Raw genomic sequence first — 72089 nt, forward strand, 5'->3', positions numbered from 1 at the left:
ATGGATGTCTATGCACCGGTATGGGACGGTGGCATATTAGGGACGACTCAGTTCAAAACACTGAGACCTACCTATATTGGGGATGGATTAGTTCAAACAGTAAGTCCTACCTATATTGAAATAAGATGGATTAACTACAAAAGTTAAGCCCTACTTATAACTAGGTGTCAAGTCAATAAACCTTTTGAATGACACATTTGGAACGAACTTTATATATTTATGTCATGGTACTATGGTATGAGCTTGAGTCTCATGACCATGGTTAGGGTGCTTTTATCGCCTAGGATGGATAGCTGGACAGTAATGTTGTTCCCTGGTAGGTCTAGGTACACATGACCACGTAATGTGCGATTTGCATGGTATCTCTACTCAGGTTGAGATAGACCTATTGGACTAGTGAGCGTCTTATAGTGTGTACTTATACATATATGGACTACTCTAGATATTGTTGAGTCTATCTAAAATGTATCTGCGCATCGGATTCCTGTTTGGATCGTACGTAGTAGATCAGGACTTGCTTGTGGGCCTGACCCACTCTTTTATTTTTCAGGTGCTCGTCAGTTCCAGGGTTAGAGTTTGATCGTGCAGAGCAGATACATACTTCCATTCTACCGACTACGTAGGACTGCTTACTTATTAGCTGTGGATCGTACTTTAGTTATTTCATTTTATAATTGGGATTTTATTAGGGGTCCACTAGATGGATTCCCAAGTTGTTCATTAATTGGAGGTTTTGGAGTTTGGATTTTTATAACTTTATTTTGAGGATTTTCGATTAAAGTTCTTTTCAGCCATTTTTATTTACTTCTTATTATTTCATCTTGTACTCTGTGTTTGTTTTAATTATTATTTGTTTGATATTCCCTCGGGTTTGGGCCTGGGCCTGATCAACCCGTGTCTCGAATCCGAGGGGTATCATAACTTTCCCCATATAACAATCTTGCTATTTCTGTCTATCTCTTTATCTCATTCTCCTTCTCTGTATCTCATTCTATATCTATTTCTTATCCCCTTTCTATTCTCACAATTGTTACTATTTCATTCAAATTGTTAAAGTCCTTTTAATTAAGGCAGTTTGAACTTATGAAGGAGTTTTACATTCTCTTTTTCCTATAATCGCCTGAAAGTCAATTTCTCAAAAGAGACTAACGTTGACTACACACACTCAAACTACATTGTTGGTTCTGGCACACTTGTATATACCAATTTCTGAATCGGTTTTAGCCAGCCGATTTTAGAGTTAACATTTTTGGCACTCCCATTAGTCCCCCATCGGTGAGTGATTTATAATAATTATGCCTCCCAAGCAAAAAAAATTCAAAGATGGTTGTCATAGTAGATGATGACGTCGAAGATGAAAATAACAGGTCAGCTCAGGAGGATCTAATATGGTAGAATCTACTATGCCATCCGATGCTCCTTTAGCTCAGATGTTGGAGGCCCTCATCCTGAAAATGGATGGCAATTAAGCCCAAATGGGAGAAATAAATCAGATATTGTTTTCTTAAATAGGAGAGATGAAAGTGATTATGGCTCGAAAATCAACTACCCAAAGTCGTCATGATCAAGTTGAAAATTTGGCAGCTCATGAATCAATTTTTCAACGTGTTTCTTCACCGTTGATAAATATTTCTTAAGGGCCATAAACAACGATGACAGGACTTGCCCCACCGAATGCAACTCTTGGTATGCCCATCAGCAATCCGCCGATAATAATAGAAATACCATTGATGCCGACTATTCTAATATATCAACCACCGGTATTATGTCAGCAAAATCAGAATCAACAACGCTCGCAAGCATTGCCCATTTTGCCCTTTAATGAAATCCCTATCTCTTTGTTTCTTCTCAAATCCCTTAATCCAAAACATTCCTTTCTTTGAAAGTCAGGTTGCGGAGGCCCATTTTTTCCCAATAAGCACCTTTATTTAAAGTTATACTACCCTTTTCCATTCTCTTGGAACACATTAATTGGAAGATCCTACTCTACAATTAAGTCTAGTCCCATGTATCACACTAGGGTGTAAAATTTATGCCATGCACTAATTAAAATGGCATCTTGTAGAGTATGTGAAGATACTCTAACCATATGCTATCTTATCATTCATTGCATCAAGACTTGACAACTTGACCTTGTTAACATTTTAATTTAACGTATGAAGACATCCTAGAAATGAAATAAATTTGATCATTCAAATTTAAACTAGATATGATCATTTTAATCGTCGATCTTAATTGCTGTTTAGAGGGAGAATCTCAAATAGATAAATTAGAGAAGCCTAAAATCTAATTTCTTCTTTATGATCGACTCATTTCCAGTATCAGTATAAACAATTAAGATTAGGTTGCAAAATGAATCCCATATAATGTAAATATTGAAAATAGATTTTACGTCTTTGCTCTATTATACATCAATTGCAATATTGATATGTGACATTTAAAAAGGTGGTAAGTGAACCACCTAGTTCATCTTCTATATTTTATATTGAGATTAGTTTTACTTTTGAGTTAATTTAATTTAAAACACTTTAGTGAGCCATTATCAGGAATGTAAAAATTCAAAAATAACCTTATCAAAAAAATACTTTAGGAAAAAATAATTACCAATACATGCTGTTCACGTATACATAGGGTCCAAAATACCCCTAAACACTTTTGAAGACTTACAGTCCTACCCCTTACTAATGTAAAACAATTTGCAAAGATTAAACAGTAAAACTGAGAACAAGTCGAGTTCCTGAAGGTCGGTGGGGCTTCGACAAATATAGCGATCACTGTCACAAGGCTTGGCGGCTAGGCAACGTTTTTTAGGAAGCTTGAAGATGACGAGTTCGAACATATGCTGGTCGGGATCTTGAAGGAGAATGGTGTTAATTAATGGCATTGCTATACTTTTCACAAGGAGTTCAAACTTGAACAATATTTGCCTACTCACCAGTGAGTAGGAAGTTCATACTTACCACTGATGTGGCATAAAAATAGAATGACAAGTGTCCCTAAATATAAAATAAAAGATTTGAGAGGTTAACAGGCTAGACTCAATAAGATCTAAATTAAATCTTAATTTAACTCTATCTCTAGCTCACACTATTATTGGTAATCGAAGCCCTAATATGTAATAATCTTGTTTATCGTTTGATTTTCAAATGACTCCATTCTAGCGATAGCTAGTTTTTTTTTTTTTTTTTTTTTTTTGGTCATTGGCAAGAAATTTACACACACAATTCACACATTCACTTTGCTCCTTTAGAGACTTGGACTCTCATCATCCACTTTGGGAGGCAGAAGAGATACCACTAGGTCACAAAACCCTTGATGTCAACCATAATTTAACAAGTACTTTAATGAACAATTTTATTCTTTTCCACATGAAAAAAAAATATATAACAAATAACTTGGGTTCTTGCGCCTCAATTGATAATATATTTAACTTGATTCTCTATATGAATCATTCGACTATAAAACTCAATAGATTCCAAAGTGAAATAAGATCATGAAATAATAATTTGGGTGAAATAAGATTAGAAAACATATGTTTACCATCATTATTTATTCTAAATCTATGATCGGGAGAGAGAATTAGAGAAGGCCTGAGATAGAGTTAGATTAAGATTTGATTTGGTTAAAGAAGACAAAAAATGACATCACCAACAACTATTTTTCAATGGATCAATAGGGGGCAATTTGCTCAAAAGATGAATAATACAAGGAGTTATATGACTTTTTTTTTCTAATAAGAGTGTTTCTTACATATTTTTTTGTATAACAAGAGAGTTTTTTGCACTCAATCCTTATTATTATTATTATTAGTTTTTGTTAGAACAAACAAATTGTATATATGAGAGTAAAATGTAGAAGAAAGCCAGGCCCAAGTTAGTCATGGCCCAAAAGGCACAAAGGCTTCAACTGTGAGTAATGGTTTTTCAGGCTTGATGATGATATGATTGCTATAGTGCGTCATATGCATGCATGTTGAGTTTAATTGTCTACCTTTTATGCTTGTGTTGAAGCCTGAAGGGCATTGAGTCATGACTAGGTGAAATCTTGATGCCCCCAAATTTATTTTAATTGTTAAAATTCTCAAGCCATGGAAAAATGAATAGAACGCTACTTAAAAACCAAACACAACAAAAAACTGAAATTAAAGTTATCCACATGCAAGAAAATGGGATTATTTTAAGCACATTAAAGAAAGTATAACACAATGGTCAATGGTCATTATTTGTTCAATTTCCGTGAACACCCAAACATGCAAAGTAATGAAATTTCCAAATCCAACCTAGTGCTCTTCAATGCTAGCTGTTGCCTCAAAGATCTTGGAAGGATATTTAATGTTTACAAAGATGAAAGTTAAATGCAAGTAAGAAAGAAGCACCATTATTTGAAGAATAAAAAGCAGATAACATGTAGCTAGGGAAAGTTATATGATTATAGTTCCCAAAAGTTGTTTAGGTGTTCATTGATGGTGGTTAGAAAAGGTTTCCAAAGTGAAAGAAAGATACATACATTGGATTGTAAAAAGATTAAAAGGGAAAGGAAGAAAGGCGCAATAAACTCATTGGCTCCCACAAAGTTAAGAAAGTTTTTGCCCTAATCAGTATGTCTCTTATCCCATAAGGCTTATGACACAAGTTTTCTTTTCTTTTTTTTTTTTTTTTCTTTTGCTGCCACTAGTTTCTTTGTGACGTCTTCCTTTATTATCTCTTCCATGGAAAATTGCTTGTCTTCATGCGACAAGGGCTCCACCATTGACTCCCCAATCAGCTCAAGGGCCATCGTTAAGTTAATTTGGTTAGTTGAGGAGGAGTGTTAGATTATAAAAGTGCTATAATATTTCTTACCTGCAAAGTAGGGAGTTATTTATGCCTAATTTTTTTTCTTTTCACTTATACTTTCCAAATTTTGATTGATTTCCCAAAAAGAAAATCCCCTTCTTCAATTCAACTCTATATTTCTCCTCACTTTTCTCTCATTTTTCTTGTTCATATATATATATATATATATATATATATATATATTCCATTTCTTAAAATTCTTCTTGTTCTTTTTATTTCTCTTCTTATTTAAATCAATATATGTAATTTCATGTATAGCTTCAAAATAATAATACAAGTGGATGAGTAATTGTATTCAATGAAAATATTATCCTTCAATGTTTTTGTTTTTATATTCGTCAAATACTTATTTTTCTTACATTACTTTTTTTAGCATATCATTTTGCAATTATTATTATTATTTTTTTTTCTTCTCGTTTGCCTTTTGATTTGAATAATTTATAGTTATCATGTCAGTTTTTTTTTTTTTTTTTTTTTTTTTTTGAAGTGTACTGCACCCCCTGAAATGAATTCCTGACTCCGCCCCTGTTAATGAGATGCCTCATTAGAGAAGCCCCGCCTAGGGATGCCCCGTATAAGAAAGTCACGTTGTTTAAGTCTTTCTCAGGAAACCCAACGAGATGTCTCGTTCAAAGATGCTTAGCGTGTCAGATTCAGTTTCGTCATCGCGCCACCATGCGCTTTAAATGGTAATTCCACTCTTCCATGGGCTTCCACGCGCAACAACGATAATCCTGCACCTCAACGTGTCGGATCAGCTACGTTACCTCACCACCACGCTCCATCAGGGGTTATCATTTGCTCACATGCGCCTCAATGTGTCATATCTTTGCAACTCCACCACCGCATCGCCAGTTGCTATCAGTGGTCATCATGTACTTTCCAAAGCACCATCAATGTGGCGAATCTTCACAACCACTTAAGTCTCAGATTTTGAATGTATCACCATTGCCATTCTTGTTGGAAGTCTTTGCTACTGCTGATGGTGAAGAACGCAGGCACCGTTTAATTCAACCCTTACTTGTTCCTCTACCAGTGTCTGAGCCTGTTGGGGATAATATGGCTTTTGCAGCCAACTTTGGATTACGTACTTCTGGAGGTTAAATTATTTGTCACCGTTATGGAGGGGTTAGACATGTTAAGGCTCGTTGTGAACTGTATTTATACATAATTTTCTTTCTTTTCACTTATACTTCCCAAATTTCGTTTGATTTCTCAAAAACAAAATCCTCTTCTCAATCAAACTCTATTTTTCCCTCACTTTCCTCTCATTTTTTTTGTTCATTTTTTTAAAAAAAATTATACTCTCCAAACAAGCCATTTCATTTGGGTTCCAAAACAACCACGGAGACTAGTTACAAATTACTATATTAGATGGTCGAGGACCATAAACTACTTAATGATTTAATTGGATTAAAACAGAGTGAATTGAGTAGCCTAGTTGATTAAGGCATTCTTCTGGATTGTGTGGGGGGTCCAAATTTGACTAGTCCTATTCTCCGGCCTTCCCCCTTCTTCTGGGTGAAGGAAAAAAAATTCAATGATCAAATTTCTTTTTATTTATAACTTTTCAAAATAAAAATAAAAAATCTTTTTAAATGTTTCATTTGACTTTGATGTATATACTTTTATTAGTTGAAAACTATTGATTGGACAGCTCAGATGGACTAAGACCATCTATTGATTTTTCCGGTGAAACACAAGTAGCATCCATGTCTAAGAAGCTGCTTTTCTCATGTAACACGTAGTGGAGACCATTTCGTCTTTCAACCATACTCACTCTTTAGATATTTCATTATTTATATTTTGTCTTTCTACCATACTCACTCTTTAGATATTTCATTATTTATATTTTGTCTTTCTACCATACTCGCTCTTTAGATATTTCATTATTTACACTTGCGGGGATTCGATTAGAGACTTTACTTCGTTGCTGCAGTAGGTAACTCATAACTGAAGTGGTGATATATATATATATATATATATATATATATAGGGTGGAGTCAGGACTGAATTTTAGGGGGCACAGGGTATTTGACTAAAAACAAAAAAATCCAACTAAGATCATCAGAAAAATCCAACTAATATCAGAATTATTTTTTATTTTTTATTTTTCAAATCAAAAGATAAATTAAAAAAAAAATTATTCAATGCCAATATTAATTTGTTGAATTGAAAAGGACAATTAAAATATTTGGCAAATATAAGAACCAAATATTGATTTTGATAAAATTTTCATTGAATACCAAAATAAAAATTTGTAAATTATAATATAAAATCGTTACTACAGCCATGTAGATCAAATGACTGAATATTTTGATAGGTAAAATAACTGAATCACCCTCAATATATCATTAAATGTTTTTTGGAGGGGGACATGCTTGAACTTTCAAAAAAAAATTACACATAATAGTACTAATTACTGTCCCTCCGCCCCTATATATATATATATATAGAGAGAGAGAGAGAGAGAGAGAGAGAGATAGGTAAAAATCTTGTCAACATTATACCTTTATTTACTGAAAAGAAAAAACACTGCGAAATTGTAACACTAGCTTGCTTACAATAGAAGGTCTGACATTTGTTATCTTTTTTTATTTAAAAATATTTATTTATTTATTTATTTTTAATTTTTTTAGATTACACAATACAGTAGAAATTTGTAATAATCCTAGCTAGCTTGCTTACAATAGAAGGTCCGACATCTGCTATCATTTTTTTATTTTAAATTATTTGTTTTAGATTACACAAGTAGAAATTTGCAATAATCCATGTTAATTTTATAACCATTGTTACAGGATATTTCATGTCCTCATAACTGTAGAAATCTAAGAAATGCCATAATTTGCCATATAATATAATAATATATGACAGTCCGCTAATGCTCGAATTAAATGTTGGTCATAAATTCGAGATGGGCAATGTTACAACGAAGAATTTGTTAATTTAATAGTTTTTATTTATTTATTTATGAAAAAAAAAAGGCTCCAAATGCGCTCCATGTGTCTTTCAAATGCAAAGCACCTAAGAATATAGGTCTGGGCATCAACTATATGTTACCTTTTCCGCCATCACTATTGTTCTTTGATCAAATTAAAGCTAAAGTTTTTTATTTTCCCAAATTTATATTATTATAAGATCAACAATGAAAAAGGTGAGCCATCAAAAGGTACAAAAATGGTGAACAGATCAAAATTAAATCAGGAAAGAAGGCTTAGATATCACCAGCAACGAGTGAAAAAGTGAAGTGCTTTGTTTTAAAAGGGCTGTCCACTTTCTGCATTTTATTATATATTAAAGTTTAAACATTCAATATATATATATATATATATATATATATATCTAGTGTATCTTCCTTCCTGCTTTTGAGGGGACTTAAATTAGATTCCACAAGGCGTTTGCATGCCATTAAAATAAAGCCAGTGGTTGTTGGTCTTTCTTGGGGATATATATATATATATATATATATATATATATATATATATATCTATATATATCATGCAGTACTTAATCACTAATCCACATAATTAATTATAATTCATCTCGCGCATTGGACAAGGCATTATACGAGTATATAATATATTTGTGATAATACAAAGGATTAATTTTGAACAATTTTCTTGTAATCAACTGTACTAATCAAATCCTATCATATCACCAGTCTATGATAGTTTAATCATTCTTTTATGTTCTAAAGTGCCCGTAATTTTTTCTTTCAAAAAGTATTATCATTAATCTCATTATATATTTATTAATGTGTAAACTTTATCGGTCAGAAGAACTCCATGCCTTTTGCCATGCAAACTCCAAATATATATGCAGTGGATCAAATGGAGGAACTAATAACTATGTGTGTGAGTGTATGTGACTTTACGTTGTCCCCAAACGTACCCTCCAGCTCATATTATCAACTCAATTAATTAATCTGATGTCTTCGTTTATTCAAAAGCTAGCCTAGCCGGCATTTAATTTGTTAGCGAGGAAGAAAAACTCCATTAATCATACCTACGCTCATTGTCATTCACATTGGACTTCCACTGCCATTGCTTTCACATAATTGGGCAAATTTGATAATATTCTACTTTTCGACTGTATGATTAATGACAGACTGATATATATATATATATATACACACTTCTCTTCATATGTGAAAAGTCATTAAATACTTGATAATTTTTTTAAAAAAAAAAAATTCCTGAAATATTACCACTAAGTCCTACTTTTATCATTAATACAAGAAGTCTTACGAAATTCAATTTAAAAATATTTTGTAGAATTCATGATGACTTTAATACACAAAAAAACTAAAATATTTTATAAAATAGTCAAATAAGAAAAAAAGAAATTCAAAAGTAGGATTCGTTGGTCCTAAAGAATTTATGGGACATTTTTTCTTTTGGTGAAAAAAGTAGGACTTGGCGGTAATTTTCTTCTTCTTTTTTTGGGTAAATATTTTTCTTCTTCTTCTTCAAAAGTGAAAGCAATTGTAAAGAAATGGAAATGAATGAATTTCATGTTACCACCTCTTCAAATGAAGGAATTTTATGCGCTGGGTTCATCATTAGAGAACAAATACTAAAAGGAAAAGGAAGAAAGTTTAAAGATTTAAAAGAAAAGAAAAGAAAAAATGACAACTAAAAAGAAAAGAAAAGGAGAAAAAAAAAAAAAAAAGCAGTCTAAGATAGAAGGCTTCTTCCTTTAAGAGAAGCAACAAAGTGATAAAAGAAATAATGAATAGCATAAGAGAATATAATTATACTTATAAGCTGGTTTAGTTCCCAGATAAACGAAAAAAATAAAAAATAAAAAATAAAAAGAAAAAAGAAAAAAAGAAAAAAAAGAAAAAGGAGAGAGAGAGAGAGAATTCATGAAATCCCGCCTTTGCCTTTACAATTTGCATTAATTTGCGGAACTCCTAATTATCTTTTTAAAAGCCAATAGCGACAAATTCCCTACTTATGCTTGATAAATTTAAAGTTGTGAAGATAATCATCTTTTTTAGATTCTAAAGTAAAAACATCTTTAATGTTTAAAAGAGAGATGCTTATCTATGTGTTTTTTTTTTTCATAATATTTTTAATTTTTACTTTTGCTTTTGTTTTTTTGATTAAGCTGTAGATTTTAAATCCTTATACGGCAACTTTTTAATGGTTTCCAAAGATGAGAATGTTACGAAAATCAAAGGTAGAAAAAGTTATTCTTTTGCAAAATGCATGAAAAGTAGTGCTCTTTTGATTTTTCTTAAGGAAGATTTTGTTTTTCCCTTCTAAAGTAGACAAAAGTTGGCTCTCCTTTGCACACCCATTACGTAATGGATCATACCTTAATCTTACTTTGCGCATTTCCAACATTCCTCCTACACATACTTTTTACTTGGGTAATGCATGCATCTGTTTATTCCTTACTAATTTCATTGGTTTCCATCCCCATCCCATTTAACTCAAAGGTAATTTTCACACACACACACATATATATACTTATATTATTTTTGTCTCGGTGAAGATATGAGTGTATGAGTTCGCTTTAATTTTGGAGGAGGATGATGAGGTGAATTTTAGTTTTGAATTTAAATAATACAATGACGAATGATGCATGGTTCTTTTTTTTCATCGAGTGAGAAGGAAATAGAGTTGTGTCGGGAGGAATTAGAAATTTTGATTTAAATCAATTGTAATATAACTTTATTTATAATATTATTGCTATTAGTATATATATTGAGGAAACTATAATGCAAAAATGAGAAAAATGTCACCTAATTAAATTAATAAGTAAAGATGAAATCTATATATATATATAAACCTATAGAAGAGAAAATGATAAGTACGTTATGCCTAAAAAGAGAAGTTGTAAAGCAACTAGTGTGGATATAGAATTTGTACGTCACTTGATAAGTAAACCAAAAATATTAGTCGTCATTTGATAAATTATAAATAATTTTGTTGAAAAGATATTCTTTCGGACTTGTACTTCTTTTTTTTTTTTTCTCAAAAAATGAAAACAACTGATCTTGTTTTAAGAATAATCGGTTAGTAAGAGATTATTTCTCATATACAAAATTTTCAACTTATTCCACATATCCGCCCGAACATTCTCCTATCACATCATACACAACACCATCTCTTAATGTCAATCAAATCGCACTCATTGCCTTCGAGTTAATCTTCCACCATTTTATATATTTCATCTTTTTCGGTTCGTGCCCAAAGTCTCTCCTAAACCATGTTGAATCAGTAAATCCAACATCCAAACTTGCCAAAAACTGAAGTTCTTTCTTCCATTGAATTTCTCAACCACCTACTTTCCATCTATAGTAGTTGTCACCTTAACTCTAATACCGAATGTTATGATCGCATACACACTATTGGCAAATTGTCTACATCGACGGACGAAGAATGACGATCTTTATTTCAATTGTTACACACTCTTTCACTTCTCACAACTCATTCACACCCATCTCTATTTATCGGGTGTTCAAATTCAATTCCTTATTAGACAAGAATTTTACCACTTGCGGAGTAATAAATTATAATATCAACCTTGCTACACAACTTCCCAAATGAATTAAAAAAAAAACCAATTCTTGTATATGTATCAGGCACTTTGGACTGGTCTATAAAAAGTTGGAGTGGAGGAGTTAGACATCCAAATTCTCCAAAAACATTATCCTAAATAAAGCAACAACTCTGCATAGGTTAGACATATAGATGCATTCTAGTCAATTTTAACCAAGGGTGCACTATTTGCTTACATCTATTAGTTCATAAGGGATTCAATACCGACTTTGACAAGGATTAGAGAGAATATTACTTTAATATTTAAATCCTTTGACAAAAAGGAAGCAAAAGTGACCAAAGTGGTGATGAAATAATTACTATAGTAAAAGGACTGGAAAAATTAAAACAGAAGACTAATTATATGAAAATTGCTGTTGTAAAAATTACATGATTAAAAAATAAAAATAAAAAATGTCCCACATGATCTCTTTTGCATATTGCACAAATGATACTCTAATTATGCGTTTGTTTGAATTTGTCATCTTCCCATCCTACAAACTTTTGATGGAAAGAAATAGTTCCAGGACAAAATCTCATTATTTGTGTTTTTCTAAAAGAAGATCATACAATGAGAACTATGCGGAGAAATTTGTACAAGTAGACCTTTTCTTAGTTCTGGCTGACCTCGTGAATCGTGTACCTGTGTGTGTGAGAGGGCCCATCAAGAAAAGAAAAAATAATAATAATAACCAAGAAGATTTTGAAGAAATTTTTTTTTTTCTTTTTTTTCCCCGAAGTTATAGTCTTGTTTTTCTACCATTTAAATGAAAGTTTTGTCATGAAAATTTCGGGAATTATCTGGGGTCAATGCATAATCATTGAGTAATCTAACCTAAGAATTTTTTTAAAAGCTTAAGCAATTATTAGATAAATACTTAAATCCTCCTACATGCTTTATTTATCATGAGATTATTTGACGAGGTTTACCGGCTGTGTGATTCTATATAACAATCATCTATTTCAAAGTTTTAGACTATTAAAAACCATTATGAATTTCAATCTTAACAAAATGATTTCTTTCGTGCAAGTTAGGCATGACATTTGCTCAGCTAGTTTAATATGTGCACAAGAGAGACACTTGAATCCGTATATACATGAATTTTGAAGAATGACTGACTGAATCTCAACTATATATGTCACTTCAACTGAAAAATTAAATGAAAGAAACTGTTTCACAAACTGAGGCTCTTCTTGTAGGAAAAATAGGAAGCTTACCCAAAATAAATAAATAAATAAAAATTAAATCCTTACCCAGGGAAAACAATAATAATAATAATAATAATAAGATAGAAGGTACATGCAGGAACAAAAGAATCAAAACATGCTTTTGGATCTCTCTAATCAGAACCAAATAACACTAATATATATATATATATTACAGGAAAATAATGGATAATAATGTACATGTACATGTTGCTTTGCATAAAGAAGCAATTCTTTCAACTCGATCCATCACTCCATGCAAAGAAATGTTTGAGATTAAAAGACAAGTTAAAAAAAAAAAAAAAAAAAAAAAAAAAAAAAAAAAAAACACCTAATGCCATGATCATTTGAAGTTCTTTCTTTTTTACAATTCCTGAATTCTGAAAATAATCTGCCTATCAACTGATTCAAGAAGCCCTATATCATCAATCGACTGATCCTCAGCATTATCATCATCATCATCAAAGGAAATGTTCAAATCCAAAGAGACACAAGGGCTTGTTTCCTCCAACCCACCACCACCTTTGTCTTCTTCACAACCGTCTGATCTTTGCTTGATAGGTGGAGAGCAGGCTCTTGATCTCGAGCTGAAGCTTTCACAGCTCAAAATGATGATACCATCACTGAGAATAACTTCTTCACCATTTGATTTGGTTATTCTTCCTCTTTCAATAGCCCTTTTAATCCTCATTTGAGAGCAATAGTCTGCTTGCTCTACATCTTCAACCAAGAACACCCTATGAGGATTAGTAGATACTGCTTCAGCAAACCTCTCCAAATAGCTGCAACTTTGCTCATCTCTTGATCTTTTATTTCTCAAGTCCTCAGTTGAATCCGCCCTCGTGGATGAGAAGCTGCTCAGAGCAATTGATACAAAGCTCGAATGTGAGCCAAAAACAAGTCTAGCCAATTCCCTAGCAATCTTCTCTTTGGCATCTGCATCAACTCCTTGGAAGAACAGCCAAGTCTCTTCTTTTACTTCACTAGTACTTCTCACCTTCCCTTTTCTTCTCACCATACCGGACCTGCACTGCAATATCGTGCTAGCGATTTCAGGAACAATGTCTTTTTGCCATGGGACCTTTCTCTCCAATGCAGTGCATAGAGTTTTCAGGTTCTCAGAGCTGAGCTCCTTGAACCTTTGAACATACTCCGTCTCCATGACGTCGCTTGAAGAAGCTGAATTAGGGGTGGAATTAGGATTGGACCAAAATGCTTGTTTGGAATATTCTTTGTGCTCAGGAATGTACATTCTCAAACTTGGTTCAAGGCTCTTGTTAGCAGCCTCAGAAGTAGTACTACTCCAAAAATGATGGTCCCTCCAAGAATGTTTGGGTTCGAAAACTGAACCACCTTGGTGCAAATTAGGGTATTGATATTGGTCATGTGAAAAACCAGAAGTAGAGGAAGAAGGTGATAAAGAAGAAAAGGTTATAGTTCTCTCAGATGAGTGGGGTTGTTTGTGGACTGAAGTGCAGAATGAGTTCCATTTTTTGAAGAGTTCTCTGACTGGAACAGAGTCCTGATAGAGAGAAGACATGATATATATATATAAAGAAAAAGTTAAATTAGTAATTTTCAACTTGTCCAAACTTTGAAAAATCTATTAATTGCTTAATATGGTAGAAAGTCGAGAGGAGATTATATATTATAATTACCTGATCATTGCTGCTAAGTCTTGTGTTCTCATCCCTGTATTGTTGTAGCCATGAAGGGAGACTTGAGGTGGTGGCCTCACTGTTGCAAGTGCTGCTCTGTAAGCTGCGAGCGTCAATCTCAAACTTGGCGGAGCATTCAGCGCAGCAAGTTAGCTGCTGATCTTCCTCTTTACCTTCAAGCATAAACCAACTAAAACTACTTCCTGCAGCTGCTTTCTTGCTTCTTGATTCACTTTGTATATCACTGATTGGGAAAATGTAAAGTGAGGATGATGGTAAGAGACCGCATGCAGCAACTTAATTAGGGAAATATCAATTCTTCTTACTACTTTGTGTGTCATCCCTTAAATTTATTTCAACAATATAATTACAACCAAAAAAAAGAAGAGGTATAAATAATACTACTGGTAAATGGTGTAATTTTGCTTTTTATACAAGAAAATCACCACTAGAGAGACAGAAATATATATATATATATATATATATATATATATATATATAAAAGATATATAATTCTAGTTCTTTCATATGTTTTATTAATCTTAATTTCCATACTCCACAAGTCGATCAAGTGAAGAAACCAAATTAATAAGTAGCTAGAGATCAAAATAAAATTGTACTACCAAAAGAGAGAGATCGAATTTAGTTTACTGCAGATTTCTTTTTCCTTTGATTTCTTCAACATGAAATCAGTGATGCATGCTACTTATTTTCAATTATAAATGACAACCCCAAAGAACTGTATTTTAATTTACCCAGGAGCTAGCAATATGTGAAATTAATTAGTTCCTAACTTCAACAACTGTGTGTCTGTTTGTGTATATATATATGTGTGTGTGTTTAATTTACCTGTCAGGGATGAGACTCAACCCCAAACCGCCTGCCGGAATTGTAAGAGGATGAAGACCCCAAATAGTTTCTAGAGAAGGGTGGCCGGTCCTACACCTCATGTAAGTTTGGAAAGTTGCAAGCCCCATGAGCCACAACCTGCAGCTTCCACCCTCTCCAACTACTCCACAAACCAGTCTTCCAAGCTCCATGATCATGTGCTCCACTGGACAGTAGTAGCTCCTCCCTTGATCATAATTAGTAGTAGCCCTATAGTAGTAGTCTGTGGCCCATTTCAGGTCTCCCAAATACAAAACAACCCCTTTGCTCATAGGACTCTTAATGAGGCACTTGAGCTCTCCAAGCTTCTGTTCAACCTTTTCTCTAGAGAGATGCATATATGATGGAGGGAGGCTTACAAACTTCACTTGTCTCAAAGCCTCAGGAACATCTCCTTTCTCAACCTTGTCCATCACTCCTTTAACTACACCTTCTATACTAACATGACTTTCTCCTACAATCACAATACTTGTTCTTCTCTTATTCACCATGTTCTCTATCACCCTCATCACATCTTCATTATTATTCCTAATATTATTGTTTACTACTACTTGATGATCTGATCCCGCCCTTGCTCTGTTGTTGCCTACTTCTTTTTCTGATCCAATTTGATGAGATAAGGCGGGATCAGGAGGAGGAGAGTCATGGGACGTGGTCAGGACTAGAAGGCTATTGACATCTTTGGACTTATTATTATTGCCTGTTTGAGAGCATAATTCCAAAGAGACAGCTTGCTCTACATTGCTCTTCACTTGGGTACTGGAGAAACCAGCTTCCCTCATGACTCTGCTTACACTAGGATCATCTAAGATAGATATTATGAGTTGCTCCAGTTCAATCTTCACAGCTAGGAGGGGCTGCTGCTGGTTTTCTATAGAGCCACGTCGCTGGTGGGCTTGAGCACGCTTGAAGGCGGCTACTAAGGCATTAGAAATGGAAGGATGTTGTTGGGAATGAGGTGGACCACCCAACATGGGGCTGGATGAGGAGGTAGGGAGGCGGTTGAGGGCCACGTTGAAGCAAAGTTCAAGGGCTTTGCATTGGAGGGGGTGGGAGTGGGATTGAAGGCAAGCTGTGCGGAGGAGGCCGGTGGAAGAGACGAGCATGGTGTTGGCTACATGGAGGGGAGTCACCTGGGCATGGCCACGCCGTTTAGCAAGGGTTACGGCTTGCTTAACCACACTGGCTGCTTCTGTGGTTAGAGATTGTTGCAGTGTGCAACCTCCACTTCTCATCCTGTCTACCTTTCTCTCAACTACCACTATCTACCTACAAAAATACTAATAGATATATTTATGTATATGGAGGAGAGAGTACTGCTTGATAATCAAATTAATAATAAGATGAAGGAATATATATTTCATGAATAGATGCTTTCGAATTCTAAGAGAGAAGAGAACATCAGATGGGCTTCCAACACTACTTTTGTTTGGGAATTAAGACAAATAATACTAATATAATTAGAGAGAGGGTTAGAGAGAGAGAGAGAGATAGAAATTAAGGAAGATGTGCTAGCTAGCTAGGGGTCTATATATATTGATACTTAATTTGAAGGGTCTTCTTCTTCTTCTATATGTACTGATTATTCTACTATATATATATATATATATATATATATATATATATATATATATGTGCAGTGTAGTAGTGACAGAGAGTGAAATGGAAGTTGTGATCTATATAGCTACTCCTATGTAGATTATGGTTTGGTCATTGGTGGTGTGGAAGAGAGAGATCGAAATATATGGTTTGGTGGGGTGTGCTTTTCTTGTTGGTGAGGTTAAATTTGGGGTCCAAAGTCGATTTTGTTGTGGAAAGTGGAATGCATGTGCCGACAAGCAGGACGAATGCACCAGTATCAAAGGCAACTCGGCTTTGTGCTCTCTCTCCATATATATATATATATATATATATATATATATATGAATGTATGTATAAGTATAATAATAAAGACTGGTTATGTGCTAGTGCTTCAATCTCTTCTATGCAGTATTGAAATCAACATATTAATCTTGGTCTAATCTGCTTTCTATACCCAACTTGTCCTCAAATTCTTCTTTTTTCTTTTTCTTTTTTTTTAAAGTTTCATTTGATTTGAAGGAACTGAATTATCTTCAGTTGTATAAAGTAGTATAACTTAAATTTAGAGATACTAACTTAAATTCAGTTACATTAAAAGGATTGTTGTAAAATTATAGGATATATATATATGTAATCTGATATCCCTTCCGGAATCAAAATTGATAGAAATTTGAACAATCTTTTAAACTCTTCCATCCAAATGGATCTTTTTTAAAAGATAAGTAAATTAAACTCAAAAAGCTATGTAAATACTTACTAAAATAACTTGAAAAGGACAATTCTAACCTCTTTATTTAACATGTAATGTTACATCAATAAGATAGAAGGGACATGCATGATACTTATGAATTTTCACAAATTTAAGGAGGAAGAGAAAGAGAGAGGCTCCTCCCTGTTGCAGCAAATACGAGGACCTGAAAAGAGAAGAGGGAGAGACTGTCTGTCTTGAAGGAATCGGGCCATGTGTACGATTTTCCAAGGAATAAAATGGTTCAATTTCGTTATGGCTTTCATATATATCTTATTTTTAACCTTTAACATACTCATTCTCGTAACAAGAGTTATGTCTCTTTCTGATGTGATAATTCTCTTGATCGATCGGCTTATTTTTTTTTAAAGCATTCATCAATTAAGCGGTATAAAATGATCATCTGAATATTTTTATTGATTATTTAAACTGACTATTTAAGCAACTGTGAGTAGTATTTTTCATATATGTGTGTGTGTATATATATACACAGACATATATATGAGTCGCATGTGTGAGTGTGGAGTTCAAAAGACTACTACTATACTCCCCACTTGTACAATAGTGAATACTGTGAAAGCAATCTTTTGCATGTGAACATAGTCCTTGAATATATATATATATAAGATGAAGCTTTAGAAGACAGGTAGATTAAGAATCCTCCCAAACCCTCTCTCTCTGAATTATTTCATAAAGTTCTAAGCTTTTGGACCGACGTCTTTGATTCATTCAGAAATAAACAAACAAACCACAAAGTGAGAAACAACGTACTGATAACGAACTCTCAGGAAGATTGTAATATTATTTTCAATATTTTCGCCCAGTTTAGAAAAAATGGTTATACAATCATACTTTGGCATGAAGTGTAGTAACATCATTTTACCAAAAAAAAAGCAGTGGTAACTCGATAAGGTTGGGATTATTTAAGAAAAAAACTTTGGAAATAGCATTGTGACATTGTTTTATCGAATTCATTTATGACTGCCCACTCAATTTTCATTTTTCCGTACTTAATTTCCAGCACTTACTTTACTTGAGTGTATTTTCGTTATAGTTCAAACTTTGTGATTAAGTAGCATGTTCGTTTCAAGTGTTTCATTTTAATCTAATCGTTTTCTTCTTCCATTTCATAGCCATTAATCACAGCTGAAGTGAGAATATATTATTTGGCTTTATTTCATTGAATTAACAGTGAACTCCGTATATCCTTGTGCTTTCGACGGGAAGAATATAAGTTTTTTTTTGAGAAATTTTTAGATTGTCCATGGGTTATTGGTTTTGACCAATCACCGCTAGACACATTAGCAAAAAAAATTACACATTTTTTACACAATTACTTACGTGTCCATTAATGACTATCTAAAAATTTCAAGTTATTTTTCGAAAGCTAGGTTATTACATGATGGGTATTGTGGAGACTGATAAATACTGTACACCGACCAAGACCCATGCGAGGGTATTTATTCACTATCAAATCTTTGCAACCTTTAACGTAGTCTTAATTTTTTGTGAACGAAGTAAAAATCCGCATGTTCTTGTTGTCTGTAGTTAATCTCATTTTTTTGTATTTTTGTTTAATTTCGCAACAGGTACCAACCAATCAAAAGTTGATGGATAGTCATTCTATAATTTGTCAATATGTGTGGGCCAAACAATACCCTAATTAAAGTAATAATATGTAGATTTGAAGGATTGTAATACTCTTGCAAGAAGCTAGACTTGTTCTTCAACTGTGTGTGTGTGTGGGGGGGGGGGGGGGGGGGGGGGGGGTGGAGGTTGGCTCAACGACAACCTAGGTTAGTGGGTTTCATTCCCCCACAGTGCAACTTCATAGAAAGTTGAGCTACAGACCACTTACAATCCACCTTATCTGTATGGTGTATATAAAAATCAACACTATCTAATTATATATATATATATCTATATTAACTAATCAAAACACATTCATTCCTTCCTTCCTTAGTCCTTGCACAGAAAACAAGAGATCTCGCTTTCATTCCCCAATCATCTTCGGCTTTTACTTGTTTTATTGCAGGTCCCGATGACAAATTAATTTTTGAATCATTTCGTATTGATGAAATAGAGGTAGTACGTTTAAAGAAGAAATTAAATATTTAAAAAAAAAAAAATCAAAAGAAAGAAGAGAGAACCCAATCACATCCGATATTATAGCTACGTACCCAAAAAAACCATAGGAATGTTTTGCTATAGGGACCAAGAAAGAAAGCATGTCATATGACGTGACATGACATGAATTGACAACAATGGACTAGGGCTTGTTAATGTTTGTGAATGTCCGCGAATTCCAACCCCATAAGGATCGATATTGGAATGAATATTGTTTCACAATACATATGTGTATTACTCGTAGCATGCAGTTGTAGATTATTCACCTGGGCAGGCCGGCCTCACAAACATTTCAATTGTCATATATAATTTTTTTCATTCTCATTCTACGTAGTGCAATACATATACATAGTTTCTTTCTGCAATTTGTATAAAAATCTTGCTTTATATATAAAAAGAACAATATTGTGTACTAGTAATTATTGAGAGTAATATAAATCTAAAAATCATTCAAGTATTTTTTTTTTTTTTAATTTTTAATTTTTAATTTCACTGAATGAGCTAGTGAGTACTCGCTCAGTCCAGTCAAAAAGCATGTATCTTTTGTTGGCCTAAAAAGACATACAAAGAGCACCAAATAATTTAGTTTTAAGTGAATAACAACAAATAATTTGAATGCAAAGTGTTCTGCAATGTTAGAAAAGGAGGGTTTGAATGCAAGAAAGGAATATATGTAGTTTAGATACAGTACGTTCCTTAGAACAAAGTGCACTCTCCATCCATTCCCTTTCTCTGATCATCTCATCTGAAAACGGTTTAACTTGTTCAAAAAAGGATATACATGTATATATATATATATATATAACTGTAAAAGGCACCATGTAATGTGATGGGTGGGTGTTGAAGTGAAAGTTAAGGCACCCATGACCCATCTGTGTTTGAATCAGCCTAGAACTTAGCTTGCACATAAATATACATATATATAAATATATTTACTTTTGCTTAAAGTAAAGCACTCTACAATAAAGCAATATTAAAAGCAAAATGTGGCATTATCTACTCAAAAGGGCCGCTCATTTTATGCTTTTGAGTCTTCAAATAAGCATCTTTGGTTTATACGTGGCCACGTGGGTGAAAGCAATATCTAAGGGGGAACAAAACTCACAGACTTACATATATATATATATATATATATATATGTGTGTTCGTGTTTGTGTGTGTCTATATATATATATATAGAGAGAGAGAGAGAGAGAGAGATCAATAGTATTTGGCTGGCCGGCCAAACTTTAAAAGTTGCATTGTGAAAAAGTTGCTCTAATTTTGACATGACAGCCTTGTTAATGTAAAGGTGATGGAATTACCAAACACTCCTTTTTCCAAAAGTTGTCCATTATTTAATGTTTTGCATTCATTTGCGGTAAGCAATCTTATGATCAGCAACCTAAAAAGCCAGCATCATCGTAATATAAAATAATAAATAATTTAATATTGGTTCATATCCTATGCCATGAATTGCGTGAATATGGCGATTTATGCTTTTCCTTATTGTACAACTAGTACAGTTCCAACGAGAGGAACTTTCCCTGCATATCTTACACTTAGCTGTAGCTAGAGTTGTTCTTGGGGCAGGTTGGAGGTTTAGTTTGAGCCCAATTCCACAAATAAAATATTTAATTAAAGTTTAATACTAATCTTATTTTTAATCTTAACTACTCAACACAAGTTCAACTCATCCTTTTAATTTCAAATTTGGACTTAGATTTCGACTTCAAAAGTTGGGTTAATTCAAGTTACCCATATGGTCAATTTGATTAAATTACTATTTAAAAAAAAAAAGTTTTAAAAACTTATTACAATTTTTTAATAAATTACTAATAAATGCTTATAAAATTAATTCTATTATGCCAATATACAATAAATTAAGATTTAACAAAAGAGGTTGAAAAGAAAAAAAGTTGATCATAATTTGAAGAGTATATATAATGTATTTAAAGTTAAAATATGTATATATAAATAATATTAGAATTTGGATCCGGGTTTGCTCGGATTGCTAGCACCTCAACCCAAACCCAACTCTAACTAAGTTCGGGTTGAAATTTTTCAACCCAAATCCGACCCTAATTATAAAAATGATTGTCCAAGCCCGCAAAAATTGCAGCCCAATATTGGAGCCACTATTTTATCATACTTGGGGCCACCATCAATAACAATAATAATTAGGTAAATTTATTTTATATCAAAACAATAAATAATAAATTTTAATATTTCAATTCAATATATTTATAACTGTAATAAAATTTATATTTTATCTCTATGATAAATCTTTTGATTAATGCCATTTTGAATTTTTTTTCAAACAACATATTGATGTTAATGAAAACTTACTCATTTTTTCCTCTCTTTTTTTCAAAATTAAAAATCTTACTTTGCAAAAATTTGCCTAAAAAAAAGAGGATTAGGGTTTCTTAGATATTGACTTGATTAATTTTTTTAGTTCTTCGACCTGCTGTTGCTGTTACTTTCAAAAGATATCAATATATGTATACTTAACATACTAAGATGTCTTCCATTATTGATATCAAATCAATAACAATTTATAGAAGCTAAATCTTCTAATTGATAATTGGACAAAACAAAGAATTTTAATTTAATTAAATCATTTTTATTTCCATCAAGATGTGATGAAAATAGAGGAGATGAAATTGGTATGGGTCGCGAGGATGAGGAACATAAGAGTAAAATTGACATTAGGATAAGATTGGGAAGCCCAATGCTAGCTATCTATACATTTTTAAACAATTTTGGATAATAATGATATACATGTACTAATAAGAATAAGAAAAATATGTGTGGCTCTGCCAGAGACACTATACTTAATTAATTAAAGAGAAAGATACACATCACCCATTTATTCCTTAATTTGTATCCCGAATCCAAAAATGAAACTCCTTTTTTTTTTCTTTTCTTTTTCTTTTTCCTTTTTTTTTTTGGGGGGATCCTTATTTTTTGGGGGTATCCTTAAGAATTCGTCCATCTTCATTTTCCTTAACAGAGTTAGTTATTCCTCATGAGATATAAAACTATTCTTCAGTACTGGATAAAAAATTAAATAGTTAGGTTTAATATTAAAAATAATAATAATAAGTTAATTACCAGTTATGTTACCACTATAAATTCATTTTTCTTCTAGTAAAATGATAAAGGCAGTGTAAAATTTCTAAGAAAACTAGTAAGTGAATATATATATATATATATATATATATATATATATATATATATACTCACTTTTAATTGTAGCCTTAGGATCTAATCCTAGGTCAATTAGTTAATTGATTTTTATTTTCTTTATTTTAAAAAAATTTCGTTTTCTTTCCATATCATTAAATATCGTTAAAGAAAAATAACAGAATTAGACAATTTATTAAAGAAAACAAGAATAAAATAATTTGGCTATTTTTTGGCAAATTCACAAGCAGCCACTGAGACGAAGTATAATTAATTTAAAATTAAAAATCCATCATTTTTAGTTTTTTTCCACACTTCATCAATTCTATTGATAAATTATGAAAATACTTGGAATTTGCAATCATATTATACATATTTTGGTATGCTTTTACCGATCAACACTTTGAACATTTAATTTACCAAAAAAATAAAAAAAACACCAAGAACATTTAGATAAGTATATAATAATATATTAAGAGTTGTTTTGCTTGATCCTCCTAAAAAAATTATGAAGCCAATAGTAGTCTCCTAATTCTAAATTAATTACTGAACAAATTCAAAATATTTTATTAAGCTGAATATAAAATATGAATCAATCTTGAAATTTGAATTTTGATTATAATCTATACTGCTCAAGCAATCTTTATTTGGTGGCCATTTTATTTATCTCTTTTGATTAATTTTATTTTATTTTTGTTACTTCAACCCGTAATGATGGGAAAGTGTTTTTTTTACTAGACACAAAAAAGTAGCCAAATTATTTTATTTTTGTCTCCTTTAATAAATTGTCTAATTATGTAATTTTTCTTTAATGGTTTGGAAAGAAAATATAAATTTCTTAAAATGAAGAAAATAAAAGTCAATTAACTAATTGCCGTAGGATTAAATTCTAAGGTTACAATTAAAAGTGAGTATAAAATTTCTTAGTCCTAGGGAGCAATTGAACACTACTATATATATAAATTGGCCGTGTTTCTAACAAAATTGACTGTGTTTCTTTACATCGTCAGTCTCTTGCCTGGATAAAGGAGGAGTGGGAGTGAGTAAATAATGTGTTTTAGCTAACTATTTCCACTAGTACACTTCCAAACAGGACTCATTCCAAATATTCAATACTAAACATGACCACTTCCATACAGAATATAAAATGCCTAAAGAAAATAATATTTGAAGAATAAACTATGATGCTCTTGGACTAATTATTGCACTGGATGATCTGTGCTGGCAAACACCCATTATTGATCTTCAGATCCGCCGCTTTACGCATTACTCAAAAATTACGTAGAACACACCCACAAATACATATATACTCCTGCGTGTGTACACATATACATATATATATATATATAGAGAGAGAGAGAGAGAGAGAGATTCAAACTGCTGTTAGCCTACCTTAAAACTTCTTGAATAAATGCTTCACTTCCTTGATTATCGGGCATATTTCGAGAACTGCCTTGAAGTAGTGCAGAAAGCAAGCTTTCCACAGATGATCTCTGCTTACTAATTTCCTCTAGTATCAGCAATCGAGCAACCTCACAAGCCTCCGTACTTGGAAAACCAAGTGTCCATCTACCATCTGCCAGGTGATCTGAAGTACTTGAATGATGGCCTCCAGTTTTGTTTGTATCAAACCTTGGGTCGAATTCTCTTATCTGAAGATGCAACCAAGTGGGATGACTCTCATCTACCTTTGGCTGTGTCAGAATAACATAACAGTTCATGTCAAGGTCAGGCCAATTATAAGGTCCCAACACCAAAAGTATATCAGCGAGATCAAAATGTGCCATTTTTTGCTGCATTTCTAAACTAATAATCTTTTAAGAAGAGCTTCTAAATTTTCATACTGCTTCAGCATTCCTCCAACTTTAATCATCATGATTTATGAAAATGCTAAGCTCAATTTAGCCAACTCTATCTTAAACTCTAATTATGCCACCTTTAGCCATTCACAAATGTGTCTATTCCTCACTCTTTATCATTTCATGCCTTCCCACTCGTACATCCCTAATGCATTCATACTAGCTATACTCAACATATAATTATAAGCTTGTTTCTCGACTACTTAACATTATATCATGTATAATTTCCCTCCCAAGAAGCATATGCACTTCTAAGGAAGGACCATATGAATGTCTGATATGTTAGAAACCAAAAAATATACTGTAAGAAACTAAACATGTTAGAAAAGAAAACCTTTAATTTTGCATATATGACCCACACTCACCAAAGAGTCTTGGTAGTGGGACATAAGTACCTTTGAGCATGGAAAAAAATGATTATAAGAAAAATCAAACAAAATATTTAAATATAATGTGCAGAATCTCTCCTCATATTTTTCAAAGAGAACATATGAAGGTTTTATCAAATGAGTGGACAAGGGAGTAAGATAGGAGTCGCTATATATCTATGTTTTTATGTTTTTACTACTTATCAAAAAATATATATATAATGTGTGTGTTTTTACACACACATATAAATACATATAGAGATACACATATAGGTCATACCTTGCTTTGTCTTTGTGCATGTGAGTAGGGTGACTACTAATTATTATAATCCATAAGCAAAATATTTCATGTTAGAACCATAAAATATCAAAATTATTGAGTCACAAAGTAATGTTAGAAAAGGTTATATAGTTTTGTATGTCAAGATATATTTCTTTGTATTGTATTCTGATCTGATGCGTTCAAGTCCTACTAATTAAGGACCAGCTGCACTGGCATGTCTATCTCGTCCCAATTCATGCTTCATATTTACAACTTCATTCTAAAGTTCCCCTTTAATTAGAATAGTGAAAATAGTGAACAAAACTTATGCAACACAAAGAATTCAAAATGATAAATTAAATACATAAGGCAAAATAAATTTATTACAGAAATGACATGTGCGGAGGCCACATTATTTCATTAAATACAAAAGATGGTACTTGACAGAACGCTAGAACTTCTACACTTCTTGCTATATGCAATGTGTTTACATGTTCATATATGTGTGTGCTGATATACGTATGTAAGCATTCAGTTTATTTTTATAAAAAGCTCAAATAGTTAACCACAACACTTTCAAAAAGAATGCATTTTAAAGGAACAGTTCTGTTTGGATGGGAATTTAAAACAAATTTTAATTATCACATAAATTGATAATACTTTGAATATTTTGATGACAAATCTTGTTTGGTTATTAATAGGAGGAGCATCTTATAATGAATATTCAGATTTTTGACTCTTTAAGTATGACTGTTTAAATATTAATCAGCCTACTTATAACATTCGATCACTTGAGCAATAAATTAATTGCTCAAGTGATTATGAGATCAAAGCATTATCCAGTACTAGTCTCACCTCTGGAGGGTGTTTGGGAGAGAATATTGGAGACAGAATATAATGTTACCAATTTTTCCCATTTTCCATTTTTTGGAATTTTCTGATTTTGCGAGGGCATTTTCGTCTTTTCTCATTTTGCGTGCCGGACACCGTGGAGTGTGCCGGGTGTGTCCGAGAGTTGGTTGGGGCATTCCATTAAGTTCAGGACTACTGGAAATGCATCGGTTGCCATTTCGACATTTTTTTCATTTTTAGGGTCGGGCGGTCCTGGGGGGGACCGTTATCGGAATTGTCGAGTACGGGGGTTTTGGTTGGGTCCATTTCATTTATTTTTATTTATTGTGTTTTATGTGGTGGTGGTATGGTTAATATGTATATATGATTTTTGTGGTTGAAATTAAAAGTCAAAAAGGTAAAAAGATTTTTTTAAAGTACTCCTTTAGTGGGTATAAGGCCATTTTGGCCTCATTTTTTTTCTTCTCCCGGCTGTATCTCTCTCTCACTCTCTTCTTCACATTTTTTTCTTTTCTTTTTCCTTCAAACTTAAAAGTTTGATTAATCTCCAACCAATTGGAGATTTATGGTGCCGTTTACGACAAAACGGAGAGATCGGCGAGATCTACGCATTGATGTAAGCTATTCATCATTTGGTGCACCCTAGGAATTTCGAACCTAGGGCTTGGATTTGGGGCGTTTTGCATCTTTGTGAGGTAGGGATATTTAATTAACGACTTCTTGGATTTTTGTGAGTTACCTTGTGTAAATTGTTGCCTAACATGCTTTAATTGTGTTAATTCCTTTAAAGTGACTAAATTGTTGTATGTGGAGCATATGTTTATGTGAATTAGTTTGTATTGTGTGAGAAAGCATGCTAAAATGTTTATATTTCATGCCAATTATGTTACATGAGTTGTAACTTGGAAGCATGATATACAATGTTGGAGATTTTCTACAAAGCATGTATATTGTGGATATTTGATTTGCATGGAATGAGATTCCTTGTTGGCATGACATTTAAATGTAGAAACCACTCATGCACTCATCGGGAAGGAAAGGGGAAAATTGGCTTTGAAAGAAATAAAAAGAGGATTTTGAGAAATGACTTTGGAAATGGGGAGAGACATACATCGCATTGCATCCCATTTCACGGCATGTTCATTCTTGACTTGGGTTGTTGATATTGATATTATGGTTATTTTCTCCCCGGCATGATATGATCCCAATTTCTGTATTTCTATTCGTTATGTGGATTCACGGGGTCTCACGAGGTATGCCTTAGGCACCTCCTACTAAGCTTTTAGCTCACCCCATTATTTAACATTTTTCAGGTCACGAGACTGAGTTGGTGGGGGTTGATCTTCCACGAGCATGGATGGGGTTGGAAAGGAATTTTCCTTGCATCACATTGTATTTTGATGTATATTTTGTAAAGTTTCAATTTGTAATATAATTATGAGTTTCCGACTCTATTTTGATGTAAATTGGATTATTTGTAAAACTGTGTTGATATTTTATTCGAATGGGACTATAAATCTTGCATTGTATCAAATTGTCGATGTTTCATAACTATGGTATGTGGAAGGTCATTTTACAATGTGTTTGGGACAGATTTAGAGTACCTTTGTAGTCCTTACCAATGTTTCCCTCAGTTTTGAATTTCTCCAGAGTTCGCAGAGCCATTTCGATCGACCGAAATGGGTACTTCGGTCGACCGATCCTTTTGATCGTCTTGGGACCTTGCATTTCGGCCGACCGAAACCTTATTTCGGTTGACCGGTTCAAGGGGGTCTACTTTGGCCAACCGAAGCATCACTTTGGTCGACCGAACTGATGCTGCTTGGCTTTTTCTTGTTCCTTGTTCCGGCATAATTCATCTTGAAGCTGTGGAAAGTTGTTTAGAGCCTTGTGAAGCATAAATATGACCTATGAATGACGTTTTTGACCCTAGACATGACGGGAGTGACTTAGGTGTCCTCGGGTTCAGGTAAGGACCCGGTTAACGGTTCGGACCCACGGGCTCGGGTCGTTACACAGAAAACCTTTGAACTTATTTTGCATGACATGTCCGCTCTCATAGTTCTCATGCTTACCAACTAAAAAAAAAATTCGTAGTTTCAATCCCAGCCCTCTTCTTTTCTCCTTTATTTTCTACCAAAACCAGCTCTACAGTCAATAACTATCTCCTTTTTGCAGATTAGATACATGTAACAATTATGACCTTCTAAAGTTACTAAAGGTACATATAATTTATTTAACATGCATACACTGCTTACTTTTATATTAAAATTTATAAGTAAAAATTATTCAAGTTGTAGTTGCAGATTTTGCCACAAGTCTGTGATGAAGGATAAAACTGAAAGCCAAACATAGATAGTTAAAATTTAAAGTGAGACCAACTTCAAATACGTCTACATTGAAAACTAAAAATTATCATAGCTACCTTGAACAGAAAAAAATGTGGAACAGTTATAGAACTTACACTCAACCCAGCCAACGGAGCAATAGCAATTACAATTCCTCGCTTAGAGTGCAAGGGATGTTTCTCCACTAGAAGCAACTTTCCAGATATTCCCCTCGCCACTGGTATCATATAGATATCCCTTATCCCAACTTTGGAAAAAGCAATTTTGCAAGGGATTCCAGAACCTAAAAGAATTTAATGAAGTGATAAAAAATAAAAATATATAAATAAGGAAAATTGATCATAAAGCATGGATGGTTGATGGAGACTTCACAGGACAGATACTAACCTAAAGGTACCTCTGACCCAAAACTTGCAGATGAAAGATCTGAAGCATATGTTCTTCCCGAAATAGCCAAAGAACTGCTTTTCAAGTTTATCATGGGATTTTCAAAAGGATCACCGTTAAAAAAAAATGCCTTCAGCTGAAGATGGAGAACAAAAACCTAAAAATATGCAACTATTATGAGAACTCCACTATACAAATAAATATTATTATGATATGAAGAATGCTCAGAGATGAATAAAATACAGGGAAAATGGATACATGCAGCAGATAAAATTTTGTACACTCAAGTCAAACTAACCCATCCATGGGAGAAAAAAAAAAAAAAAAAAAAAAAAAAAAGAAAAATCAAACCAGAAGCAAATGTTCCCAAACATTGCAGCAAACTTTTGTATTAGAAAAGAAAATACTTTTGGCAAGTCCAAAAGAGGAACATATTTTGTAAAATATAATAACAAAATCACACAAATGAAGGTAAGAAATGAAAAAGAAGAAAAGAAAGATAGGAAAAAAAAGTTCAGTTTGCAAATGTGGAGGGAAAAAAACCACAATAACATTAGACAAGTATCTCAATTATTAAGTAAGATGCGACAGAGAGAATATATGTAGTATAAGATGTAACAGAATTTAATCTAAGAATTTGATGTATCCGCGTATATTATGTTTTATGGTAACAGTTTGAAGTTTGAACATGACTATACATGACATGCTTTGAAATATTATACAACACACCGCAACACATTTCTTTATCGTTGTGTTTCTTCTTGCTTTTATGATGCACACTACTAGAAGTCTGACCACCACTAATGTGTATCAAAGCAATGACATGGGTATACCTCTGTGGCTATGATATTTATCCATTTCAATGACTTAATGCAAAATCTCCAAACCTAAGCCTTTACGACACTCCAATTTTAACATTTTTTGCCATGTGGACAATATTTGGGACTTTGGGCACCGATACTACTGTAGTTCATACTTGTTTGAAGAGTCCTCTTAGATACTCAAACCCATGTTGAACTGCTGTGCCATTTCAGTTTCTTTGTTTAATAGTTTAGAATCATGCTTAATAAATAACACATTCTCCTAAAGAATAAATAAGATTAAATTTAATAAAAGAATGATATAAACCTTGACTGCATTGACCATGCTTTGACAAGCAAGAGCAGAAGTCGTTACGCCTGAAATGAGCAAATAATATCTCTTAATTGTCAAATATAGTGAGGCGCAACAGTCATTTATACGTGCCATGCAGGAAAAGGAATTAAATGGCAAAGGCAAACTAATCATTTATAACAAAAACAAATTACCAGTATGAGTGTGTTGGTGGCAAGCAAGCTCTAATGCAAAAAAAGGATCCTTAGACTGGGACGGTTCCTCCAAAGCTACAATTTAACATAAAAAAGGAAGTAATGTGTGTCATAGGAATTGCCTCACATGGCACATAAACCCTACTCTATAATTTTAACAATACACAAAGAAGTAAAAACAACTACCACTCATAGAGGCTACGTTACATGGGCTCTTCAGAAGTAAGTGAAGTACCCATGTCGGACACACAATACTCAAACATGGGTATGGGATATGTGTCCGACTCTTTTGGTAGGACATGCAGCTTAAAAACATATCCAATATTTCAATTTTGTTATATTATTGCTTTAAAATGAGTGAAATGCCTATATTGAACACAATGTTGCATAAAGAAATTATTTTTCTCTAGAAAATAAATTAAATAATATGATCATTTAGCAGAGTCCATGTGTCCTGTTTGGAAATGTGACACGACCAACGCTTGAATTCATACCTGCAACCAAAACATGTACCCAAGTCCATGTAACATAGCCTAGAGGTACCCTTTTAGGTTCTAACCCCGTCCAGCCCTACAAAGAGGGATGTTCTATCACCTTACTGACAAGCCATTAGAGGTCCAACCTGAATATTGTGAACAAAATAGTATATACCTGTTTTATAACTTGCCCATTCATTTCTCAGAGTATCTGGTATATGATCAAAGCAGCACCCGTTAAGTTCTTTCCGAAGGATTTCACAGGACTGCTCATACGATGTCTGTCAACGGGAACTAGGAAAAATATAACTTTAGAAAGTTGGAGGGAAAAAAATTATGTAATTTCAATAGATGCTTTATTTCAAAGCAGGAGTTATTATTCCTTGTTTACTTCAGAATGTAAATAAATATCAATATCAATAGCGAGTTGGATCATGCCTCTATCTTGTATTTCCCACCATTAATGGTTTTGTAACATAAATAGGTGGCTATTGTTTTAACATAGCCTCTTTCTCCTACAAATGCAAGAGAATACCATCAAAAAGTGTAAAAGGTGATCGATGGCCTTCTTAAAGAGGTCATTATTGGAGGGCTACGCCACTTTGTATCTGGTGGTGTATTTGGCTTGAAAGAAATAGGAGATATTTTGATGGAAAAAAGAAGCATGTTTCTATGCTTAAGTTCTCTGTTATTTCTACTCTTTTTTGTTGGGTTTCAGGGAGAGATTATAGATCTATGGAGGAAATTATTGTTTCCTTGGCCTCTCTGAAGGTCTAAGGCACCCTTTGGCCCTTTTGTTTCTTTGGGCTTCACTCCCCTTTTGAGCGTTTTTAATAAATTCTTACTTATCAAAAAAAAAAAAAAAGAGGTCATTATTGTTTTAAGCTAGTCTCTGGAACCTCCAAATGCAACAGCAAATGCAGTCATTATTCATTGTTTTTTCATTTTTTACAGGATAAGCCAGCATTGGAACCAACTAAGCAAGCAGTAAGCAAAGGAAGATTGGATATCAGACAAGATCATGTTGAATAAAAAAGGCAATAACCGTTCCTTCTACGAATGTGGCATATTTAAAGGGATGGACTAGAAACAATCCTAATCTTTGACATTAATCACACAAAGTGGTTGCTTTCCAACCTGAACCATTCACGCTTAATCATTGATTTTTTTTGTACAACGATAAGAACAATCAAGTTGTTTTCACATCACAACCAAATTTTAACATTAGGGGAAAAATATTATCAGGTAAAGTGCATTTATCAACATTACGCTATACCCTGTGGTAGGTATTGAATGTTGAATTTAACTAGTAAAATCACAAAAAATAGAAGCAAGCATGAGGTCACAGCCGACTTAAGCATGAAAGTAATTTGAAATGCCAGAAAACATATCTTGACCAGCATTTTAGATCACAAACTATAATAAGATGTTTGCCTATCATGGTTGAAGTGATCAATAATATTTCCTTGATTCTTTTGGAGAAGGCTGCCCAGGATGGATACGCTACTAGATATTTCTAGACTACTGAAGAAGGTTGTTCCATTTGGGTTCACTACTAATGATTTTTCTTCCCATGATCACATAGAAGGTTGCCAAACATTATTTAAACACTGCTTAGTGCTTACTGCACAGCTTCCACTCTGTAGGGACAGAAGAACCTTCCAAGAGCTTAAGTATTTGAGATAGATAATAACAACGCAAAACAATGGCAAGGTCGTTACTCTAAATGTGGCAAAATAAGTATGTTACTAATGCATCTCCATAACAGCAAAAGTAGACCTTGATAAAGAAAGAAGTATTTTGACATCATTACACTGTGCATCTTTCCCACGCTGGCAATTTTAACAGATTTCACTTTTTCACTTGGAGCATTCTTTCTGCCTTGTCCATACTTTTGTTAATTGCTTTTATTTAAGCCTTTTTTTCGCCCTTTCTCACATTTTTCTCTCTATTTTTTGGTAGGTAAATCACACCCCCAGACTCGTACCATCAACCTTCCATTTGGAAGGAGCATACCACTCGGGCTAAGCCCTTGGTGGTATAACATTTTTCTCTTTTCTGAAAGAACCTCTTCCTCATGTTTGTATCTTTTCTTTTTTCCCTTCATCAATTAAATTTTCACCAATTAAAAAACATAAAAACGCCATTACCGAGTATGGTCCCCATTTGCATTGCTGAAGTCAATTCTCTACTGCAAACTCCTCTCTGCACTTCAGAGTGGTGGGGATTCTGTTCCTAGTTCCTGCAAGCTATCCTTCCCACTCAACCACAGTTACCACATTACTTCTCTTCCCATTTGATTATCAATTATATACTCAAACCTTCATCCATGGAGAAACAAAATCTACTTTAACTTGAAATAGAGTGAATATATTATCTTTACTTTCTCCATTCTCCAATTTCTCATGCCTTAGTCCATCATAAACTCCATGGTCTTCACCTCATCTCTTTCCAACAACATCAGCATTTGTTTCTAACACCAGAAGAGTTTGTTTTCTCAATCAGTTGCTAACATTTGATCATAGAACCTAAAGGTAGGGACTTATCCATCAAACTCAATTATAACATCATCAAATGGTCACTAATCCAGTCCATCATTTCTCATCCATTTATAGATTCCCACTGTTATTATTTCCAATTACTGAACCAGTGAACTTATTTGGCCATTAGTGCTTTAAGACACTTGCTCTGGTAACTTACATTCAATAATGAGGCCTAGTTACAGAGTGTTCAAAACTTATAATCTAGAACATCTATCTTCATCATACTCTCAGGAAAGCAAGACATTATCAACTGTTAAAAAACACTGCCTACCTAATATAAATCTCAATACCCTTGTAATCATAGCCTGAAGTAGTTTATTTCTTAAGACATTTTGACAGAATCTTACCTTCCTTCTCAAAAGTTTTAACAAGGCCATATTAAAATCAATGGATGACACTTGATGGCACACACAAATGAAGAAACTATTAGATTTAGATAGTTCACAAACTCAACTTATTGGTTCACAAACAATACTCTATACTAGAACTAAAGCAGATTGCCGAATTTTTTACATTCAGTTGCTGATTCATAGAGTCAAGCAGACCTGGTCTCCTAGTAATCATGGTACAGACTATGCACAACCTAGGAACAATTGAAGGAATGAAAAGCTCAGATATTATTAGCTACAAGATAAGAAATATGAGAATCATCATCCTTTTCTTTAAGTATGGGGACTTCTGAAGCAATAGTGATTCCAGAATGCATGTAAAATAATGTATATGTAATGTATTCATAAATATTTCTAAATCAGTTGAACCTTTACATTGAAAAGGTGAAAATCAGGACCATTAAGCTTCTTGTCCTGAAAAACCAGTAGCTTCCGCAAGAACCACCCTGTATGCTGTTGCACTAATACTGAGACGGATGGTTTTCTTTCTAACACTTCCAGTAGTGCATTTAAAATCTGCAAAATGGCAAAAGAAATTCATCACAACATTGATCGCTGAAATTAAAACCAGGATAGATGTGGTTAAAATTTGAAGGAAAGCAAGATTTGTATTCCAAAATCAAAAACTGTACGAGTCAAGACATAAATATAATAATCAAACAAGGTGACAATGACAAAGCTATTAAGAAAGAATAATCCCATGGTACATATACCTCATGCAAATGTCTCCCAAAAATACTTTCATCCTCCTCCTTTGAAGCTGAGAAATCATATGTCTGCAAATTGAAGATATCAACAAGGTCAGATCAATAAAGAATCAATGATAGAAACTCCAAAATTATTATTTTAAAACCATGAAGGAATATATGAATCTTCAAATACAGATATGACTCAAGTGGAACCTTACAAGAATGCAAGAACAAATCAAAGAATTGCAGAAACACAATGTCAACAAATCATTGTCAAGCATCCAACACATAACATTCATTCCTGAGAGTAACTTGCATTACATCCCAATGCTTAAATATTCTCATGCATGTGAGACTTCAGAATTATTATGTTTCGATACTTCTGGTTTGATGTCAATATTTGTGGAGTGCCAAATAGGAAAAGGAAGTAAATCTTATATCCAGTAATAATTGTGGGGCCTTGATCAAAAACATTATATTTGGGATAATATTGGAACTAATGAGCACCTTCACCTTCTGCACCCTGGTTTTTGTTTGGGTTAGTCCTATCATTGCGGCAAGTTGATAATCGAGATCTGCACATAAGCAAACAAAAAACAAACAATACTAAAAATATATTGGGAAATTATATCTACAACCTTAACATATTTGAAAAGAAAAATACCTGTATTTTCAGCTACAACAAGCAATAACATGAGAGATGCTAGCATTAGACTGTTATTCTCAGAGAAAATGTATGAAAGTATTCCACTCCTGCAGAGGAAAGAGATTTCCAGATTAGTTTATTGCACCCAGTAATCCTCATCATTCCATGACAAAAACAAAGGCAAAAAGGTATCGGGCATGAAAAATTGTGGTGCTTTGATATCCAAAGTACGCTAACAGCTTCAGTTTCATAACGTGAGAAGTTATAAGCAGCCCTCCGGATATGCAGGTGAGACAAGTGGGGCATTACTATTGTCCTCTAGAGAACCATGAGTGTAGCCAGAAAATGTCTCATTTCCAGGATGACTAATGGGAAGTGTTGTTCAAAAAACCATCAAGTATGGGCTCAATCAATTTTGGTCATGAATATACTGCTGTGTTGGGTTGGTGGACTTCTGAAATCTTCCAACAGAAACCCTACAATGGCATCACACAAAAAGAAAAGGGCGAACCCAGTGCCCAAGCTCCCGCCATTGCAGGGTCTGGGGCTCCACATACGGAGAGGCTATTTCCTTGTTTCGAACCCGTGACCTCCACGTCACAATGAAGCACCCTTACCATTGCGCCAAGGCTCACCCTCGTCACCTTGCACAAATTCTCAAGCCATAATAAAACTGACTCAAAAAATATAAAAAAAAAATAAAAATTGGCACTGGAGTCTCGAAAACAGATCAACCGTTTCTCGTTCTTTTTAAATCCTTGTCTAAAATCAATAAACAAGAATTGTAAAATTTGAAACTGTAACACTCACCAACCTTTCTTTATGTATAACATCAGAACAGAAGCTGACCAAATGAGATTTAGATGGCATGTAGTTTGATAAATGCCCAAGGAGATTGTTCCTTCTAAAGTTTTCCGCAGATTCAGACTCAGAAGACAGCATTTTATCCATTTCATGCAAATTATTGGCAAAAGAGTTTGCTTGATTAATGCAATCAGTTTTTGATCCTTCAGTAGCATCTCTCATGCTTGATGATATGTAGGGATATAGAACAGCACTAGCCACAAAGTTAACCATATGTTTTCCACCAATAACTTGAAGAAGACGAGAAACTATATACAGAGAAGTGATTGGAGATAGACATGTTTCCTGAAAGAGGAAACGAAATGTAAAATCAGAAGTGATTGCAGATAGACATGTTTACTGAAAGAGGAAACGAAATGTAAAATCTCATTTCTTATTATAGACTTTAAAAATCAAATTCACCTCTAACTCATGTGATTAATGGAGTCTTAAATTTAAGAGTCTGTTCAGTTAGCTGCTAGGAAATTCATTCTCAAGTCACGTGATAGAATTTTCAAACAGTAAGGACGTCTTAGACCCAAATCATAAAGGTATTTTCTTCCACATAAATGAATTTATAGTTATAAGTGCGTTATGATTTGAAGGCATGTCATGAATTGTGCAAACAGTGTGCAAACAAAACAGTATAGAATTTCAGGATGTATGAGTGGAGAATCATTTTATACTTTCAGCTGGAGAATAATGTCCTATATCACTGCTTATCATTTTATGAACAGACACAATAATGCAACCCCAACTATTCCACCCTAGTGGTGGGATAGTTAAAACCTGCAAACAAAAACTAGCTCTTGTATTTCCCTAGACCATAAAATTATTGAAACCATTTTACTGATACTTCAATCATGAAGGAAAGTTCTTCTGCGATTCTTGACATGAAAGCCAAAAGAAACCCAATGTGTGTCTCAACGATTACAGATTTTATGGTTGATCCTAAAGAAAAAATAGATCGCTGTGGTTAAAATATTTGCTTTGTTTGAAATATTGACAATTATGCTAAAAAAAGAAAGAAAAGAAAAAAGAACTATCAAGATGAAGAGCATCTTACACTACTCTGGCTTAAATGCATAAATGGAAGCAATATGGGGCAAACCAATAAGCTGAGAAGATTTTGCGTAACCACGTTGCTCAAACAAGAGTCACCAACACAAAGTATGTCCTTAAAATAGTAGAGATCGTCTAAAATTTTATCAGTTTCCAGAAGAAGTTCGTTTCTCCTTTCTTGAATGCAAGTCACCCTGCATCAAAGTAACCAATTTTACCAAAAATAAATAAAGAGATGCTAATGTATATGACCACAAGAGTACACAATTTAGTAAAGTTACAAGATTCTTTATATCAAACTTAAACAAACTCACTTTGTAGCGTGGACAAGATCATCTAGATGGAAGCACTGCTTTCTTAAGCTCAGAACCAAGTCTGAGAAATATGCTGACGCTGGAGAAGATGTTACAAACTGATGAACCATGTCATCGCTAACTGCATAATCAGAAGGATACCATTGTAAGATGTCAAGAACTGAATTTTGTGCTTGATAATTCATATATCGGAGTGTCTTGAGAATGGCTACAAAGGATCATATAGTAATACCATTATATATGTTAAGAGTCAATGCGCGTATAGCTGTCTGAATCATCTTTTCTCCATGGTGAGCAAATTTAAGAGCCTCGGTATACAGTGGAAATGAGACCACAACATCCTGTTAATATAATACATGATAATAAAATAAATAAATAATAATAATAATAAAGGAAGAAGAAATTGTGACTATGTCCAAACCTCTAGGAAATAAGTACGATAAGAATTAAGAACTCAAAACAGAACCAGCAAGCACAAGGGCCCACTCATATACACTATTATGTATTTTATGACAATTAATTTTTCAGATTCCCTCATAAAATCTAGCAATCCTGCTATAGGATAGAGGCCCTATACATCCTTTAATCATCATCAAAGCAAAGCCAGAAGCACTAATGTTACTTCAGGTCGTATCAGTAGGTGAAAAATAAGTAACCAGATATATTTATGACTTCGATAGATAGTCACTCACTTGCAGCAACTCAAAAAAGGATACACTCCTGGCAATTATATACCGACATCACCCTGGAAATCTAAATTAATTATCTCACAAACAAATGCAAGCTTTGAATTTACCTCATGAACCTTCACAAGAAGACAAAGAGTGTCTCTATTTATTTTGCCGCTCACTGCTCTGATTCGAAATTGAGAAAAACAAGGTGATTGGAATTAATCAGAAAACAGCAATTCAAGAAAATTAGCTGAGAGATAAACTGTAATGTAAATTGTCAGGTTGACGTCATTTTTTTATTAAAAGCACACAGCAGCATTCCAAAGAGCAGGAAGAAAGGAAGAAGGATGGAATCACAACCTTAAAAAAGATACATAATAAGGAGCTAGGTCTCCCCCATCGAATTCGTACTGATGTGTGATTATGCTGTTAATATAGTCATTGCTTAAACAATAGTCTGCAGTGTTCAAATATAAAAAGAAATCAGAAAAGATATGTATAACCAACAGTAGGCAAAGCAAGAAACAAACACTATATTTACTTATGGTCAAATACAGGGCTCTATTTCTGAGGACATTTTACACAAGGCAAGGAAGAAAAGGGAAAGAAAAGGAATATTATGCAACACAGCTAGTAGACAGTGGTCTACATTTTAAAATAATCAAAATCCCTATATTTAAATGGAATGTCATAAAAGAAAAGGGTTGTCATCTATCCCTTAGATGGTAAACTTATCTCTGCTTTTAAATTTGAGTCTTTTCTTCTTCTTCAATCATGTCATGTGAAGGATCAGAGTGTAACACGTATCCTGTACCTATATCCATGTCATGTTGTGTCGTGTCAACACAGGTACGTGAAGGGAAATAGGAGAGTCCATGTAACAGAGCCTTATCTCCCATTCCTCAAAGTGGGCTATGATAAATAGGCTGTGTGCTTATGCTTTCTTCCATATCTGCATACATCGAAAGGGGTATACGCTCCCTCACTTATCCAACTTAGGTTGTGTACAAGGATACCTTTACGTAATTTTTAATGTTGCCGAGGCAATATCCTCAAGTGAAGGACTTGTCTATGGGAAAGAGGTCCTTGAACTATATAAAAGTTGGTTGTTGGAAGAGGTCCTTGTATTAAATATAGTTGGGGTCCCACTTATCAAAAAAAAAATATATTGTTGGGGTCTCAATCGAGATATTGCGCATAGAGATTCTCCAGCAAGGTCTGCCTATAGGTAGACCTTTTTGGAAACTGAATGCTTCTTTAAGGTAACTTGCAACTGAATGCTTCTTTAAGGTAACTTCAACATCAGCTTCTTCAAGGAGGTAATTTGGACAAAATAGATAAGTGTTCCTGGCCAATATAAAATTTAGCCAAATCTTCACATTTCAATTGTTAGTAATCTTTAATATGTGTAAATAAGGAATATAGGAAATTAAAACCCAGAGTTTTAGGATGGTAGTACTTCATGTCTTTGTCTACCTAATTCAAGATATGTAGCCTCGAGGGATGAGTATGGTAGATGTGCAATTTTTATTCAACAGTGGCGTATCAGTTAGTCATGTGCAATGCATAAACAAGGTCCATATCATATGCCAAATGTACTACAGGAAAAATATACCCATACTTGAGATGTTAATTAGCTATCCCAACATCCTTATTTCAGCTACACTATATTTTGACATGTTCTGAACTATTCTAGCACTAGTTACAACTTCAACATCTATGTCCTTGAATCACATAAATATATCTAACTTCATCATCTGTGTCCCAAAACAATAAATATTGTTGCAGGTCTTATTCTTTGATCGTCTTAAGTAAAAAATTTCTTCCATCATAAATCTCGAGCATAAAAACTAAATTGATTTTTAGTGTTATTGTCTCATTTCTTAAATTTTGTTAATCTCTGTTCCAAAGTTTCGTACAACTCATAATTCAATAATACTACAATCTACACAATTTTAAATATCTCCTTTGCTTTGTATAAAGGTATAAGAAAACTTTTCAAACCTCATGCTTCAATAATCCCCTGGACAAAGAGAGAAAATGTGAGCCTTCAAGCAGCTTCGTAGATATTCATAACATGAATGTCATGTAAATTTCCAGCTTATATCTATGTCCTAAAAATTATCAATATTTTACACTAGCAATGCTCCTCTCTCTCTCTCTCTCTCTCTCTCTCTCTCTCTCTCTCTCTCTCTCACACACACACACACTTAGAAGGAGAAATGATAATTTTGACCATTTAAGGAGTTTAACATAAAAATTACTGCACGTAGTGTCTTACAGATGCATCTTTATTATCAATATTTTTATCATTATGCTTAAATACAAAGAAATACTCATTCGCCACACACACACAAAGTGCAATATTTTCATCATTATGTACATGCGGGTATGCACAAACACACACCCACACAAAGTGCAATGCCCTTGCAAACATAAACATATGTACATGCGCGCAAGCGCACATGCATACAGATAGAGAGAGAGGGGACATAATGAGAACATTCAAGGAGTTTACCATCTTATATGCATTTGTCTTACATATTGCATATTCACTATCCATGTTTTGAATCATTATGCTCAGATATTGAAGCAATGGTGCCTCAATTATTGAATTCCTACTTATCTTTAGCACTCGGACAAACTCTGCCAAAACTTGATATTCCATGAAACATCTACAAAACAAACCAATATAAGCATAAAGCTTAGAAAATTATCTGCATACAAACAACCATGAATCACAAAAAAGAAGAAGAAGAAGATGAAGCAACAGTTGCAGCGCAAGAATTCATACTCAAAAATAGATGGATCATGTCTGTCACCGTAAGTAACTATCTCCACAATAGACTGCAGTAAATCAACTACTAATTCCTGAAGAGGAAAATACAAGAAATTTGAATCCGTAAAATAATTTTCACATATCAAACCATTATGGTGAATAAAAATATAAGGAGTATAACTGCAGTACCCTGTTAAGCTTGTCAACAACTTTGATCACCCTCAATTCATTAATTATATATCTGTATCCACAAAAGACCAATAAGTTCTCAACTATAAAGAAATATATAGAGAATAACTAAAGGAAAACAAGAATCTTCACAAATAACAATTGAAGCAGCAATTTAATCACAAATCACAGATGAAATGACTTAATAATTTAAACAAAATGTAAAATCATTATTGAGTTCCAACAAAATAATTTACAGCGAAACTCTGAAACAAGAAGGTAAAGGCATGTGACAAATTTTTATCCATTTCTTTTTTGGATGCACAAGGAGTATCAACCCACATATACTTTCTTATGCATTCTCTAATGAACTAACCACGTTTACTTGAGTGGGTAATTGGTCACATTAAAGATTGAGTTCAACAGCAGATAGTGTTTTGTGTTGACATGTAATGTTATCCCTAACAGATACCATACCATTTGTTCAAAACCATATATACTTCCAGTAATCCAAAAACAATCAACAGGACGGAAAAAAAGGAAATGGAAATTTGACCATGTAATCCATAGACTTCCTCTGACTACCACACCCCCACAATATTCTTTTGAATATTCTCCAGTCTTTTAGCAACCAGAGAAGAAATGGAAATCTGACCATGTAATATGTTAGAATGCTTAATAATTCTCTTTGAATCAAAATGAATCTCCCCCACTTATTTCTACTACTAATATTATTATTATGATTATTATTATTCTTATTATTATTATTATTATTATTATTATTTTGATAAGCACCAATCTCCCCACTTCACAAAAGCTGAAATCTGATTCTCTGAGCAAGCCTTCTTCCAAATCTGGCAATCAATCACCATCTTAAACTGACTACACCTAGTAGGACAAGTGTTGAAACTTTAAACATTACTTATATGAATGGATCCCCTTCTTCAGAGAGTTGAAGCCTAGTCTGTCAGGAAAGTTTGACCAGAGACTGTATTTTATTTAGCATTATTTTGCTAAGGGTAAATTTGATTTCATATTAAAAAATAGTAAATTATTTCCCAAGATTTCAGGAAATTGTTTGGAATCGTCACCTTCTTACAAAAAGGGAATCATATCAATGCTTCCTTCTATATCAATATTTTCATAAAATTACTCCCACGTGTACAACTCTACTTCAAAAGAGTTATTGCATCAAACTCCATTAAAAGTTAGGAGGATAATCAAAAACAAAAACAAAAACAAAAACAAAACAAAACAAAAAATGGTATTATTTATAACCCTAATCCGCTCACTCATTTCAGTTGAGAGGCAACAAAAGTAGTTCAAAGTATGACACAGAAATTGAAACAAATGATGCATTTGTATTTCCCCAAATTAAGATCAACAATTTGTGTATATATATGAAGATAGAGGGGAAAAGAAGTTACTTAAAGTACTGGAGAGAAAAGCGATCGATGGACCGCCAGAGAGTGCGCCACATGGCGAAGAAGTTGATCGATTGTGAGAGTTCCAATTGGAGTCAGAGATGCAAAGCCCTAAGCAGCGATCGATAGTTGAACATTCCTCCGTGTGTTGTGCTTGTGTTTGTGTATGTGTAGGTGTGTGTTGAGAGACAGAGAGAGTTTGGTGTTTGTTTGTTTGTTTGTTGAGCACTTGGAAATAGCCGCGCGCAAGAACAAGGTTTGGCCGTTTGGTGGTATCGTCGTCATTCATTTATAGGGTTGAAGAATCAGCAACCAACTGTCAACGTTAGTTACCACTTTGGACACCTCACCTCCGTCTACCCAGCAAGCACTCGGATATTTACGACACTGCTACAATAACCTACCCAATACGGGTATCTCATTATTATGGTTCCATTTTTCCTTGCTACACTTCTTGTATATTTTGTGGTGGCACACCAATTTTACCACCCTAAAGTAAGTACTATTTTTTATAAATACAGAACAAAATATATTTAGAGATGAGAAGGAACTTAACAGAGTAATGAACTTTCTATTATTTTTTTTTAAGCTCGGTGTGTTAAACTCAACACAATACATGTCTATTTATAGGCAGAATTTCACACCTACTTTACTATTCTTTTCTATCCACTTTCCACGAGCACACAATCCACACATTTATTTCTTCTAACATACCTAACCCATATAATTGGCCCCAAATCTTTAATGCATGGACCCCACATATACTATTACAACACTCCCCCTTTGGTTCCATCATATTACATTAAGAATATATCTCGTTAAAATCTTGCTAAGAAAAAAACCTAGTGGGATAAAAACTTAGGTAAGAAAAAAAAGTACAATATTCTTGTGTGTTAGAAAATGGTATTATATAGGTTAAAATTGCTTCAATAAAACCTTGTTAGGAAAAACCCAGTGGAAAAAACCATAACGAAAGAAAAAGAGTACAATATGACAATACATTTTCAATTCAATTGCTCCCCCTCATTCAACATTAAATACCATTGAGTCGACGCATTCCAATACTATGCACCAGTGTAACACCCCCACATTTTCCACGCATAAGTTGATCAGGCTTATACACGAAAAACGAGGGATATCAAAAACAATTGGCAATATACAAGCATGGAATACAAAATGATGATAATAAAAGAATTTAGACAAGAAAGGAACACTAAATAATACAACATCCATCCATCCTTTATTTAATACAGTACTTCATTACAACTTGGAAATCCTATGTCAAGGATCCCTAAATATAACCCTGAGAGTTCAACATCAAAAGTAAATAAAAACTGAAACTGAAGTAATACATAAAACTTCTACCCTGAACTGGATCGTAAGAGTAGATGAGTTCGGATGGTGGTCCCACACTGCTAACCTCAACCTTGGAACGTGTACTGACCGTATCCTGAAATAACAACAATGGTGGGTCAACCCCACGAGCAAGTCCTCTCTACTATGACCCAAATCAGAGAATCAAATAAATTAATCATTATAAATCGGTTGAGTACTATATCTATATACATCCTAAGGGAACTATCCCATGTATAACATGACCTCAACCAGAATAGACGGTGATCACTTAGACTCACACTAGGTGGTTAAGTGTCGCCTTTCCCTACCCGGGAAATCAGCTATTATACATGGTGCACGGTACTGACAACACAGATTATAACGAACTACACAGTGATAACACCTCTCAAAGTACTGATGAATATACTGAGCATATCAATTAGGCAACACATGCCAACAATATTAATAAATATACCGAGTATGTCAATTAGGCAACACATGCCAATAATATTAAACCACATACCCCGACAGCCACACATCTGTCTATAGCAACGAATGCATAAGGTATAAATGAGTCTAAACTTATTAGCCAGCTCATATGGTTCTATATGGCAACACATCCATATAATATAAATGCGACATAATTAAACAATCCATTTATTTCCTGAAATGCACACAGCATAATAATCATGGTTTATATATCATTTAACAGTATAAACATCCCATAATATCTAATGGCTAATATATATGACGATAACCGTGACATTATTAACAGTACTACTGAATACCATTTAATAAAACAATAACAGCATCTATAATAATGTTGATAAATGAATCACCTTCATATCCGTACAGTAAATGTGTCATTTAAGGTTTAGAAATATTAATCGGCCATAAGAATAAGCAACGGGTATTAAAATAATAATTTCGTGGCCCGTTAAACCCGTAAATACCAACACAGTACCTAAAAATCCACGTTTGAGGTTCTGGAATTTACAAAACAGGCCCTAGGGGTATTCTGGTAATTTCCAGCAGCTGTAGAGAGCCCACACGCGCCCTCACGCGCCTCCCAGAGCCTCCCCACGCGCAGCCCAACCTTCCCCACTCTCCCACGCGCCTCCACGCGCGTCTGGCATCAGCCACTCGCGCGCACGCTCTCCCACGCGCGTCTGGAGAGTTCCACGCGCGCGCGCGCTCCCACGCGCGCGTTGATGGCTTCCTGCAGACGTGTCACTTCCTGGTTGGTTGGCTGCATCCGGACTCCGTACTCGCGTCACACCGGATCATCTCACCCTATCTTCCCTCCATCCAACGCCCACAGATCCGGGTGTACCGCGGTAACATGGACCGCGGTGCACCGGATCAATCGCTCCTGTTAATGGCCCAGATGCGCGCGCATACCCTCCTATGGTGCGCCGCATCACACCGGATCACTCCGGTCGTCTCCCCCATTGCCGGCGACCGGAAAACTCGCCGGAAGGTCGCCGGAAATTGCAGAAAATGCCCGAAAAATTCCTAAAAATTCTAAAAAAAATCCCTAATGCCTTAAGGAAATATTTTTAGCTATTTTGAACATCATAGGATAATAACTAATTATATACCATCCTAAATAATTAAAAATTCATTAATTTAATAAACTAAAAAAAATCATTTAATAAAATTTAAGCATGCTCTCAATGCTCCATCATAATCTAAATAATTTAAACAATTAATTTATGGATTCAAAGGGGAAAAATAGATAATAACTTGCCTTTTTGGATTTAAAATAAATCCGCCGGTTGCGCGTAATCGGGTAAATTCCCTACACTGGTCCAAGCTCCTTTCTTTCTCTCTCTTCATTTCCACACTTTTACAATGGCTCACTAGAATTTATAATTTGTTTCTAACTCCCTTTCTTTCCTTCTAAGGTAGGCTAGCTAATTTATATACAAATTATATAATATAAATATTACAAATATCTATTTTTGCATTTAATTAACCACATTCCCAACCATAAGGCTTTAAGGCTAGCAAGCCAAGTCAAGCAAGATGTCCTAAGGTAAATCCTATCCTAAGATTTAATTTTTCATCATTACATTGATTTAATACTAATATTATTATTAATAAAACTTTTATAATAATTATTATTATTATATTATTATTATTATTATTATTAAACTATTATTATTATTATTATTATTATTACATAAGAATACATTATATCATTATAATACTTTATAACACAAATATAATACTTTAATTAACTAATAATGATTAATATAAGCATAACCAACAAATAAAATTATTAATAATAATACATGCATAATTAAATGAATAAATTTACTATTTTAACATACACAATTAATTTACATGCACATTTAAATGAACTTAATATAATAATGTAGCATGCACAATAATAAGTAAAGAAATCCTCACATAATTGAATTTTTAAATAAACTAAACTCTTTAATAAAATACGGGGTATTACAACCAGCTTCTTGAATGTTATAATTGGAAGCGTTTTAATGAATAAATCTGCTAAATTATCACTCGAGCGTATCTGTTGAACATCAATATCATGGCTCTTCTGAAGCTCGTGTGTGGAAAAGAATTTTGGTGAAATGTGTTTGGTTTTGTCACTTTTTATGTAGCCTCCTCTTACCTGTGCAATACATGACGTATTATTTTCATAAAATATTGTTGGACTATCTTTGATTGAGGAGAGTCCACATGATTCCCGAATATGTTGTACCACAGATCTCAACCAAATACATGCTCTACCTACTTTATGAATTGCGAGTATCTCAAAGTGATTTGAGGAAGTTACAGTCATGGTCTGTTTCATAAATCGCCATGATATTGCAATATCACCACAAGTAAACAAGTACCCTGTTTGGGATCGGGCTGTATGTGGGTCAGAAATATAACATGCATCTACATATCCAATCAACTGGGGCTTTGATTTCCTTGAATAAAACAACCCTATATATGTCGTTCCCCGAAGGTAATGCAGAATGTGTTTGACCCATTCCAATGTCTCCGAATTGGTGAAGAAATATATTGTGCTAGTAAGTTGACTGCAAATACTATATCAAGTCTGGTGCAATTCGCAAGGTACATAAGAGCATCGATTGCACTAAGATATGGTACTTCAAGACCAAGAACTTTTTTGCATTCTTCTTGAGGACAAAAATGATCTTTCTTAATATCAAGTGATCGGAAATTCATTAAAGAACTCAAGGGATGAGCTTTATCCATATAAAAGTGCTTCAGGACTTTTTCAATGTATGTTGACTGATGGATAAGAACTCTACTTGATAAATGCTCGATTTGCAGGCCAAGACAAAATTTTGTTTTACCAAGATCTTTCATTTCGAATTCTTTCTTTAAATAATCAGCAGTCGTGGTGAGTTCTTCAGGAGTTCCCACAAGATTTAGATCGTTAACATATACAGCTATAATGGCAGATCCAGATTTTGATTTCTTGATGAAAAATGAGCTTTTATCCATATAAAAGTTCTTCAGGACTTTTTCAATGTATGTTGACTGATGAATAAAAATTCTACTTGATAAATGCTCGATTTGCAAGCCGAGACAAAATTTTGTTTTACTAAGATCTTTCATTTCGAATTCTTTCTTTAAATAATCAGCAGTCGTAGTAAATTCTTCAGGAGTTCCCACAAGATTTAGATCATCAACATATACAGCTATAATGGCAGATCCAGATTTTGATTTCTTGATGAAAATGCATGGACAAACTGAATTATTCACATATCCTTTTTTTAGTAAATACTCACTAAGACAATTGTACCACATGCGTTCGAATTGCTTCAATCCGTATAAGGATCATTATAGCTTGATCAAATACATAGTATGTGGTTTCAAGCTATTTGCTTCAGGCATTTTAAATCCTTCAGCAATTTTCATATATATGTCACTATCTAGTGATCCATATAAATAAGCTGTAACCACATCCATTAGACGCATATCCAGTCCTTCTGAGACTGTCAAACTGATCAAGAAGCGAAATGTGATTGCATCCATCACAGGAGAGTATGTCTCCTCATAATCAATACCAAATGTGAACATGTTTAAATTGTAGAATTAATGATGTGGGTCATGCCATTGACCTTTTGAAAAGGAGAAAACAAAATTTCTACCATATACCACATATATTTGTTTGTATATATAAATACAATATCAAGTTCTTTTGTTAACTCTAACATAAAAGCTAAAACAGTAAAGGAAACTTGCATGCTATATAATTGTGTGTGTGTGTGTGTGTATATATATATATGTTTATATAATATAATCAAAGGCTCATAATTTATCTTTCTATAATTTTGCAGAACTTCAAGTTCGCAAGGGGTACTCAGTGTAAATGACTTTTAGGTCAAAAAACTTCAGGTTCACTTGAACTTCAGGCCAATAAATTTTGCAAAACTTTAGGTTCGCAAAGAGTACCAAATATTCATGAAACTTCAGGCTTACGAAGAGTATATTAATATATGCGAAACTTCGTGTTTGCAAAAATTATTAAATATAAATAATTTAGTATTTGCGAAACTTCGAACTCAACAATTTATTTTTCCGTAAAGAATGAACAAAAATATTATAATATAAATATATAAATAAATATTTGTGAAACTTTTGGCTCAACAATTTTAATTATCTCTAAAGTATGAACAATAATAGTTTAATATAAATAATTATTTTTTCTTACCCTTTGAAGTGAGAAAGAAAAATAAAATTTTCTTCTTAGTTGACAGAGTCTCGTACTAATAACATTTTATAAATATAGAACAAAATATATCTAGAACAAGATCTGAAGAACACAAGAGATGAGAAGGAACGAAGAGAGTAATGAACTTTCCATTATTTATTTTCAGTTCGGTACGTTAAACTTAACACAATACATACATATTTATAAACAGAATTTCACAACTACTTTATTATTTTTTTCTCTCACTTTTCACCACTTTCCACGCACACACAATCCAAACATTTATTTCTTCTTCCATGCATAACCCATATAATTGGTGTCAAATTTTTAATGCATGGACCCCACATGTACAATCACAACACTATTTTTTCTTTTTCTTTTTTTTTGGTTATGCTATATTTAGTTGGAGGGAAGGATTGAGGGGGGATAGATAAATATTTTCGTGTTTGGTTAGAGGGAAGAGAAGAGAGGAAGAAAACAAGGAGGGATGCTTCATCCCTCCTTCCTTTATATTTTTCTATCCGCCCACTTTTGGGGGGAAGGGAGGAGAAAAAGAAGGCATGACTACCTATGAATTAATAATTTACAATTTTCACCTTTTCAAAAATTTTGAAATAAATATCTAACTTTTATAATTTTATATAAAAAGATATATTGGTAAAAATAATATAAGAACTCTCGTTCCCTTCCTTCTAACCAAACAAGAAAAAAATATCACTCCATTCATCCTTTCTATTATCCATTCCATTCAACCAAACATAAAATGGGAAAGACGCCCTCCCTTCCCTGGAGATATCTTATCCATCCCTCCTCCTATCTCTTCCATCTATTTTTCCATTCCTCTAACCAAACGAAACATTAATGTATATTACAGTTAAATTAGTCTTAGGCTTTTCTTCTTGAATTATTAACCATATATTTTCCAAACAAAAATACTTGTAAGTTAATTATAAATTATTTTAGTGATTAATTTTAAAATCAATATTTTTCTCTTTTTTTTTTTTTTTTTTTCAATATTGTCCCTTTTTTCTTTTTTCATAACATATAGAATCTATGACAAGGTTTGATTGAAGCATGCTTTGCAGTATTGGTCACGGTCGCGGTATCGATCGCAATGTAACGGGTTAAAATAAAGTCAGTTTAAACTGGTCGATAGAAAGTTTGGAATATAAAAGACTACTCTTGAATCATCGTGAACAATCATATTGTTACCAGGGATATTTGTCCCACACCAAATGCAAAAGTAATATATATGAGTAGGTATACAACATTACCTAATAGTTTAAATTTTTGAATAAATGGACTAACATCCACCTGTTACAATTAGTATCAGAGCCAGACTCAATTCTTGATACCGTGTTACGCCAAGCGTTCGGGTGAACCATTCATGTAGTTACAAGGAATACTTGTCCTACATCAAATATGGATGTCATACTTAAGTACATATCTATATATTCTTACTCTTGATCAATCCTACTTACGAACTCATATGGTATACTTGACATAACACTCCTAAATATCACATTGTACAAATAAGTCTTACCTGACATATTTAAAACACATTGCCGATTTTTTGAAATGACGAAAGAAGGCACATAAGCACCATTGACCTACCTTAGTAAAAAACAAAAACACTATGAAAGTGTATGTGCTATGATGAGTGCTAACGGATCTCAACAGTCTATTGGCTGCTAACTTGGGCTCTATTTTTTCCCTGGTTTTTTTTTTTTTTTTTTTTTTTTTTTTTTTTTTTTTTTTCTGGGTCTTCTTTCCACCTCTCACCTTCGAGGCTCCATTTGCTCGCCCCCTCAACAAGCCCGCCGCTGGACAATACGCTTTTTCACATGCACTCCACCGCGCCAGATCTCACTCATTGCCATGTCTTTTCCACTGTCCATGTTCGGATAGAAATCGTGGCATCCACCTTCACCAATGACTCTGGAGAGATCAAAGACCCATCACTGATTGGAGTTTCACCAACCCAGAACAGAACACCGAACAGAACAGATGCACCAATTTTCGACAGATCTAACCGAATAGAAACTTCCGTTTTCGACGAACATAGGCAAAATGGGAAAAGGCCAATCAATATGAACACCAGCAAGAAGCGCTTGATCAGTGTCAGCTTCTATGCCCTATGGAAAATGGAGTGTACAATCTAAAACACAAACGAGGAAAGACTTTGGGTGATGAAATAGAATGTAGTGTTTTTTCCAAAGACATGTTCTAAAAACAGGGTGGGTCATCTGGTTCGACCAATTTTTATTCCCAGCAATTGCTTCTCCAAACTCAACAATGTGAAATGAGAAAAACTTAATACAAAAACAAAGCCCTCAAAACCTCTCTATATGACATACGGATGGAGATTCTAATGTGCTCTTTACCGATATCCCACTCATATTGCTGCAAAGTATTCCTTGCTGAGCTTAGGATCTGGCTTCATAGACTTCTCTCCAGGCTTCCATCCAGCCGGACATACTTCATCCGGGTTCTCCTGCACATACTGCAACGCCTGCAGGACCAATTCCAGACACACAATAAGCACCAGAAACATGTTTATCCTTTCCAATATACTAAAATAGGTAGAAACCTGAAGAGTCAAGCAAAATAATCTGTCCTTTTTTCTATTGAATATATGTACCTGGAGAGTTCGCATTGTCTCGTCTACACTCCGACCAATTGCAAGATTGTTAATGGTGGAGTGCTGAATAATTCCTTCTTTGTCAATGATGAAAAGTCCCCTCAATGCAACTCCCTAAAACATGGACACCTTTGCTGATTATAGTAGCACCAAAGGTGTGGATAATGCAAGAAAACTTAAATTAATCTATCACATCATTTTGGGCTACATATCTATAATACCGACATGTATCGCAATGATAGAGTTACTAAAAAGTGATCAGCATGACAAACTACCAAAGTTTCATAAAAAGATAGTTGTGATGAAAACCGTACTAGTTTGTTTCAAAATCTCTTCCCACAGTAGCAGACTCTAAAATTAGTTATATTGAATATGATACTTGCAATGACCGACCCCCGAGGTTTGTAGAAAAGAATGAACACGCAAATTCCACATGCAAAAACAACATCATAGTAGTCCTTGAAACATTTACTAGACAAAAAATTAACAGATTTATTATTTCTTTTTCCACAAAAGTATCATGTGCATACATTCTGATCAACAAAGTTAACCATACGAATTCCTGAAGTTATCATCCTTCTTCAATCTTTGTTTCATCTAAAAAAAGTTCACTTGACATGGAACTTTACATATGTTAAGAATTTTGTCCAAACCATCTGTCAGGTCAACAGAATTGTACAATATAAAACACTCTTAAAGAACCAAAAGATGCAAAAGCGATTTGTCTTAATTCACCTAAAAAAGTGAATTTAGTAAATCTTGTTTCTTTGTTACATATAATGAGGAAACAAAAAACCAAAATCATGAAACAGGGGCAGCATAATCTGACCATCACAAACCTAATTGCCAAAAACAATTATAGATAATAAGCTGATGTTATTAATATAGTTCGTGAATCAACAAAACTTTGCTTGCTTAACAAAAATGAATTCATGATAGCTACATTATTATAGTATTACTAGATGACTCTATTTACAGAGATAAACAAGCAATATCCTCACCCAGTATACTTGCTCAACTAAAAATGATAAAACTATGTTGCTCTAGATAAAAATACTAGCGAATAGTGAGATGCAGCATACCTGGTCAGGGATCAGTACACCATATGATTTTGAAATTGATTTGGTCACATCAGATATCAATGGATATTTCAGATCACCAAGGCCCCCAGACTTTCTATCTGTTTGGACCCACGCAAGGTGGGAGAACTACATAAAGAATAATGTGAGATCACCATGATGTACAAAGTACAAGATTTTCATCATATGAGTAACCAAAGATAGAATACAATTAAAAACTGCTAGTGAAACACCCTAGCCCAAAATATCCAGAATCCACATCCAACCTAATAAATTTAGCCATTTATAACAGAAATTACCAAATATAAGCTGATAAGCAGCTTTTGAAAATAAATATAAAAATTCATTCGTAAGTGCAACATTGTCCTATTGCACCGTATTTTGAGATTAGCAGCATTTAATAATTTTACTCCTACCAAAAAGGCATTCTCTTTTCACTTTCCTGAAATGAAGGCAACTGCACAACTTAAAAAGAAATACCGGAATTATGTCAACCGTTTCTCTATTCTCTAACAGAATCAAACGCAAGGGACCCTTAGAAATAAAGCCAAGCATTCCCTCCTGCCTCTTCTGTTTGCAATCAGAGCTGAAGACCCTCAAATCGAACCAGCTACTGTACAAATAAAGTTTTACCACAAAGGATATAAAATTAAGAATAAGTGGACAGTGAGAAGAAGGGAGAGTAAACCAAGAAGCGAGGTGGTTAGTTATGAATTATAATCATGGCAATTAAGGACAGAAGTGACAGTTGTGGTGCTCACAAGTAAAGCACCAAAATATTGCAAAAGATGATGGTGGTGGAAATCAATTTTGATGGCATTGATCATAGATAGGTCATTAAGGATGATATAGATCAACATTAGAGAAAGAGCTCGGATTTTCTTGTTAGATTTGAACAATAAATGAATGCTGAAACAATAATGCTTTCAAAAAATATAATATCAGGGGAACTATGGCAAGTGATTGGACACAGAGGAAAGAACATGAGCTGACTTTCTATACTTATAATAACATTTAAGTTTTTTTTCAAGTCAATGTACTTAAATCCAGGAAAAAGGAAAAATATTTCTTATCCAATTACATTAGGGACATTCAAACCAATATTGAAGTAGCCCGGCGAAATCCTAACAAAAATTGCATTTCGAGCTATATGGTATGAAAAGTGCCAAACTTGGACATCTGCGTGCCTTGTTATTTTGTTCCTTTTTCCATAATCATATTCTCCCTTCTACATAAGACTTAATGTTGTTACTAAGACAACCGAAACAAAGTGTTCATCAAAATAAATTAATGGCGCTTTTGTTATTGGATCAGCTACAGTCAATAAGTTAAAACAAAATTTAACGCAGCCAGATGCAGCAATGAGAATTGACCCAAATTTCTTACAATTGTCACTAGCTTATATGTATATTAGAAAGACATGTACTGATGTACATGAGATGTGCATGATCAAAGACAATACTAAGAAAGACGAACATGAAAGTGTGCTAGAGGGGAGGGCGGAGGGAGAGAATGAAACATGGGATGACTATCAAATTGTGGTTAACATGGCAAATTGAATGCATATTTGAAGACTATTTTTACACCTTCCATTAGATGTATAGGTGATAAAGGGCATTTTAGTAAACTAATGAAGGAGACCAAATCGGATACCCAAAGGGCGTGTAAATCAATATAGTAGCAAAGATATGACTTAGGTACAAAACCAAAAAACAATTATTCATATAGCTGAAGAGGCTGGCATCATTAAATATTTTCAGGATACCATCAAGATAAATCTAGGTCAAAATATATAAGGACAGTTCTGGTGACACTCAATAATAAAATATGCAACACTATAAAAACAGAGAATCAACTAACGGGAAAATAACTAGTAGTCAAATGTTGGTATAGCCAATAGGAACTAGTGTAAGCAATTCTAGATGGGCTCCTTTTCCTTAACAGGCACAGAATTGAAGGGGGTGCTCAATTGCAGGTTAAGAATTGAATAAAGGACTGTGATTTACCAGCAGACTTTACCAATAGGACAGAGTGAGGAAACACTTACCTATAAGCTGTGTGGGTCAGTGCTGACAAGGGTTTGTAGGGGCAGTTGTTATTGTTGTTTTGTGTAGCTAAAGGCTAGTGGAATATCAGATTTTAGGGTTTATAAAAAGGGTTAACATGAAAATAGGGGTTCGTGGTTTTTATTAGGCACAGATAGGGGAGGTATTAGGGCTAACTGGGCACTGTTAAAGTACACATGGACCATAACTTTGGCTGTTTGGGTGATTTTTGGTATGCTATGAAGTGAATAATTAAAAGATGGAAGGGTTAGACCTGTAAAAGAGTAGAACGATCACTCTAGATTCCCATAACCATCACACTTAAGGTTTGTTGGAAAATTCCTGTAAAAGATGTTCTCTACTTAATTGAAGCACTCATAGCTATAAGATTTCGAGTCTTATTTAGAAACTTGAGAACTCTGCTAAGGGAAAAGAAAGAAATAAAAACATATAAAGTTTGACTAATTAAACTAATACGGACCAACTAAAAACCATGAACAAAAGGTTCATTACAATAATTTTGACCCAAATATGACCCATAAATCCTACTGCAGCCCAAAAACGGCAAATCTGAAAATTATTAAAATAGAACATAAAAAGAAAACATAAGTAAATTAAACTAGCGGCAAACTGAGATTATATATATATATAAGACTTGACTTGTATTCAAAGTTTATTCTAGAAGGTGCTCTGTTGGTACTGGCTTGATGATAGGCAAATTTCTGAAGTTCCTCACTTCTCCAAATATTTATCTGTATTGAACTTCTCATGGACTGCATCAACAACTGAGTAGCTGTGCAAGTAATCAACTTCACAATGATATTATAAGTGAAGCCAAACATATTCAATTTACATCAATGCATCAACAAATTGTGGCAGAGACATAAAAAAGAAAAAGGTCTCAAAGATTAGAACATCAGAATCTCCAAGAAAGATTGAATATGAGAGGAGGGGGGGGGGGGGGGGGGGGGGGGGGGGGGGGGGGCGTGTTGGACTTACCACACTGTCTATAGAAACTCCCAATATTTCCGTGTTTAACTTCTCAAAATCCGCATGGCGGTCACTGAAAGCAGTGATCTCTATACAAGCAGGAATGGAATGAAAAAAGAAGAAGCAATAGGACATTTCAGCATCCATAATTTCCAGGCCTTAATTTACAGTCATCTGATCAAACAAATAACTAATTAAAAATTACGTCGGCTTAGTGTCAGAATCACCTGTGGGACAAACAAAGGTGAAATCCAGTGGATAAAAGAAGAGAATCACATATTTCTTTCCAATATACTCGGAGAGTTTAACCTGCAAGAACAACCCCCCATTTGTAAATAAAACATATAGGTGAAATTATATAATGCATGTTTGAAATTTCTCGACCTAACATCTCTAGGCACAAAACCATTTTCAGAGTACCAAAAAAGAAAAAGGACAGAGAAAATACATATAACAGTTACACAATGCACATCAGTTTCAGAAAACTCAACCCACCCCCCAACCCCCCCTTCTCTCCCTTTCTCACGACAACCAGTCAATAGACCCACAAAGCAGTTCCTAAAGCAAATCATACCATCATCAAAGTGGAATTATATAAATAAAAATGCCCTAGGTTGAGAATTATAAGGGTAGTAACACTTAAAAAGACTTTGACTAGTATGAGCATATAAGTAGAGATCTTGCTGGTTCTACTCTCACAACCAAGTATACTAAAAAGGGTCAGCACAAATTACATACCTCCACAAACAAAGAACACCACAATTTTATTTTTATAAGTAGAATAACTTCACAGTTAATCCTAAGTACCTAAATCTCACTTGGAAAACACCCATGTCTATCACAATCACCTAGCTCCTCAATCAGAGTACATCCAAGTGCAAAACTAGAATCGATCATATTTACAAGTACACAGTACCAGCAGAACACAAGATTAAAAAATGTAATTTATTATGAACTATAAATTTCTCTTTATAAACTACCTTGATGAACTCCTGATCGAAAACAGCCTCTGCCTCAAAGTCTGGTGCTGTATTTCCAACCAATGGAAGTTCACTCTGAAAAAAGATGTGATAAGAGTCATCAAAAAGCGTAAAGCGGAAGTCAAATTAAGGAAATAAGACTTTAAGAGGCATAATTTAGATAAATTTGAGATTGCATAAGAATGTTAAATATTGCCGATTTTTAGGTATTTTGCAAGTGCTACTTTTAAATTATATCCCACATTATTTCTGAACAATTGAAGGACAATAAAGATTATGATAAATCTATAACACTCTGGTGTAGAAATTACAAGAGGGAGAAAAAACAACTTCATTGATGATTGCAACAACGTTATTCAAAATTGATAGGGAAAAATATAAACCTACCCTACCCTCAATAAGATTGATTAGATTTCATTATCAAAGATAATGAAATCAAATCTGACGTGGTTCAACAGGTAAGAATAATCCTACTATAACTGGAAGAGGTCAAAAGGATTAAATCATATCCCGACAAATCTGGTAATAAATCTCCTATAATTTCGCACAAGCGGAAGATAAGGTCAACCATCGACATCAGCGGAATGATTTTGATTCCAATCGACAGCCATAAATAGGGCATCAAGCCATTAAAGAAGGTACGACGTAAAAACTATTATTAATCCATGCCTTCTTTTTAGACCTCCGTGACTAATTTGATCGTCGGAGAGCTCTTGGCAGGCACCACACCGGTGCCGTCAAGGTTCATCGATCTTCTCCTCTCTTCCTTGCAGAAAAACGGTATCGTATCGAACTGCGCGAATTTCAGCCTCAACAGTTGGCGCCGTCTGTGGGAACGACGATTCCCTTGAATCAATTAATTACTCGTTAGGTATATATGTTTGCAGTCCGGTATGGTTACCGAAGGAACAACGTCGCAGGGATCTAATCAAAGGGTAGAGTCGAGTGAAAACCTGGACGTCCCAAACGACCAGGCACGGCTTGCAGCGTTGGAACTACAGGTTCAAACTCTGAGTCAAGGTATGAACCAATTGATCCAGCAAAATGCAACGCTCTTGCAACACCTTGTTCCACCGGTTCAACAAAACTTTCCAGGACAAGATCTCTCAAGTCCAAACGGAGGTAATGGGAATCTTGAAGAGAGGGATAATCATTCCCCCCAAAATGAGACTGAAGTGGAACAAAGCCAGGTGGGAACCCGACATAGAGAGGTGGTTCACCCATATCTCCTACGGAGTTGCCGACCTCCTGAAAGTATAGCCTTCTGTCTTAAGGAAAAGACAAAAAAAGTTACCCATCTCGACTTGCAGATCAAGGATCTCAAGGGGAAAATGGAAGATGTAATGCAGGCTATGAAAGGGAAAGGTCCTGCCGCCGTAGATGACCTGGTACAAAGGACCAACTTGCCTTTCAGCCCCGCCATTATGAAATGTCCACTACCTAACAAGTTCAGGATGCCCTCGTTCGAAAGCTTCGATGGGACCAAAGATCCCCTCGATCACCTGGAAACTTTTCAAGCTCTTATGCATTTACACGCTGTGCCAGATGAAATCATGTGCCGAGCTTTTCCCACTACACTTAAGGGATCAGCGAGAGTTTGGTTCAACAAGTTGAAGCCAGGAACCATCAACACCTTCAAAGAATTGAGTAAGCAATTTGTGAGCCACTTCATTGCAGGTCAAAGGCATAGGAGGCCGGCTACCTACCTGTTTACCGTGGAGCAACAAAAGGAAGAGTCGATTCGGGAATACATCACCCGATTCAATGCAGAGATGTTGCAGGTAGAAGAGGCGAACGACAAGGTAACTTTAACCGCTTTCATAGGAGGACTCCAAACCTCCAGATTCTTGTTCTCCTTATCAAAAGAACCTCCCACCAGCATGATAGAGTTGCTGGTCAGAGCGCAAAAGCACATCAACGCTGAAGACACCATGAGTGCACGGAAGGAAGGAGATGACAAGAAGAGGCCAACCCCTCTCGCCAGGGATGAAAATAATACCAAATATAAGAAATCGTTCTTCAGCCAGAGTGACAGCACATATCATGAGAATGACTCAGATGAGTATACCGACTAGAAATTGTCTCGCGGCTAGAATTAGCCTTATCAAGTCATTCACAATAAAGACTGGGGGCATCTTAGTTAATCATTTTAAATGGAGGGTAGCTCCATCACGTGTTATTTTGTTTTTAATAATGATGGTCTTTAATAAAATTCCTTTTAGTTTATACGTGCAGTATCCCCGTACTATAAGGGATAGTAAATGAGTGTCCAGTATTACAAGGACCCGGGCTGAGTGAATCCCGTAATCCGTATCCCCGTACTATAAGGGATAATAAATGAGTGTCCTGTATTACAAGGACCCGGGCTGAGTGAATCCCGTAATCCGTATCCCCGTACTATAAGGGAATAGTAAATGAGTGTCCTGTATTACAAGGACCCGGGCTGAATGAATCCCGTCATCCATATCCCCAGACTATAGGGGATAAGTATCCTGTATTATCAGGACCTGGGTTGGATGAATCCCGTAATTAATATCCCCTTACAATAAGGGATAGTAAATAAAAATCCTTTATTAAAGAGGTGAACCGAGTAAAACTCGTAAAGTTCAATTCCCTTACTAAAGGGACGAGCTGAGTAAAATTCGTAAAGTTCAATTCCCTTATTAAGGAGTGAAACTCATATAATTTATTCCCTTATCAAAGGAAGAGTACTATTCCCTCGGGTGCAAAAAAAAAATACTGTTCCCTAGGGTGCAAAAAAAAAAATTTTAAAAAATACTATTCATGAACAGTACCCGCGGGTACTGTTCCCTCGGGTGCAAAAAAATAAATAAATAAATAAATTAAATTATTATTATTATTTATTACATTCCTAAAGCTAGACGTGCAAGCTTGGGAATGGGGGGCAACTGATAGGGAAAAATATAAACTTACCCTACCCTCGATAAGATTGATTAGATTTCATTATCAAGGATAATGAAATCAAAACTGACGTGGTTCAACAGGTAAGAATAATCCTACTATAACTGGAGGAGGTCAAAAGGATTAAATCATATCCTGACAAATCTGGTAATAAATCTCCTATGATTTCGCACAAGCGGAAGATAAGGTCAACCATCGACATCAGCGGAACAATTTTGATTCGAATCGACAGCCATAAATAGGGCATCAAGCCATTAAAGAAGGTACGACGTAAAAACTATTATTAATCCCTGCCTTCTTTTTAGACCTCCGTGACTAATTTGATCGTCGGAGAGCTCTTGGCAGGCACCACACCGGTACCGTCAAGGTTCATCGATCTTCTCCTCTCTTCTTTGCAAGAAAACGGTATCGTATCGGACTGCGCGAATTTCAACCTCAACAAAAATCATTCATGGCAGACATGCATTGCACAAGACAAGAATTCTACATAGCCTGACAATAACTTACAGGTTATGTCTCAAACTCCAAATATTTATATTTTCTGCTACAAACAATGATTGTATTAAAGAGAAGCATCTTTAACAGTCACGAACACCAATAAGACCATTATCTAGTGTTATTACTTGAACCAAATTGTTAATCAAGGAAGTGAGGGCGGATTGGCATAAGAATCTAAACACGTTAACATTATATGCACAAAGCAGATTACAACTAAAAGTTTCTCCTCTAGCACTGGTCCAGTGGTCTAATTCATATATCACGGAATCTATAAATTAACTGGGAAGATAAAAACAACTTAAGTGATGATTGCAAGAATGCCATTCATAATCATTCAAGACATATATGTGTTATACATAGCAAGAAAATAATTTATAGATTGTATAGCATGACAATAATTTATAAGCTATATCAAAAACTTCACAATTTCTCTTCTTGTTTTTCAAATAATAACTATGTCAGAGAAGAGGATGCACAATGGGAACAAACATCATTATGCACTGTTGCTGCTCATTAATCAAGGGTGTTAGACAGTGGGGACTGAGCATATACGGAGCCTCTGACTTTATTTCCATAAAGTAGCAGCCTTAGACTCAAACTCACATCCTCGCACCTGGCACCCAAGCTTTTACCATCGCACCAGCACAAAGCAATGGAACAAGCACAAACACCCAATATTGGATTCAACTACTGGTAAATCAAAAAATAATTTCTTCAATAAAAAAGAAAAACATCTGAGTATCAGAGTGACCATACATTCCAAGAGAGGACATGATTAGACATTTCTAAGTCGACGCTCAACAAGAATATATACCAAAGTATGAAATTAAGAGAGAATATATAGACACGTGGGAAAATTACGTACAGCCCTGACAACGAAGCTCCGTCTAGAGTGAGATCTACTGGTCGAGATCGACCGAGAGACTTGAGATTGGAAGGGCTTGCTGAGGCCACTGAAAGAATTGGGTATGGCAAGGGTTTGTGAGAATGGCTTTGAAACGGAAGATTTAGGGGAAAAGTAAGCCCTGGCGTTTGATGGAGGGATTAGGGTTACTGATGGAGCTGTACAGGCCATTGGAGTTAACGACACCTCTCTCTATAGATTCTCACTCTTTCCCTCTCTTGAGAACTATTTAGTTGAGAAAGAAGCAGACTGGAGTGAGTGGACAAGCAGTGATGGACAGAGAGAAAAGGGGGTCGGGGTAGAAATACTGGCGTTTGGTAAGCGTTTGGAGCGGTGGTCTCTCCACATATTTTGGAAACCGGTAATAGAGGTAAAAAAAAAAATTGAAAGTCACTTCTTTTTGCTTTGGTAAAATGTTCTATCTTTGTTGCTTAAAAAAAAATCTTTCTAATTATGAAAATAGTTTTTTATTCTCAAAAAATTAAAATTTTAAAATAGTATAAGAATCTCTATTTAGTTTAGTTTTTTAAAAATTCAGTTATAAAAATTTCTGTTTAGATGAATATAAAAGATTATTATCTGAGAACAGTTGTTCTATTCTTTGAATTATTGAGAACTATTTTCAGGGTTACAAACCAAGTGAGTCCTTAATCTCTCCTAAGTTTGGTTGGCTTTGCTCTCATGTTCCATGACTATTAGTCGTGTCATGTTCGGTGACTATTAGTCGTATCAAAAGGTAACAAATTTGAAAGAATAAGATGCCAAAACTATCCTCCATTAGTTCGAGTAATTAGGGATGGTAATTTCTCTTCACCCACACTTAATGGGACTGATTAGGTAGCCTCTTAAATAGATTTAGGATGGGTATAATACTACCTCTGTCCAAGAATAGGGGTCCATTTATAGAAATTGAAGTTTTTAAAGGGACATGCAATTAATGCATTGTCCCTTTTTAAAATTATCAAATTATCCTTTCTAATTTAAATATATAAAGTTACAAAATTTGAAATTTTTTAAAAAGATAAAGGATAATGATGGAAAGATAAAGGAAAGATGTTTTGACTTTTTAGAGAAGACAACTAATTTGGGACATGTAAAAATGAAATAATAGACTACTAATATGGGACAAAGGAAGTAAAATAATTAAAAATCAGAAGTCGGTTTGGGGCAGGGTCAGATTTAGTGATGAACTCACCCCACCCCCAAGTGATGAACTCACCCCACCTCGTGCGAATTATATGTATCTTTAATATTTTTAAGACCACTGTTACTTTGTTGGAAATGTCCTTAATATATTAATATTTACAACAATTTAAAAGCTGGGTCAGCTTATTTATTAGTCTAATTTGAATACATTGGGCTTTTTTTTTTTTTTTTACTAAATAATAAAAGTGGTGTAACCCACCCAATCCCACTCCGTAATTAAATGAAGTATGCGGGACGAAGTCGATATTACGTTAGTCAAAGTAGGGGCGGAGATGGTATACTAATTACAAACTCGTCCTGGAGTAGGGGCAAAGTTGGTATGATGGATTTTTTAATAGAGCGAAGTAGGATTTAGCCAACTCTGCCCTGTTGCCATTCATATGAATACTCCGTATAATTTTAGCTTCAATTAGTTGGACCTTCAAGGGTTTTACCTAGTGTTACTCGAATCCGGATGAAAAAGTGAATAGGTATATACGGGTTAGGTGTTACTCTACCTAATAACTTAAATTTTTGAGTCGGATCTCATAACACCTGACCCGTTACACCTAGTTAGTTAGTAGAGTGTCTAACTCCTTGAGGAAGTGTGCCCTTGTTCGAGATCTTTTTTCTTATTTTGCCAAGGAAAAATAATTAGTTGGACCACCATCCCTTGTTTTTTTGGATTTAAATTATTTTTCTCTTATATTAACTTTGCTACCGAGTGTTGGTTTCTCTAACTACTTATTTTACTTAATTAGAGTGTAGATCTTTCTCTTTATATGAACTTTGCATAGAAGAGTAAAAGTGCCCAATTGGGGCTTCACCAACGCTATTAATCTTTCTGTGTCATATATGCATCATATGTGTGTATGTGTGTGTATAGAGAGAGAGAGGTGTTTGAAGAATATATGACTTAGTGGTGGAAAATGTCAGCAACCATGGGATATCTCAAGTCCTGCTATTGATTGAGAAATTCGATCCAATGTACTAAAGTGAACTTCTGAGGGAATTGAATGGAGGCATTCCTTACCACCACATATCTCTACTGGTGCTTGAAATATGATTGTTAATTTATGAGCTTATGAACTAAGTACTTGTATGTAATAAGAATGGGCCATAGGGTAGTGAACTTTAAGGCTTCGTTTGGATTGAGGGATTTAGAAGGATTTGGAGAGAAAAGAAAGGGAATGATAGTAACTAGTGTGTTTGGATGAGAAGAATAAGATAGAAAAGAAAAGATTGGTAATGATTTGGAGGGATAGCTATCCCTCCAAATTCCTTATATTGTATCCCTTCAAAATTGACAAGATTTGGAAAGATTTGAAGGGAAAGGAAACTAATGACAAAAGTATCCCCATTTGGTTTCTTATTTTCCATCCGGTTTCACGTTTTGATTCTTGCAGACAGATAGATAAACTAAAATATATGGGTTTTTGAACTTCTAATGTGGAATACATAAAAACCCCATCAGGTTTCTTGTTTTCCATCTTGTTCTTTAATCATACATAAATACATATTCACACACACACACACACACAAATTCATACATAGATACATACACGTGTGTGTATATATATATATATATATGTGTGAAAAAAAAACTGAAATATATAGGTAATAGGTTTTGAACTTTTGATTTTTGCAGACAGATAGATAAACTGAAATATATGGGTTTTGAACTTCTAATTCTTGTAGATTTTGTAGTTTGCAGTTGTATAGAGAGAGATAGAGAAAGGGGGCAAGTTCAGATCTGAGAACGAGAATAGAGATGGAGGCAATTGGGGAGGCTGAAATTATTTGCCCTACTAACCCCACAAAAGGGTAAGATGGTAATTTTAATTATTATTCTTTCCTTTCTTTTCTCTCCTCTGTCTTATCCAAACAAGAATATTATCTATTCCTTTCTGTTGTCTCCTATCTATCCAAATATGAATATAAATTATAGCTATCATTTCCTTTCGTTTTTCTCATAACTAATGTTATCATTTCCTTTCTTTTGTCTCCTGTGTATCCAAATGAAGCATGAGAGTTCAAATAAAGAAAACAAAATTGAACTGGAACACAACCGTTCTCTTCATGTTGAATAATTTCAGCGGTTGTTTTACCCACAAACCCGGCCGTACAGGGAGTTGTAACCAACAAACAACTTTCCTATTTAATTTCAGTTGGTGAATGCATCACACCTTCGCCCAATCTCTCATTTTTCCCAATTTTAACACTATATATAGATGCTCAACTTCTCCATTACTTGACCAAATGCCTCAAGGAAAGCCACAACCAAAAACTGTGCTCTATTCCATGTCTTCAACAAGGAAATGGAGGCCAATTCCGGCATAGTAGTACTCCTTAAGCTGCCTGAAACCATCTTCTCCTTCGATTCGATCAAGAAGATAATAAATAAATAGAGATTGGTAGAGACTAGTTAGAGAAATCAATCAGATTGATAGATAAAGAGGAGCAACGAAGATGACAGGGATCCATCATTTCAATTTTGAGAGCCAAATAACATCAAATCTACGCAACCCTATTTGGAGACAGCCCTGCCGCCCCTTCCTCTACCTCCTCCGTTGTCGATGGCATTTTGTACTCGTCAAAACCAGACCCGCCCCTGAGATTCTCAAAATTTTGTGAGGCCCTAGGCAAGCTTTCAACAAAAAAATTATAAGAATGCGAATTTTTTATTAAAATGAGATAATAAAATATAAAATATATTAATGTTAAAACAAAACCCGATATTGATGCTTTATAGAGAGCACGATCCAGTTTACATCAATAAATTAAAAGAAACATTCAACACAAATTAGTAACAAAAATCAAATTTCAACTTCATATCAAAGTAAACGTGATCATCTTGCATTTTGAGTTGCAAATTTATCAATTAAAGTGCTCCAATCAAGTTCCTTCAACATATCTTTTTCAATAGATATCATAGCCAATTCATTCAATTTCTCTTATGACATCGTTAACCGTAGGTAAGATTTAATCAACTTCAACTTTAAAAAAATTCTCTCAGCAGATGCAACTACAATTCGGATAGTTAATAATACTCTATATGCAACTTAACATTTTTATAAAATCAAATACTTCAATTGCCTTTTTTGTTCCTTTAGATAAAGTTTTTCTTAAGACTTATAACTCTGAAAATAATTCTGTCCCATCAGTATCAGAAACCATGTCATTTTTGAACGGATCTTAAAAGTTTATTTTGGAAAACGTTTCAATTGATTGCACCAATGAGTTAAAAATTTAATTGCTTGGATTGAGTTTAACGGAGCCTGCGATGCATGCACATGAGCCCAAAAATAATATAATAATAAAATAAATTAGTTTCTGAGTGTTAATATAATTTTTTTTTTCTTTTGAAGGGAGGAGATATAAACAAATTATTGTTACTATGCAAATTATTGTGTAACATATAAATTGATATTATAAGTACGTGTGTTTATTGCTATAATAGCAAATGCCTCGTTAGCCCAGTGGGTTAGTACTTCTGGTGAATTTTGGAGTGTCAAGTTTCTATTCCCTGCATATTCTAAGCAAACTTCTAACATTTCTAGCCTGTATTTATTGCCATATACTATATTTGCATTATAATCCCTAAATTTGAGGCCCCCATCAGAGCTCCCCCATAACAAACCCACAAAAGACTAATTCAAACCCAAAAAACTATATATGTGTGTGTGTATATATATATATATATATATATATAGAGCTTAAACAAGAGAGAGGGGAGGATATTGAGCTGAAAAAAGGGATCAAAACAAGGGCAAAAGTGACATTTTTCATTTTAAATGCATGCATTTAGTTAAATAAAGAAAGGGGTATAATGGTAAAATCATATTTTCCTATAAAAAATAAACTGCTACTAGTAACAATTTTTTCAAGAGGCAAACGTGAAAAGGTGCCGGAACATGCTACCCTTTTTGTTTTTCTTATATTATAAGGAATTGCCATGTGTAATTTATTTTGAAATTTAATTTTATTGATCTATAATAGATCACCATTAATTTGAATACTATTTAGGTCTCAAGTCTTCAAAGTGTTGTTCAGAAAATCTTTACCTCACTCAATTAGGGGTGCACACGATTTTGGTTCCTGTGATTCTTGGTAGAATCGAAATTAATCTCAATGACTCTTAGAAAATGGAAGCGGAACAAGTGTCGATTCCAGTTCCAATTCTGATTTCGATTCCGATCTGATTCTATTCGATTTGGTTCTATTAGTTCTTTGTAAACCCTTAAACTTACTGTGATTACTGATTAGAATGGCTGAGACTGAAAAAAAAAAAAAAGGTATTTTTTTTAAATTAAAAAAAATAATAAAATAATTGTGATTCAATTATGTACCTAGTTAAAAAAAATAATAAAATAATTGTGATTCAATTATGTACCTAGTAGAGAAGAACATAACACTCGGTACAAATTGCCGTGTCTGGATTGTAAAATTGTTGGGTGGGCTTCGGTCAAATATTTCCCTTCTTCTATTCATTTTTATCCTCTCTAGTCTCTGCCGAAGCTTCGGATTTCATTTGTTCGGATTTCATAGTGTAATCTGAGCACAATCTTTCAATCTTTGGAGCCTTATCCGTTAAGACACCACCACTTCCATAAAATTTTCTCCAATCCACTAAAACTTTCTCTCCATCCAAACATGTAGCAACCAAATCATGCAAGAAACCCTCCATCTCTTCTCCGCCAATGCTTTCCCCAACCACAACTTTCCCTCCAAACCCATCAACTTTCCCCCGTTTTATTGCCCGAGAAACCTCCACTTTCCCACCATTTCCTCCACCAAAACCACCATTTCCCTCCCCCCAAAACCCCCAAAAATCCCAGAGACCCCCTCCATATCCCCAACCCCTCAACCACACCTCAACCCAACTCCCCAATCCGAGTTCCATGAGAGCCTGCTCTACCTCGACTCCATCGGAATCGACCTCTTCTCTCTTCTCACAACCCACCCTTCGATCGTCTCCACCTCAATCACCGACGTCAAATCCATCATCCACTTACTGCACTCCGCGGGCCTCACCGCACCAGATCTCCGCCGCGTTCTCTCCATGTGCCCCGAACTTCTCACTTCCAACATCTCCGACATCGTCCAAGTCTTAACCTTTCTCCTCAGGGAGGCCCAGGTGGACGGCTCTGACCTCCGCCGCGTCATCAACCGACGGCCCAGATTGCTCGCCTGCAGCGTCGAGAAACGCCTCCGTCCCACCATGTACTTCCTCCAAAGCATCGGCATTACCCAAATCAAGAGACATACCTCTCTCCTCTCTTGCTCTGTTGAACAAAAGTTCATTCCCCGAATCGAATACCTTCAACGAATTGGGTTCTCGTACCGGGACGCTATATCTATGTTTAGGAGGTTTCCACCGTTGTTTTGTTACAGTATCGAAGAGAATTTCGAGCCCAAGTTCGATTACTTTGTGGTGGAAATGGGTAGAGAGCTGAAGGAACTGAAAGAATTTCCTCACTACTTTTCGTTTAGCTTAGAGAATAGGATTAAGCCTCGGCACCGGCAATGTATGGAAAAGGGTGTGTGTTTATCGCTTCCGGCAATGTTGAAGTCCAGTGAGGAGCGGTTTGGGGGCAGGTTGGAGGTCTTCTGTAATTCATCGATACCGGTGAGCACTTCTCCTTTGTGGGTTGCAAATTATGATGCTAATTCATTATATAATTAATTTGTTCATAGCATATCATTTAATTCACTTGATCAGTGATGTGTAGTAAATTGCCCGTGTAATATAGATTGTAGCCATAATACCTATATCTTTTAATGGAAGAAAAGAGTTTAGCTTTGAAACTGATAATTGGGGTTCAAATAGGTGTTCGTTTTATACCATTTAATTTTTGAGGGTTCTAAATTTGTTAGTTTTATGTATTGAAAGGAAAATGGAATATAGATGGTTCCATTTTGGTACTAGCAAAAATAGTGGGTTGTTTTGGATCATTTCAAGTTATTTGATTTCTGATTAATGTTTTACACTCGGGTAAATTACACTTCCACCTCCTTACACATGGAGGCCTATTTTGCGGAAACTCGCACCGGCTAAATTTATTGGTTTTGTATATTGAAAGGAAAATGGAATATAGATGGTTCCATTTTGTGCTACCAAAAGTAGTGTGTTTTGGATCATTTCAAGTTATTTGATTCCCGATTAATGTTTTACAATTGGGTAATTACACTTGCCCTCCTTACACATGGAGGCCTAGTTTGTCAAAACTTACACTCACTCCCCCATCCAAATTTGATGGTTTTGTGTATTGAAAGGAAAATGGAATATAGATGGTTCCATTTTTGTGCTAACAAAAATAGTGGGTTGTTTTGGATCATTTCAAGTTGTTTGCTTTCTGGATCATTTCAAGTTGTTTGCTTTCTGATTAGTTAGTTTACACTTGCACCTCCTTACACACGGAGGCTTAGTTTGCAAAAGCTTACACTCACACCATCACATTTTCATTCTTAATGTTTGTTACTTTTTCATGTTAAATTACACTTTGTCCTCAATAGAATAACACTATTTTAATTGCACAGTATCTCATTGCCTAAGAAGCGTGGACACGGATACGACACAACACCGATACGGCGACACGACAAATCCAAAAAAATTAGGACACGGACACGGCAAATAGTATATATACATACATATACATACATATATACATACATACATATACATACATATATACATACATACATATACATACATATATATATACATACATATATATATATACATACATATACATACATATATATATATATGATGTGGTACTTTAAAAATTACTGAGTGTTACTATTTTTCATCAACCTCACAATGAAAAAAAAAACACAAATCATAACTTATAACTAATAAACTATAAAAGAACAATGTTGCAGAGTTATAAAACTAAAAAAAAAAAAAGACATTAGAATAATAACTAGTATCATTTAATCATCATTGCAACTTTACTTCAAATACAAAAGTATAGACAGAAAGGATTATTAACATTCATGACTGTTTAACATTCAGGATTTTATTGTTAGCACTTAACATTCACAAAAACCTAAAGGCTAGTCCCCAAAAAAGATACAAAAACAAGTCAGTGTACTATTATCTATTCCCTTCCATCATTTGACCTAGGACTTTTATCATTTACAATACCAAAAGGGTAGTACAAAACAAAAAAAAGAACATATCAGCATTCAAAAAAAAAAAAAATTCCAGAAGTGTCCGTGCCGTGTCCGTGTCTGTGTCCGCGGAGTGTCCGTGCCGTGTCCGAAAATTCAAAAAAAATAAAAAAATTCCAGGCACGTTTTTTGGCATGTCTGACACGTGTCGGATGCGTGTCCATGTCCGACACATGTCGGACACGGATTCTTCGCCCATTTTGGAGTGTCCGTGCTTCCTAGCTCATTGCAAACGAAAAAGATGACCCCATCCATGAGAAATTATTAGATGGTCCTAGAAATGAGAAATTGTCCCAATGTTGCAGTTTTTGAAGCTGGGCTTTGAGGGTTCGGTCATCTGACGAATATGAACTGGAAATTTTCCATCTTCATAATGTACTTTGCTATCTGATCCGATCATGTTCACTTATGTGTTTTTGTTAAGTGGTATTCTCTTTTCGTTAAGTGGTATTCTCACTTCTAGTTAATCTTCATGTTGGTTCTGGAGAATGAGTTTGTGTGCTTTTACACCAGATTTAATTTGTAGAGATACATGAACAACACATAACACCATTTGGAAAAAAATAACAAAATCTTTTTCTTGGGATCCCTTTTCTGACAATGGCATAGCAACTGATTGCATTTTATTAACCCACCCAAAAAATTAAAAGTAGCATTCAATATTGGTATGTTCAGCTAAAAGAAAGTGGATTTGAAATAAAGAGATACGAGTTTCAAATAAAAGATAGGTTTTTCAAGTTGGATTGGGAGGTCCAAGGGATGTTTAGTGAATGAGTTATGGGATATATATTTTATTAGGACTCTTCAGCTATTATAATCTTATTAGCATGGATTTCAAGTAACCCTTTTCATCTTGTTTTTCCCTCAAATCAAATCATGCATCTGGTTAGAACATAAATCTAATACTCCTTAAATAATTGAATTTAAATCTATTCAATTAAATGCTTCAATTCAAATGGATTTAAAAGTTATGTTGTTTTATTAAGGTTTGCTTGCTTTGTTCTCTAAGCACATTGCACAAAAGATTGTTGGAGAAAATCAAAAGTTTGTTTGTTTGGTGGAATCATTACCTTTGCAATCTTGGATATGTTCACAAGATATAGGTTTGTCGCTTTAAAAGCTCATGATGTCTGTCCATGAGGACATGTTTTGGCATTTAATTTACAGAATATAGAACGCTAAGGTAGAGTGTTAATCTTTAATGGATCCAAGGCTTGCATCAAAAGGGATGTTATACTTTTATTTTGCTTAATTTCTGGCTTTTTATAATCTTGAGTGTGCCGATCAACTTCTGCACCAAAGTGTTGTTTTCATGGTACATATCTAAGTTATTGCGTGCAATAATCAAGCTTATGTTTCGTGGAACTCAAGCTGAAGCAAGATTTATGATCTTGTAACATGGCACTTCATGTGCCTGCTTAACTGTTAGCTTTTGTGTAGTAGTAGATTTTGTTTATTCTTGTGGGCAATGAACATAACTTGTGGTTTTTCTGCCACGTATAAAAGCTCATTCTGAAGTAGCTTCCGGTTGTTCTGTTTCCTTAAAGACAATCTTTGGAAACACTCGGAAAAAGTGTGACCTAGGAATTGTAATGACAGGGCTAAACTGTAAGATATTAGACAAAAAGATAAAATTGCATGTCATTCTGAAGCTGAGTTTTCATTCCTTTTTATTATCAAATAGTTAGATCTGCATGTCACATTGAAGCCGGGTGTTTAAAGGGGCTATGTGACAGTACCTGCGGATTTGTTATGACTTCATTTCTTCTTTTCCTGATAGCCATAGGGTTAGAGCCTTTAAAATTGTAGAAAGTTGTAGACCAGTCACAAAAAACATTGGTTTTATGTAGGATGATTAGTGATAGTGTGGCCAAAAAATGAGTCCATCCAACTCGAGGAAACTTTAGGCATCTTTGTTAAGCGGTATTCTCACTTCTAAGTAATCTTCATGTTGGTTCTTGAGAATGAGTTTGCGTGCTTCTCATTGAAAGTTAGTATTCCAGTCATGCATATTTCTTTCTATTTCATCCTGTCCACCTGTTAGTCTAGGCACATAATATGCCCTTTTCTGTGTATTGTGTTTATTATGAAAAACTTGACCATGGGTATAACACCTGATTTAATTTGTAGAGATACATGAACAACACATAATAAGATTTGGAAAAAAATAACAAAATATTTTTCTTGAGATGTCTTTTCTGACAATGGCGTAGCAACTGATTGCATTTTATTAACCCATCCAAAAAATTAAAAGTGGCATTCGATATTAATATTGTTCAGCTTGAAAAAAAAAAAAAAAGGATTTGAAATAAAGAGATTTTAGTTTTAAATAAAAGATGGGTTTTTCAACTCGAATTGGGAAGTCCAAGGGATGTTTAGTAATTGAGTTATGGGATATATATTTTATTAGGACTCTTCTTCTGCTATTATAATCTTATCAGCATGGATTTCAAGTAACCCTTTTCATCTTTTTTTTTTTTCCCCTCAAGTCAAACATGCATCTGGTTAGAACATAAATCTAATACTCTTTAAATAATTGAATTTATATCCATTCAATTAAATGCTTCAATCCAAATGGATCTAAAAGTTATGCTGTTTTATTAGGGTTTGCTTGCACTTGTTCTCTAAGCACATTGCACAAAAAATTGTTGGAGAACATCAAAAGTTTGTTTTGTTTGGTGGAATCATTGCTTTTGCAATCTTGGATATGTTCACAAGATATTGGTTTGTTGCTATAAAAGGTCACGATGTCTGTCCATGAGGACATGTTTTGGTACTTAATTTACGGAATATAGAAGGCTAGTGTAGAATGTTAATCTTTAATGGATTCAAGTAATTTAGAGAATATAGAAGGCTAGTGTAGAGTGTTAATCTTTAATGGATTCAAGGCTTGCATCAAAAGGGATGTTATACTCTTATTTTGTGTAATTTCTGGTTTTTTATAAACTTGAGTGTGCCAATGAACTTGTGCCCAAAGTGTTGATTTCATGGTTCTTGCGTGCAATAATCAAGCTTATGTTTCGGGGAACACAAGCTGAAGCAAGATATATGATCTTGTAACATGGCATTTCATGTGCCTGCTTAACTGTTAGCTTTTGTGAAGTGGTAGATTTTGTACATCTTGCGGGCAAAACTAGTGGTTTTTCTGCCACGTATAAAGGCTCATTCTACAGTTGAAGTTTCCGGTTGTTCTGTTTCCTTATAGACAATCTTTGGAAACAATGGGAAAAAGTGTGACCTATGAATTGTAATGACAGGGCTAAACTGCAAGATATTAGACAAAAAGATAAATTTGCATGTCATTCTGAAGCTGAGTTTTCATTCCTTTTTATTATCAAATAGTTGTTAGATCTGCATGTCACATTGAAGCCGAGTGTTTAAAGTGACCGTACCTGCGGATTTTCTATGACTTCATTTCTTCTTTTCGTGATAGCCATAGGGTTAGATCCTTTAAAATTGTAGAAAGCTGTTGACCAGTCACAA

At 34.4% G+C, this 72089-nt stretch overlaps 4 protein-coding genes and 1 long non-coding RNA gene across 7 annotated transcripts in view; 2 read left to right on the top strand and 3 right to left on the bottom strand.

Moving 5' to 3' along the window:
- Positions 1-12644: 12644 nt before the first annotated feature.
- Positions 12645-16861, bottom strand: LOC132313750 (protein SMAX1-LIKE 3). Its single transcript, XM_059812677.1, has 3 exons — positions 15100-16861; positions 14251-14494; positions 12645-14114 (listed from the first exon to the last, which is right to left on the bottom strand). The coding sequence occupies exons 1-3, from the start codon at positions 16371-16373 to the stop codon at positions 12957-12959; spliced, it is 2676 nt and encodes an 891-aa protein (XP_059668660.1). The 5' UTR covers positions 16374-16861; the 3' UTR covers positions 12645-12956.
- Positions 16862-23692: 6831 nt separating this feature from the next.
- Positions 23693-42423, bottom strand: LOC132313751 (protein TRANSPARENT TESTA 9-like). Of its 3 annotated transcripts, none has more exons than XM_059812680.1 (20): positions 42153-42423; positions 40747-40798; positions 40573-40649; positions 40320-40453; positions 38139-38235; positions 37904-37961; positions 37340-37448; positions 37108-37228; positions 36798-36987; positions 35703-36037; positions 34907-34995; positions 34756-34817; positions 34267-34329; positions 33923-34069; positions 30797-30902; positions 30146-30220; positions 29967-30016; positions 28839-28995; positions 28568-28734; positions 23693-24456 (listed from the first exon to the last, which is right to left on the bottom strand). In XM_059812680.1, the coding sequence occupies exons 1-20, from the start codon at positions 42203-42205 to the stop codon at positions 24151-24153; spliced, it is 2448 nt and encodes an 815-aa protein (XP_059668663.1). In that variant the 5' UTR covers positions 42206-42423; the 3' UTR covers positions 23693-24150. The 3 variants fall into 3 exon arrangements, with proteins under 3 accessions (XP_059668663.1, XP_059668661.1, XP_059668662.1); XM_059812678.1 differs by having other exon boundaries at positions 34750-34817; XM_059812679.1 differs by having other exon boundaries at positions 33929-34069; positions 34750-34817; positions 42153-42422.
- Positions 26458-27627, top strand: LOC132313752 (uncharacterized). Its single transcript, XR_009483463.1, has 2 exons — positions 26458-26798; positions 27417-27627. It is a non-coding gene; the product is annotated as an uncharacterized LOC132313752 (long non-coding RNA).
- A 7950-nt stretch (positions 42424-50373) lies between the features above and the next one.
- On the bottom strand, positions 50374-60559 carry LOC132313753 (2-Cys peroxiredoxin BAS1, chloroplastic). Its single transcript, XM_059812681.1, has 7 exons — positions 60207-60559; positions 55922-55996; positions 55169-55250; positions 54951-55030; positions 51910-52035; positions 50828-50941; positions 50374-50698 (listed from the first exon to the last, which is right to left on the bottom strand). Exons 1-7 carry the CDS (start codon positions 60414-60416, stop codon positions 50582-50584), a joined length of 804 nt encoding a protein of 267 aa, XP_059668664.1. The 5' UTR covers positions 60417-60559; the 3' UTR covers positions 50374-50581.
- Positions 60560-65946: 5387 nt separating this feature from the next.
- The window catches only part of LOC132313755 (transcription termination factor MTEF1, chloroplastic), an 8291-nt gene continuing 2148 nt past the window's right edge, over positions 65947-72089 (top strand). The window contains exon 1 of the mRNA XM_059812682.1: positions 65947-72089. This exon is cut by the window's right edge and continues 2148 nt beyond it. Within this exon, the coding sequence (XP_059668665.1) occupies positions 66100-67116 (1017 nt within the window). The 5' untranslated portion in view covers positions 65947-66099 and the 3' untranslated portion in view covers positions 67117-72089.

This window comes from Cornus florida, unplaced genomic scaffold (assembly GCF_030987335.1).
Source record: "Cornus florida cultivar Cherokee Brave unplaced genomic scaffold, ASM3098733v1 CherokeeBrave_3.0.0_Hap2_Chr06, whole genome shotgun sequence".
Lineage (NCBI taxonomy): Eukaryota > Viridiplantae > Streptophyta > Magnoliopsida > Cornales > Cornaceae > Cornus > Cornus florida.

What these genes read in the sequence shown, in the direction of transcription:
- LOC132313751 (XM_059812678.1), bottom strand. Translation starts at nt 42,205, where the DNA reads ATGTGGCGCACTCTCTGGCGGTCCATCGATCGCTTTTCTCTCCAGTAC. An exon ending in TTTTCTCTCCAGTACTTTAA is followed by an intron (nt 40,799 to 42,152) that starts GTAACTTCTTTT and finishes TTGTGGATACAG; the next exon opens with ATATATAATTAATGAATTGA. An exon ending in CTCCGTTGGCTGGGTTGAGT is followed by an intron (nt 24,457 to 28,567) that starts GTAAGTTCTATA and finishes ATTCTGACACAG; the next exon opens with CCAAAGGTAGATGAGAGTCA.
- LOC132313750 (XM_059812677.1), bottom strand. Translation starts at nt 16,373, where the DNA reads ATGAGAAGTGGAGGTTGCACACTGCAACAATCTCTAACCACAGAAGCA. An exon ending in TTGAGTCTCATCCCTGACAG is followed by an intron (nt 14,495 to 15,099) that starts GTAAATTAAACA and finishes TTTCCCAATCAG; the next exon opens with TGATATACAAAGTGAATCAA. An exon ending in GACTTAGCAGCAATGATCAG is followed by an intron (nt 14,115 to 14,250) that starts GTAATTATAATA and finishes TCTCTCTATCAG; the next exon opens with GACTCTGTTCCAGTCAGAGA.
- LOC132313753 (XM_059812681.1), bottom strand. Translation starts at nt 60,416, where the DNA reads ATGGCCTGTACAGCTCCATCAGTAACCCTAATCCCTCCATCAAACGCC. An exon ending in GGAGCTTCGTTGTCAGGGCT is followed by an intron (nt 55,997 to 60,206) that starts GTACGTAATTTT and finishes ATCTTTTTTCAG; the next exon opens with AGTGAACTTCCATTGGTTGG. An exon ending in GTGTACTGATCCCTGACCAG is followed by an intron (nt 50,942 to 51,909) that starts GTATGCTGCATC and finishes TCCATGTTTTAG; the next exon opens with GGAGTTGCATTGAGGGGACT.